We start from the raw sequence: 52,063 nt of genomic DNA on the forward strand, positions 1-52,063 counted from the left end.
TGGACTCACTAGTGTCGCCAACGAACTTGGTGAATTTTGGGACTTTCCAGCACCTAGACAATTTGGTTTGCCTTACATACTCAGATAATGTGAATATATAGTTTGGACTGTGGAGGCCTACTTTGAGGCCATTCTGGACCAAAACGCATTCAACGATGTTTGTGATATTATCTTGTACCCGCATGTTGTCCTGTCGGGCTTGTCTCAGGACTTGGTCAGCATATTGGATGCGTTGCACTAGGACCGTGTCGAGGCCTTCTGGCTTTTCGTTGTTTTCGATAACCCTATTGTCTAGGATGTTATTCCCCTGAGGAATGTTAGGCAATGGAGTCGGCAGCGCTGGTGGTGCCAGCAAAATATCAACAATCCTACCCATACCACAAGAAAATTGACAAATTGCGAGATTTCATTTTGGCAAGTCACGACGGTTAGAACCGTCGCAATTTGCATGTTACGACAATTGTAGATCCATCCCAGAAACATGCGCCGCGAGGCTATATTGCGACGATTATCAAAACTGTCATACCAACCGTCGTTCTCTCTCATGACGGTTAAGGAACTAACGTAACTTGAATATTACGACGGTTATAAACCTTCGTGGAATTTCGTTCAATTTCTGTTTTCCATGTTGGTTATGACGGTTCAGGAACTTCCTTAATAACATAATTCTGACGGTTTAAACAGACACTAGTTTTACTTGATGATTTGTTACTACTAGAAACTGCATGTATTTCCGCAGGTAAATCTGGAGGAATTTTTTACTCCACATGTAAATCCGCAAGTAATGTATTTTTAAAATTAAAGTATTTATTTATTAGCCAACACAAGAATATGAACAAAATGGTTAAGAAAATCAAATATATTCTTTATTCAATTAACCTTATATATTATATTACATTTATGTCATATATTGACAACTTTAACTTGTACTTTATATCAGAAACATATATCTTATCACCATAGAGAGTATATTTAATGCAATCAATACATAATAAAAGGATTTCCATATTCACATATTCTACAATATAAATACATAAAATAAGTTTTTGCATTTCACACACCTTCAGAAACCAATGAAACATATTTATTTCTACTAAACTATAGATAAACTAAAGAAAAGAAACTAATTATCAAGACTTATAAAATATAACTAATATATTGTACGCAACTAACATATTTAAAATACAAGTAAGAAAAGATTGAAAGAGTATTCCAGAAATATAGGACAAGTGACAAATAATACATGAAATTCAACAAAATTTACCCCCAACTAATTGCTTTTTGCGATCATGTAAAGAAGACTTGGCCAGGATAAACTTCGTATTCCAACTTCTATAAATATTTGGATGAAATCTCACAAATTACACTATCAACATCTTGTCAAAATTAAGTTTTTAAAGATGTCATCCTAGCCAAACCCAAACAACTTGTAAAACACATGTTTAAACCTCAACAAATTATTGCCTTGGAGTATAGTACAAGCCTTTTATACATATAGATATATTGAATAAGGAAAAACAATTATTTATTGAGGATATAAAGCATGGTTTTATTCTTTATTTCTTCATAGCTAGTAACAATAAGAAAGATATTTCATATCTTGTTACATACACAATCCCTCTTCTTTTAGTAACTTAACCATAGTAACTTATTTCATATCTTGTTACATACCCAATTGGTGCATATTGTTTTTATCTTTGCATATTGGAAATACAATATTGAGTTTGTGCATGAAATCATGGTCCAAACCTTCGATATCACCTTGCATAATACACTTTCTAACAAATGGTTTATATTTATGTGGCTGATCAAATCTTCTAACCATAGATCAAACCTAAAAAAGATACAAATAATACATTTATTAGACCAATCAAAAATGTTTTGAGACAAAATTAGAATATGGCATCATATAAAAAAAATCTTCAGCTTAATAAAACTAAACCTCAATTAGCTAAAATTAACAAATCCAAATCCAACCTTAAAAATTTCATGATTTTGTTTTTATTCTACAGCACACACTCTATGAACAAAAGGATTAAAACATTAAAACTTGCATCTTATGAGCTGAAAACTTTAATTTTTCAACACTCTCACAAAACTCAAACTCTAACCATAACCAACTCTACTTTATGGGAGAAGCACTGGGATATTGAGATATAAATTTAACTTGAACAATACATATTTTAACTCGGCAACATGGGTTCAAGATTCATAATAGCATAAATGAGTGATTATACTCCACAAAAGCTTTGACAAACACGTCCAAACCTCACCAATTCGGTACCAAAAACCGATATCCAAAACTGTTGGTGCAAAGGTAGAATAAATGATGAACGGAAATATTCTATTAAGAGAATGACGGCTACAAAACATGATAAAAGTTACAATGATTGTCATCCTATTTATAAGCTAAAACTAGGGTTACTAGAATAGGATAAAATACTAAAATACCCTCTAACAAACTTAGGGGCTAAGAAAATAGTACAACTAATAAATATGAATTACTTCTAATATCATCCCTTAATTCATATTCCATCAAAATTTGTAACACCAATTCCATCCCTTAATCTGAGAAATTAATCAGTCTTGATAGCTTTCTTCAGAACATCTGCCAACTGTTTCTGAGTGCTGCAGTGTACAGCTTCTAACACTCCCCTCTGAACTTGATGTCTCAGAAAATGATACTTGGTCTCAATGTGCTTGCTTCTCCCATGCAACACTGGGTTTCTGGCAAGATTGATTGCAGACTTGTTGTCAATCATCAGCTTCAGAGGTTTGTTTACTTTAATCTTCAGATCCTGCAATAGATTCAGAATCCACACAGCTTGACATGCAGTAACAGCACCTACGATGTATTCAGCTTCACAAGTTGACAACGCCACAACAGGTTGCTTCTTGGAACACCAAGAAATGGGACCTCTCAGAAATTTGAATAAGTACCCAGACATACTTCTTCTGTCAACTCTGTCTCCACACCAATCAGAATCTGAATAACTCAGAAGTTCTGACTCATCCTTTCTTCCAGAAGGAAATAATACTCCATACTTCAGAGTTCCCTTGATATACCTCAGAATCCTGACAGCAGCTTGGTAATGGGACCACTTAGGTTTACTCATGAACCTACTAACCATCCCAACTGAATAGCAAATATCAGGTCTGGTATTGCACAAATACCTCAGAGAACCAACCAACTGTTTGAAGGTTGTAACGTCCACATCCTTTCCATCAGAGTCAGAATCCAGTTTCTGATTTGTATCAGAAGGTGTGACAGCAATCTTACAATTCTTCAGATTAAATCTCTTCAGAAGTTCTAATTCATACTTGAGCTGATGCAAAATAATACCTTTCTCAGAGTATCTGAACTCTATCCCTAGAAAGTATGTCATTTTGCCTAGATCAGTCATTTCGAATTCATTCATCAGAACTTTCTTGAACTTGGCTATCTCTTGTTTAGAACTTCCAGTCAGCAGTATATCATCAACATATAAACATACCAGAGTCATATTTCCTTCAGAAGTATGCTGAACATAGACACCGTACTCCATCTCACATTTCTGAAAACCTTGCTTCTTGAAAAATTAATCAATCTTCTGATTCCAAGCTCTGGGCGCTTGTTTCAATCCATATAGAGCTTTGTATAATCTGTACACCATCCCTTCCTGATTGTTTTTCACAAATCCAGGAGGTTGTGACACGTAAACTTCTTCTTCTAATGGACCGTTCAGAAATGCAGATTTTACATCTAAATGCATCAGAGGCCAATTCCTGTTAGCAGCTATTGCAATCACCATTCTGATTGTTTCATGTCTTGCTACAGGTGCAAACACTTCAGAGTAATCCATCCCAGGTTTCTGTAGAAATCCTCTGGCTACCAACCTTGCTTTATGTTTGCCAATTGAACCATCTGGCTTTAACTTCTGCTTGAAAACCCATCTGACGCTGATGGCTTTCTTGTCAGCTTCCAAGTCTTGTTTCTCTCTATAGCATCAAGTTCTTCTTTCATGGCCTTCAGCCAGAGCTTTTGCTTAAGAGCCTCTTTTGTACTTATGGGTTCAGAGTCTACTAACACGGCACACTGAATAACTTCTCCTTCAGAGTCTACTTTAGTGTCTTGCAGCATGTCAAATTCTACATATCTTCTGGGGATGTTTCTGATTCTTTGTGGTCTCTGAACTTGTTCAGAGTCTTGAGCTTCAGAGTTTCTAGCTTCAGATGGTTGACTTCCTCCAGAACTTTGACCATCTTCAGGGGCTGACATATTTCCAGAGTCTGAATTGCCACCAGAATCTGGATTACCATCAGAGTCTGGGTCATCATAGTCTGGATCATTAGAGTCACCTTCATCTTCTGAGTCTTCTCCAGAGTCAGAATCACTATCAGAATCAGAATCAACGTCAGAGTTTACTCCAACTTCAGAAATTCTTAACTCTGACCTTTCTTCAGAAGTTCTAATATCAGAATCAGATTGAGACTTATCCCAATTCCAAAATTCTGATTCCTTCACAATCACATCTCTGCTGAATTCAATTTTGTTGGTTTCTAGACGATAGAGCTTGTATGCACCTGTACTGTGGTGCCCTATCAGAATCATCACTTTGCTTCTATCATCCAGCTTCTGTCTTCTGTCTTCTAGAACATGTTTATAGCAAACAGAACCAAATACCTTCAGATGACTAACACTTTGCTTATCTCCAGTCCACTTATGTATTGGAACTATTTCCTTCAACTTCTTCGTAGGACATCGGTTGAGTACATACGTTACAGTGGCAACAGCTTCTCCCCAGAGCTTCTGAGGAAGTTTCTTCTCCTTTAGCATGCTTCTCACCATATCAAGCAAAGTGCGGTTTCTTCTTTCAGCAAGACCATTGTGTTGAGGGGTATAAGGAGCAGTAATCTCATGCTCAATTCCATTCTCCTCACAGAACTTCTGGAACTCTTTGGAGTTATACTCACCTCCACCGTCAGTTCTAAGAATCTTCAACTTCTGACCACTCTGATTCTCAGCCTTCATTCTGAACTTCTTGAATTCATCAAACACCTCGTGTTTAAACTTAATAAGGGATACCCATGTCATTCTTGTGAATTCATCAATAAATAACACAAAGTATTTATTCCCTCCAATCGATGCTACTGGAAATGGACCACACACATCAGAATGTACAACTCCCAAGGCATGTTTTGCTCTTGGAGCAGTTTCTGACGCAAATGGCAATCGTGGTTGTTTTCCTTCCATGCAAACTTTGCATGACTTTTCAGGCTTCTTAATTGCAGGAATTCCATGTACTAACTTCTTTGAATTAAGATGTTTTAAGCTTCTGAAATTCAAATGACCAAATCTTCTGTGCCACAGCTCACTCTCCTTCTCAGCACTTGTTGCACTAAGACATTCTGAGTCTGCAGTTCTGACATTCACCTTGAATGTTCTATTCCTTCCCTGTTCTTACTCCATAATCAACTTCTGATTGCAGTCATACAGCTTCAGAAGATTGTCCTTCATGGTAACTAAAAAACCTTTCTCAATTAATTGTCCCACACTCATTAGATTGCTTCTGATGCCAGGTACATACCACACGTTCTGAATCAATGCTGTTTTCCCATTATTCAGACTCACTCTGACATTTCCCATACCTTCTGCATTAATATATTTGTCATAAGCACATCTGATCTTTATCCTCTTTTCAGAGTCAAAGTCAACCAGTCATTTCTTGTTTCCAGTAAGATGATTTGAACAGCCAGTGTCCATATACCACAAGTCTATTAGATCCATATCATCAGATTTAGAGGCCATCAATAGCACATATTCGTCATCAGAACTTCTGGCTATATTTGCTTCTTCTGATTTTCTCTCCTTGTTTGACCAACAGTCTCTAGCAAAGTGACCAAACTTCTTACAACAGTAACATTGGATCTTCTTCTTGTCATACTTCTCTTTTCCCTTCCGAGCATTCTTTTGCCTATCAGAGGTTGAGCTTTCTGACTTCTGACCACCATCAGATCTTCTCCTGACTTCTGACTGCTTCTGATACCTCCTATCAGAAGTTGCTTTTAGAGCCTGCTGCTCTACTTCCCTTTCAGAAGTTCTCTCAGTCAAACGCAACTCTTGCGCTTCTAGACTGCTCTACAACTCTTCAATTCTCATGGTGCTCAGATCTTTGGAATGTTCTATTGCTACCATAATGTAATCAAATTGAGAGGTAAGGGATCTCAATACCTTCTCCATGATTGTTTCTTCAGAAAGAGTTTCTCCACACGCTTTCATCTCATTAGTGATCAGAATCACTCTGGAGATGTATTCAGAAACTTTCTCATTATTCTTCATGTTGAGATTCTCATATTGCTTTCTCAAGGACTGAAGCTTCACCTTCTTCACTGATGCATCACCACCATAACATCTAACCAGTGTGTCCCACGCAGCCTTTGCTGTCGTTGAATCTGCAATCTTCTCAAACACATTTACATCAACACATTGATGAATGAAAAACAATGATTTCTGATCCTTCTTCCTTACTTCCTTCTGCGCGTTTTTCTGTTCATCCGTCGCATCTGCTGCTACCGGAACATAACCATCAGTGACAAGATCTAGAACATCTTGAGCACCGAACAGTACACGCATTTGGATCATCCAACGATTCCAGTTTTTACCGTCAAATACTGGAAGTTTGGTGTTCATGTTGCCGTTTCCGTTCATTTTTCTACCTTGCACAGTACACTCAGATTTCTCACACAGTGTTTCCCAGCCCATAAAATTAAAATTCTGATCAGATTTTGTTCAAGATTCAACCCGAATCTAAGAATCAAATTCAAACACACAAGACCTCACGTTCACTCGTGTTTCCCGTGTTTCCCAATGAATCCGAACCGGAGCTCTAGATACCAATTGTTGGTGCAAAGATAGAATAAATGATGAACGGAAATATTCTATTAAGAGAATGACGGCTACAAAACATGATAAAAGTTACAATGATTGCCACCCTATTTATAAGCTAAAACTAGGGTTCCTAGAATAGGATAAAATACTAAAATACCCTCTAACAAACTTAGGGACTAAGAAAATAGTACAACTAATAAATATGAATTACTTCTAATAAAAACAATATAAAAAGTATAGATTCAAAAATAAATAAATAAATTAGATTCGAAAAATCAACGAGCATCTCACCTAGATTCGAACCTTAAGCTTCCTTCAAACCTTATCTAAGCTATAAAATCTCTTGCTTCCTTTCCTATACCTGAAAATCAAAATATAATCATAATGAATATTTGAAGAAGCAGGTCACTATTGGAAATGGGTATCTGATGGCGATTTATACGATGATGCAATTTTAGGGTTTACTATTATCCCTAAGAGTTTTGTGAGAGAAAAGGTAAAATTGTGAACTAAACCAAAGTTGTGTTTTTGAAAAGGCTAAGGGTAGCACCGGACATTGAGAGATAAGGAGAAGGTGCGGCCGAAGATGGAGAGATAAGAAGAATGTACAGAAACTCTTGGATTTAGAAGAAAGAAAACTGAGAAAAAATACATTCTACGTTTCTCTTAGAGAGTTGAAGTGAGAAAGGGATTCTAACATGAAAGAGAGATGAAAATAAAGTTTTATTATAAAATATTGTTATGAAAATCTATTTATTTGTGTTAAAAATTTGAGGCAGTTGGGCTTAACGGTAGTAAATAGAGATTTAAGGCAGTTTTTACACCAGGGTCACAACCCATTTGTCATAAAATGGATCATTTCTTGTAGTGCCATTTGGTGGGTTAATTGTTGATAACTCTTATTCATGTTTTTTATAAGTGGGTTAAACATGTTACATATCTAGTGTGTAATTTTATGAACCCTATCGTGGTTGTTTTTATCCATTAACTGTCTCATGACTTGGAGAGAGTTATTGATTAAGGACAAAGCACCCTGGGGAGAAAAATACCTCATACCTCTTGGTGGTTGTCCTAGTTGGCCAAAGTTGCTAGTGGTAAATGCTGAAGTCAAATCAGGGTTAAAGGGAGATGACGTTACCATCAAGTTTTCAGAATACATTGACATACTAGGGTGTAGGATTGTCATCATCGCGTTTGGCATGCCATACGTTTGTTTCTTCTAAGGTAATGAGAAACCAAGATAAGGAGGCCTCTTGTCTCCTAAACTTTGTAAATCCCTAGAAAATGTTGGAGTGTTTGGCGCTTGTGTTGATGGAACTCCCACATATGATGGTATAGAATACACCACTTCTTGGCTTATGACAATGAGCATCTCCTCGAATGACGCTGAAGCCACGAAACTGCCGATGATAGTAACCGTCGGTTGTCCTCCTGGGTTTGGATTACTACTATGGGAAGGGGTTTAGTTTTTTCGAGACATATCGGAAAGTCACTTATCACTCCTTAAGTGCATACAACACGGAAGATACTATAAATAAAAATAACGTAAGACACTTCTTTTTTTCAAAAATATTCACACAAAAGGGTCTCACTAGACATGTCAATTTGTTTACCGGTATCTTTGGTAAACAATCACGAGTTTGAAAGTCTGTGAGATTAACTCAAAAAATCTCCAAATCAATTTGTGCAAATAATTCGTGTCAACACACATGCGTGTGAATTAAATGCAGCGTAGAAAAAGACTTTAAGTGGAGTTAGATTGTGATAAATAATAAGGTAAAATGCAATAAATGACATTAAACAAAACGAAGATAAAATGACATGTTCCGCTTAAGGAAGGAAAAAGGCTAAAACATAATGGACACGGGCGCATACATGTTTCTCGTTCAATTGTTTCGCTCTTTGACTCGGGTAGTCCCGTGGTATGGAGAGTACGTATAAAATTTTGAAATCTTTGATCTTATGTTTGAGTCTGCTATTTATTATATTTAAAAAGTAACTGTCGATGACGTTTATGATTACCACGGGACTAATAAATTTACTAAGTTCTTTTACATCACATGGCTTATTCGACTGGTCCTTTTGAATGAATAAAGGCCTCTGTCGACTGCCATTTTCGAGATTTTAGACATATTTCCTAGAAATCTGAGTCTTAGGGATTTTTCCCTGAGAGTCCTTCAAACCATGTCTCGTTGTGTCGACAACTCTGTTTATTCCTCATCGTTGGTTTGCCAACAACTTATCATCAATGTCCTTTTAAAGACACCTCATTAATGTTTTTTCGCATTAAATGTCTTTTATTCAAATTCTTTTTTGACTTTCTAGTAGCTGAAAATCCAAGTGTAACACAATGTCATGTAAAAATAGTGGTTTATAAAATACTCATATACCATTATAGAATAAAAAAGTATTTGATCTATGAGTTCAATTAAACATAATGAAATATTGCCCATACTTTAAAATAAAAGTAAGTACTTTACCCAATTAACCAATATCAAATAGACACATATAATTAGACATATGAAATAACACTAAAATCATCTCTTTCTTCAATAGAGACATTTTGTATTTTAAACCACCTCAAAAAAAGAAGGGTAAACCATTGTCATAAATGAAATGTTCTTATAACATGGCAAACGTATTAGAGCATTGTAATCAAAGTTATTGGCGGCATCTTCTTTGTCGCTAATGAGTTGCTCTAGGTTGAAAAGTTGACAATATGTTCCCGTCCTCACCTGCCTCGGTGAAGAAGGGGTTGAAAGCATCACCACCTCCACCAACGGTCTTATCACTTGGCATTTTGCCATTAGATTATGCATAGAATTTCAAATGTCAGCATATCATCATGACAATAACAAACATAGATAATTTCTACGATAAAACTATAAAACAACACGCGAATTAAATTAAGACAAAACAAAGACAATTTAGTATCTATAAACTTATACAAATTTTCACTTACAAATTTAAGCACATGTGATTATAATTCTTTATATTTAAACCTTAAAATCAGAACGAATACTTCTATTGAACCTTTTAGATCTCATTTCTGTAAGGAAAAAAATCAGAACGAATACTTCTCATTAACATTAATGTGATTTTATCTATCTGGTCTTTGCATCAAAAAAGGAAAAAAAATCAAAACAAAACAGAACATACTTTGATAATGAACATGAGTCAAAGCTTCATCAACCATTCATGCTCGATTTGTCGTCCCTGTTGATGCTCATCTGCATAAACAGAAAGAGACATAAAACTAACTGATGTTAATCGAAAATAAACATCCAAAATCAGAAGAGAAAAAAGAGGCATTGATGAATAAAATAAAATGGTCGATAAATAGAAAAGAAATTTCAAAATCAAAATACACGTGTGGAGGCATAGAAGAAGACTGAGAGAAGAGGAAAAGGAATAAAAGAAGAAAATGAGTTTTCTCTCTTTTTCAGAAACCCTAAATTCAAAATGTGAGAGAATAAAAGTGAGATAGAGAAAATGTGGAAAAATCGTGTGGCTAAGTAAAGAAGGATACTTTTGTTTGCGGTAGCTAATGGTTGTTTGACATTTGACATGCAAAGAAATTTTTGATTGAATTTTAATTGTGACATTTGTTGATCATTAATTTTTCCAAATTGTAATGTAAAAAATAAAATAAAAAATAGCAAAATTGTAAGAGCATGCATTAAAATTTTGAAGAGTTGATAGTAAATTATGTCACTGTCTTATGGATATTAAGTAGAGATGTCATTTGAGATTTATAAACATACCACTTTATAGGATTAGATTTAGTGTTCCTCGGACGGGTAACATTTAACGAGTACAAGCATAGCAGAATTTTGAATACTACAGTTTACATGCACTTGAAGTTTGAAGTTATTTGTTCAAAAGATGTCATCCGAATCTAACCCATTTAAAAACATATTAAATTTAAAAATAAAAAAGTAACTTAAAAAGTTAAAAAGTCTTTTTCTAGACGGGCATCATCAGTTTCATTTCGAAACAAAAAGTCCACGTTTAACGGCATGAATTTATATACCGGATTCATCATTTAATTTACAGCATTTGATTTGATGTAAACAAACAGTAGACAATTGTTGAATTTGATCCGTAGAAGTTGATTGTATTTGAATGCAACGTGTATGAAGTTAGCGGTATTAACCTTTTATTATTTCATATCTGATAGTATATGAAAATGATGGTCTAGTCAAGTGACTTAGTTTATGACCAAATTAATTATTTCATATCTGCAAGAGCTCAAAATGGAAGTGCATAATAGATCCTCATGAAAAATGAACACTGACCAATTGAAATATTACAGAATAATAATATTATCATCTCATTCATCTAAGTTCAAAAAAATTCAGATACGTTTTTTTATTAAAGAAAAAACATAGAGGAACTACAAGCCATTCCTTCAACAAATTCCCATACCATATTTAAGTTAAGAGAAAAGTAGAATGCAAGATAGTTTCCCCACAAAAATGAGAACTGAGGAAGTGTATGAACAGAATCACAAAGTATATATGTCTATATCAACAAGATTTATAAGTGTAATTAAGATGATGGTCAAGACAGGCTCCACCTTGTACCCCCAGAACTTCCAAAACCAACCAGAAACATCTCTAAACTCCCCTCATGGGACCCTACACAACCCCATCTTCACACACACTAAAGCTCTTGGTTGATGGAAAGAGATAGAAACTCCAAATACTTCTATCAAAAATAGTATCATACAGCTCAATCTATTTAGTAAAATAGTATTTTACCTCGATGTACTTCTTGGCATTATCCCAAGCACCGCCAGTGTTGGATGCAGAGATGGCAATCTGTAATCAACACAACAACCACATTGCATCATGAATTAATATTGATTGTATTACAAGCAGCAGACAGTGGGTACCAAACATTAATTACCTGTACACCAGAAACCAATGATCCGGCAAGGACACCAGAAAGTGTTTCAACACCAAAAAAGATCCCAACAATAAGGGGTGTTAGCATAACAAGGGCACCAGGTGGGATCATTTCTTTGATGGAAGCGTCGGTGGAGATTGTCACACATGTGGCATAGTCAGGTTTCGCAGTTCCCTCCATCAATCCAGGAATCGTGTTGAATTGCCTGCGAACTTCCTCAACCATCTTCAATGCTGCACTTCCGACACTCTTCATGGTCATGGCAGAAAACCAGTAAGGGAGCATGGCGCCCACAATCAGACCGATGAAAACCTTGGGAGTCAGGACATCGACGGTTGTAACACCAGCACGACTCACAAAGGCACCAAAAAGGGCCAAAGACACAAGGGCGGCAGAACCAATAGCAAACCCCTACAACATAGTTACAACATACATCAAGAACTTAACTAGAATAATAGAATATATTGAACTAGGTGAAAAAAAAAGAAAAAAAAAAGAGGAAAACTGAACCTTTCCAATGGCAGCAGTTGTGTTTCCTGCAGCATCAAGAGCATCGGTTCTCTCACGAATTCTGTGACTCATTCCAGCCATCTCAGCAATACCTCCAGCATTGTCACTGATTGGACCATATGCATCGATGGCTAATCCGGTTGCTATAGTACTCAACATTCCAAGTGCAGCAACAGCAACACCATACATAGCAGCAAAACTGAAACTTACAAAAATACTAATTGCAATGGCAAAAATTGGAATGATAACAGACTTGTATCCCAAGGCAAGACCAAAGATAACATTGGTAGCAGCACCAGTCCTGCAGGAATCAGCAACATCTTGCACAGGGCTGCAAAATTCAGAAAGAAAATGTAACTCCTGTTAATATTTAATCAATTAGATGAATGAAGATGAAAATGCAAAATATGATTCAGAATTGCTTTTACCTGTATGCATTGCTGGTATAGTATTCAGTAACAAATCCAATGATAAGCCCTGCCCAAAGACCAACAGAAACACACAAGAATAGCTGCCTGCAAAGCCAAAATCAATCCAGTAAGTACTAAGACTGTTCAAAATTTATGATTCAAATCATTATTTCGTAAATAGACTGAAACCCTAACAATAAGTGTTATGAAACTAACCAGTTCTTGACAACTTTCTGCTCTCCAAAATTGAATATGGTGAAGGTAGATGGGAGTGCTATCCAACTAACAATTGCAATTCCAACAGTCATCAGTACTGTTGAAATAACAAGCTGTTTTTTCAATGCTGGCTCAATTTCCTTTACAAGTTTGATCTCAAAAAAGTCGGTTGCAAATAAGGTGGTGAGAAAACAAACAAGGAGGCCCACAGAACTGATGATGAGAGGGAACAACATGGCAGTGAACTCATGATTTATCCCAAAAGAAGAGATGGAAGCAACAACAAGGGCAGCACAAGATGCCTCTGCATATGAACCAAATAGATCGGATCCCATACCGGCAATATCACCAACATTATCACCAACATTATCAGCAATAACCTGAATACACAAGAGTTCAAGGAGACATAAGCAAAAAACTAAATAAACAAAAAACCAAAAGCAATATAAAAAACAGCAAAACTAGAAAGAGAAACTAGAAAGAAAAGAAAATTTAGTTTTGCTTCACCCTTTTGTTTCTATTTGAACCCTCATTCACGTCACATCACGCTTATCTTCATCAATGCCCTCTATCTGCTTCACTAGTAGAGCAATCAAAAATCTCTTCAAGTACGATCCATTTTCTATAAGGCAAATAATTAACTCGTCAACCACTGAAAATTAAAACATATATTAGACAAAAATGAATGGCTGATAAGTTCCTAATGGGTATTAGGAGAAAATCAGATAACTTCCTAATGGGTATTAGGAGAGAATAGAATACATGCATTCCAAGGGATTTTTATTTTATTTTCAGTGGTTCAAAAATTAAACATGACGATATACACCATTCACAATTAACAGCCGATTTCTTGATACATACCTCTACGTATCCATCTCCAAAGTTGATGCCATTTCCAAAATAGGTGCGAGAGATATGACGGTTAAGGGATGCTGAGTTGAACTGTGTCAATACAAATACTTTGTTGATCCCGCTGTTGATGCAGTTGCTCATTGGAATGTCTATAAGCCTGTAGCATCCACCAACAGGAACCTGAAAAATGTAAACAATACTATGTATCATTACCGAATGAAACAATTCTCGAATTTTGAGTCAACAAAAACAATGGTTTGGTTAACTCACAGCTGGTGTAGCAGCTCGTTTGGTAAGAGGAAAAAGTTGAACACCAGAACCTCCTCCCAGTATGATGGAAACAACATTTTTAGGGTTGGCTTTTCTTCTCAAAAAAGACGGAACTTGAAATGTCTAAAGTTGTCACACATAAATACGAATCCAAGAATCATTTACCAAATAATGACATAAAATTTAGCTGCAGAATCTAAGGACCTAAGCCTTGAGTGTCATATTGATCAATACCATAACATTTGGATCACCCAAAATTGATTTTAACATGTTCGGTTGCTCTCATGTAGAACTGATTTTTCTTTCTATAACATACTGTAAAACATACTGTAAATCACTGTAAAACATATTGTAAATCATGTAGAACTGATTTTTCTTTCTTAACACAACTCAACTCACTTTTGCAACAATTTATCTAAAACATACTGTAAATCACTTTTAGCCAGAATTACTTTTACAGAATCAATTCAATCAAAATCAATTTTCTTCACGGCAGAACCAAATACACAGACGAACTTTAAACTAAATTTGATTAATTCAAATTAGTGGAAACATACAAACATACCCGTAACCAAAACACAGAGACAAAAGGTTGAATAAACTATTTCTTCAACTGTATTCCATAGCATTTGAGAACGTCTGTACATAAAAATTCATGGATAGTAAATTGAATATGGAATCAAATCATGTATATACCGAGAAATAAAAATTAAAAAGGGAATAAGCATGTAGTCCGTTATGTGAGGAATTGAATTGGAACCTGGAGTAACCAGAGAGGGGGATGAAGAATATGAATCAGAATGGAAGACTAGCGATGATGCTTGCGACGTCGTTTGGTGTGGGAGTGAGACTTGGTTTTTTTCGGTTCTTAACGGAGTCCTTGTCGCGGTCTCGGCGATTACGGTGGTGACGCCTGCGACGGTGAGAGGAAGAATCGGAAGAGAGAGAGGAAGAATCAGATTAGGGTTTTCGTTTTGTGAAATGAAATGGAGGGAGAGTGAAAAATGACGAGGGAAAAGGAAAGAGGGAAATAAGCTGATTTTTGGTACGAAATAGAAAATTCCATAGAGTCCGCCAAGCGGACTCTAATTAATAAATAAAATACTTAAACCTTAAATATATATATATATATTATAGATAAATCAATGAAAATTGTATATGTTATAAGAATAGAGTCGGCTCAGCGGACTCTAAATAAATAAATACTAATTAAAAAATAATGCTACTAGATAGAGTCGGTCTCACCGACTCTAAATAAATTAATCAAACATTCTTCAAATATAAAATAACAAGTAGTGTCGGTTTTGCCGACACTGATAAAAAAAAATAACTTGTCTTACAAGTGTACTTAGATAGAGTCCGTTAGTGTAGGCTTAGCCGACACTAATAGTGTCCGTGTCGGTGGCCGACTCTAAACTAGGAGGCTAAAATGACTTATTCTAGTAGTGTTACCACATGTAAGACATTTTATTATAGTTAGATCTTATGGACAAGACAACCTAGTCTTTCTATACATACTCTAACAAGAACACCAAGAACAATCCTCTTGGATTTTTCACTAAGTCCACTAAGAGAACAATCCTCTCTTAATGACTCTCTTGTTTCCAACAATCCTGAACAACAAGGATAATAAGGACAATATGAGTTTTTACAAGTTTTTAACAAATGGAATAATATATCAATCTATTGATTGATCTTCTCCTTTTAAGAAATCAATTCTCTTTATGACATACAAGTGCTCTAAGAATGGTATGGATGAAACTATATGAATGTATATTGAAAATTATGCGTAGAAAGTTTCACCAAAAAATTTAATCAAGAACACTTGAGAGAATTTGAAAAGACGAAGAAAAAGGCTATTTGAAATATTTGTGTAAAGGAGGTGTGTTCAAATTCTGCAGAAATGTGTTATATATAACCCTAAGACACCTTTCTAAATGGTCATAATACATGAATGGATTCCATGCTTCAAGAACAAATTTCAGAAAAGGTTTTCATGAAATAATGCATTTCTTTCTGCCACTGGTTCAGTGGTAATCGATTACCCAATATGGTGTAATCGGTTACACCTGAGCCAACGTTAATAAATTTGAAAATTTTAACTGTGTAATCGATTACCCATATATGGTAACCGATTACCTGCTGTAAAACTGGTCACAGGAGACAACACACACAATTGGTAATCAATTACATCAAATATGGTAACCGATTACCATCAGGGCAGAAACAAAATGAAGTGAAAAAGAAATGTAAGGCCAAATGAAAAATGTTTAAGAGGCCTAAATGAAAACATGATATGCGTGTATGAAAACCTTGAGCACTTGAATGAATATAAATAGGTTGAGAACTTAATACCTTAACAATTTGATAAAATCAATAGAAATCTTCAAGACTTGAAATTCTTTTATAAGTGAAGCTTGACTTGTGCTTGAGTCTTGAACCATTCTTTTTGCGATGTGTATTTGCTTGTAGAGCATGTCTTCATCAAAACAGTTTGAGAAGCTTGTCTTCACACGTGTGAATTGAATGCAGCGTAGAAAAAGACTTTAAATGGAGTCAGATTGTGATAAATAATAAGGTAAAATGAAATAAATGACATTAAACAAAACGAAGGTAAAATGACATGTTCTGTTTAAGGAAGGAAAAAGACTAAAAAATAATGGACACAGACGCATACATGTTTCTCGCTCAACTGTTTCGCTCTTTGAATCGGGTACTCTAGTGGTATGGAGAGTATGTATAAAATTTTGAAACCTTTGATCATATGTGTGAGTCTCCTATTTATTCTATTTACAAAGTAACTGTCGATGACATTTATGATTACCGCGGGACTACTGTGTTTACTCTGTGTTTAATCTTCAAGTTCTCACTAGTGTGCTTACGTGTCTTCCAAGACATTCTCTGTTTAAAACCCACATCGAGTGGTAATTGCTTCCCACTTCTTCACGAACCCTCTATGCTAACCGCTCTAATGTGTTGTCGATGGTGCTTATCAAGGACTCAAGACTTATAAATTTACTAAGTTCTTTTACATCACGTGGCTTATTCGACTGGTCCTTTTGAATGAATAAAGACCTCTGTCAACTGCCCTTTTCGAGATTTTGGACATATTTCCCAGCAATCTGAGTCTTAGGGATTTATCCTTAAGAGTCCTCCAAACCATGTCTCGTTGTGTCGACAACTCTGTTGATTCCTCATCGTTGGTCTGCCGACAACTTATCATTGATGCTCTTTTAAAGACACCTCATTAATATTTTTTCACAGTAAATATCTTTTCATTGTAATTATTTGTTGATTTTCTAGTAGCAGAAAATCCAAGTGTAACACAATGTAATATAAAAATAGTGGTTTATAAAATACTCATATACCATTATAGAATAAAAAATGTATTTAATCTATCAGTTCAATTAAACATAAAAAATAAAAAAATAGTAAAATTGTAAGAGCATGCATTAAAATTTTGAAGAGTTGATAGTAAATTATGTCACGTCTTAAGGATATTGAGTAGAGATGACATTTGAGATTTATACACATACCACTTTATAGGGTTAGATTTAGTGTTCCTCGGACGGGTAACATTTAACGAGTACAAGCATAGCAGAATTTTGAATACTACAGTTTACATGCACTTGAAGTTTGAAGTTATTTGTTCAAAAGATGTCATCCGAATCTAACCCATTTAAAAACATATTAAATTTAAAAATAAAAAAGTAACTTAAAAAGTTAAAAAGTCTTTTTCTAGACGGGCATCATCAGTTTCATTTCGAAACAAAAAGTCCACGTTTAACGGCATGAATTTATATACCGGATTCATCATTTAATTTACAGCATTTGATTTGATGTAAACAAACAGTAGACAATTGTTGAATTTGATCCGTAGAAGTTGATTGTATTTGAATGCAACGTGTATGAAGTTAGCGGTATTAACCTTTTATTATTATATACATCACTTTATTAATATCAATTTATAAAATGTTTATCTGACATGTTAAAATGTGATTTGGTGCATTTTTAAAAATAATTAAAGTGATTATGTAGAGGCACGAATGTTGATAGAAAAAAATGAAAAGAATGGGCAGAAAAAGGTGTCATGTCTGTGAGAGTTAGTCAACAAAGTCACACCAGCTAGCGGCCGGAGAATAAATTGGGGTCGGCCAAGAAGGCAGAGTGCCTATAAATACAAAGTTTTCCTATGCTCATTATAAGTCACACACACCTCTTCTTCTCAAACTCCTCTTTACAACTTCATCATCACCATATTATCAATAATCATGGGTGTTTTCACATACGAGAATGATACCACCTCTACCGTCCCTCCTGCCAAGCTCTTCAAAGCTGTCGTGCATGATGCTGATGTCATCGTTCCAAAGGTTGTTGATTCAATCAAAACTGTTGAGATCGTTGAAGGAAATGGTGGTCCAGGCACTGTCAAGAAACTCACTTTTGTTGAAGGAGGACAGACCTTGTACGTGTTGCACAAGATTGAAGCCATTGATGATTCAAAGTTGGAATATAATTACAGTATAGTTGGAGGAGTCGGTATATCGGACATAGTTGAGAAGATATCATTTGAGGCCAAATTGTTTGAAGGTCCAAATGGTGGATCTGTTGGGAAGATGATTGTTAAATATCACACCAAAGGAGATGCTAAGCCTATTGAAAAGGAAGTTGAGGAAGGCAAAGCTAAGGGTGATGCTCTTTTCAAAGCCATTGAGGCTTACGTTTTGGCCAATCCTAATTACAACTGATGATCATGATACTATATCATCTCATCACTGTCCTTGCTAGCTTTCTTGCTGTCTTCTTAATACCAATTATCTTTCAATGTAATAAAGTGTCTGTTCCTTTCTTTTGTTCTCAACTTTTAGATTTCGTATCTTTGTATTTCACTTTACAATAATCAACGACTTAATATGAAGCCTACCCATATTTTTGTTGTTATTAAGTTTAGTAACTGTTATAAATTTATGATCGTTAGTACAGTTCAAAATTAAAAAGAAGAGTTATTCATATTTGTGGGTGGTTATAAGGCGAAAATACACACTTTTATTTTGGTTTGATGGATATAAATCGACTTGAAAATAATCTAAACGGATCAAGAGAGATCTATAATTTGAAAAAAAAAATTAAAATAATATTTTTTTTTAAAAAAAAATTCGAAAATAACCAGTTTTACAAGAGGATGCGCCAGATGAAGTGGCGCATCCCCTAACTATGAAGAGGAGGCGCCAATGCTATTTGCGCATGCATTGGCCTTCATGAGGAGACGTCAATGCTCCTGGCGTCTTAATGTAATTTGTAGTGTGCGCGTCAATCCCTATGGCGCCCGCATGTGATGCTCCATACTACAAATTGCAATAAGGCGCCAAGAGCATTGACGCTTCCTCATAAGGGTCAATGCATGTGCCAATAGCATTGACGTCTCCTCATGAGGAGCCTAATACATGTGTCAATGCTATTGGCGCATCCTCTTCATGCTTAGGGAATGCGCCAATTCATCTGACGCATCCTCTTCTAAAACTGATTATTTTGATTTTTTTTTAATTATTGATTTTTTTTTAAATAGTTATTTTATAAAATAATTCCCTATAATTTAAGATACTTTAAAATTAACGTCAGAAATTAGATTTCTATTTTATATATATATATATATATATATATATATATATATATATATATATATATATATATATATATATATATATATATATATATATATATATATATATATATATATATATATATATATATATATATATATATATATATATATATATATATATATATAAACTAATAACGATTGATATAAAAAGGTATTTATTTTACAAAAAAAAAAATTGTATTAATCACTTTGAAATTTCATACATAAACTTATAAAATAAATATGACCAATTATAAAATAAATTTATTCTTAGCGACACTTTTATTCTTAGCAAGCCAATTGACTATTTTATTGGTGTTTATAGTTATGGATGAGAATGATCTAAACCGATTAAAATTCTGGTATCAGATATGAGATGTCAAAGGTAATGTCACGACACTAATATCTGAGTAATGCAAACAGAATAAAGATAGAGAATGGTAATGCAAGAGACACAAGCAATTGTTAACCCAGTTCGGTCCAACTCGCCTACATCTGGGGGCTACCAAGCTAGGAAGAAAATTCACTAAAATAGAATCAGTTCAAAGACTCTCCGTACACTTCAACAAGTTACAGTCTTTCTCACCTAATATCTACCCGTGCAATTTCTACCTAAGCACTCTTAGATATGAGAACCCACTCACTTCCCTACAATCAACCTGTGATCTTAAACAACAATCCCTTGAGAAAAGAAAACAATATTCAATAACACACTCTTGATTTTACTTCACAGTTTCAATCAACAAGACACACTCTTGATCTTGCTTAACAGCTTTGATCAAGAAGACACACACTTGATCTTGCTTCACAGCTTTGATCAAGTAGACACGCACTCTTGCTTAACAGCTTTAGAGTGACAAATTACAACCACAAATCAGTCCAATTCAATCATCAAAAAATGACTTGAATGGCTTACAAGTCTTACGACTAGACAAACACAAACCCTAGCTCTATCACTATATTTCGCTCAGTATTGGTTGTGTTGTAAAACAGGTTTTCTAAGTCCCTTTTGTTAGAAGCGTTCAGCTGGGCTTGGACATCTTGAAAACCCTAAATCTATTTTCCAATCAATTTTTTTATAATAGTTGGTTAGATTTCCTTGGAAAATAAGTAAATCAGGTTGTAATCCATGATTGAATGCGCCTGCAAATCAGATCTTCAATCATACATAGATTGCCATTAATTGTGCAATCACAAAACACCAGACATTCACACTGAATGTTCTGTGTACAGGATGTCATGACATCGGGTCTGACATCCTGGAAAAATCCTGCATAATTCCATAATTCCTTTTATAACTTTCAGCAGGTACAACCATATCAGATGCCATGACCTTGTGTATGACATCTTGAAACAATCCTGCATGAACATGTCTTTCATTTAAACTCCAGCAGGTACACATATATCAGATGTCATGACCTTGTGTATGACATTCTGAAACAATCCTGCATGATCATGTTCTTGAACTCCAGCAGGTACATAGGATATCTCATGTTAAGACATCACACATAACATCTTGTGAACACTCTTTGTTTTACCAAAATTGCTGTCAACGCTTAGAATCAACAAACTCCCCCTTTGACAAATTTTGGCTAAAACATATATCTATCCTTTTTGTTCACAAGAAAACTATCAGCAGTTAAACAACAGTTTAAACAGCAGCAGAAGAAACACAATTACTAGCTAGTTACTAGTAATACACACATGCACAAGGGTACTTCTCCTCCCCCTAAATCTGTGCAACAAAATTAGAATTACTAGTTATGGATGCAACTAGTAAGACACACAAATGCACAAGGGTACTCTTTCTCCCCTTAAATCTGTGCATACGTCAACCATCTTCCATGAACATAACAGCTACTGTAATCACAGCACCTGTACTAGCCAGAATGTCATTCTGACATCTGCTTCAACATCAACTCCTGTGCACCATATCAGACAACCTCTTTGACATCTGTAAACAGAACAACATTCTGTTTTAACACCTGTGCACTTCCTTCAATAATAGTTGTCCTTCAGTTCAGCTACATACATCTCACAACTCCACAACTGCTTCCACATCAACACTTCCCCCCCTTTTTAGTCAAAATTGACCAAAGGTGACCAATTAGACAAAATAAATGTCAATTAGCCTAGCAGAGAATGTCAGCACAGATGTTATAACATTAAAAATGTTAAAACATAATTGTTCAGGAGATACAAACCATCATCATTCATAGCTGTGATAGCTGAGATAACGAACAAATCCATGGAACTCATTAAGAGCCCAAAAAATTACAAACAGGCATCAATGAGGACTGCCACATATTACATATTTTCAAAAAAACAATAAAACTTCAGCCACACTAGACCAGTCTTCGCCACAGCACACTTCACCCAGACAGAAATATCCTCTGGGATGAACAAACCCAAACTCCTTTGCTTGCTATAGGTTCTCATGAACACAGATCCCCAACTTCTCCCTTAAACATTCAAATTGATTGGCATTCAAAGCTTTAGTGAAAATGTCTGCTAATTGCTTTTCAGTAGTGACATGCTCCAGAGTTATGATCTTTTCTTCTACAAGTTCTCTAATGAAGTGATGACGAATGTCAATGTGCTTTGTCCTACTATGTTGAATAGGATTTTTGGAAATATTTATGGCACCCAGGTTATCACAGTATAATGTCATGACTTCTTGTGTGACATTGTATTCAGACAACATTTGCTTCATCCAGACCAGTTGAGAACAGCTACTCCCAGGTGCTATGTATTCAGCTTCAGCAGTGGATAAAGATACACAGTTTTGTTTCTTGCTGAACCATGAAATCAGATTGTTCCCCAAAAAGAAGCATCCTTCAGATGTGCTTTTCCTATCATCAGCACTTCCGGCCCAGTCAGCATCACAGTAACCAGTTAGCATGGATCCAGATCCAAAAGTATACAACATCCCATAGTCACTGGTGCCATTGACATATTTCAGTATTCTCTTCACTTGGTTTATGTGACTGACTTTTGGTTCAGCTTGATACCTAGCACAAACACCTATAGCAAATGCAATGTCAGGTCTGCTTGATGTGAAATATAGCAAACTACCTATCATGCTTTTGTATAGACTCTGATCTACACTGACACCATTTTCATCTTTGGAGATTTTCACATGAGTAGGAGCAGGTGTCCTTTTATGGCTTGCATTTTTCATCCCAAACTTCTTCACAATGTTCTTGGCATACTTGCTTTGAGATAGAAAGATAGAGTCTTCCATCTGTTTGACTTGTAGCCCGAGAAAGTAGGTTAGTTCTCCAACAAGGCTCATCTCAAACTCAGATTGCATTTGTCTAACAAAATGTTCAACCATCTGTTCTGACATCCCACCAAATACAATGTCATCTACATATATTTGTGCCACCATGAGCTTTCCTCCTTCATTCTTCACAAACAGAGTTTTGTCAATACCTCCTTTCTTGTATCCATTGTCAGTGAGGAACATTGTGAGTCTCTCATACCAAGCCATGGGAGCTTGCTTCAACCCATAGAGGGCTTTCTTCAATTTGTACACATGTTGTGCAAGATTTGGATCTGTGAATCCTTTAGGATGTTCAACATATACTTCTTCATTTAAGTAGCCATTCAGGAAGGCACTTTTTACATCCATTTGAAACAGTTTGAATTTCAGAATACATGCCACTCCAAGCAATAATCTAATTGACTCAAGGCGAGCTACAGGAGCAAATGTTTCATCAAAGTCTACTCCTTCAACTTGAGAATATCCTTGAGCTACTAATCTAGCTTTGTTTTTAGTAACAACCCCTTGTTCATCAGATTTATTCTTATATACCCACTTTGTACCTATGACATTTACTCCTTCAGGTCTAGGAACCAATTCCCATACTTCATTCCTCTTGAATCGGCCTAACTCCTCTTGCATGGCATTGATCCAGAACTCATCAGTCAAGGCTTCCTTGATATTTCTGGGTTCAATCTTTGACACAAAGTAGCCATGTGAGATTACTTCCCTTGATCTAGTAGTGACTCCTTTATCTGGATCTCCTATGATAAGATCTTTAGGATGATCCTTCTGAATTCTGATAGAGGGACCCTTGTTGATTCTGTCATCTTCAGGTTCAGCTTGAGGAGGTTCTTCTTCCTTATTTTTGTCTGAGAGGTCAGCTGGAGAATCATTCAGAGATGTCTCAACATCGTTTGTGACATCAGTCTGTTGGTCATCAACCACAACATTAATGGATTCCATCAAGACATTAGTTCTGGAATTAAAGACCCTGTAAGCTCTGTTGTTTGTTGAATAGCCCAGAAATATTCCTTCATCACTTTTGGGATCCATCTTCCTTCTTTGCTCACGATCAGCCAAGATATAACATTTGCTACTAAATACATGGAAGTATTTGACTGTAGGTTTTCTTCCTTTCCAAACTTCATAAAGGGTTGTGGGAGTCCCTTTCTTTAATGTCACTCTGTTGTGAACATAGCAGGTTGTGTTCATGGCTTCAGCTCAAAAATGGTAGGGCAATTTCTTAGCATGAATCATAACTCTGCCTGATTCTTGGAGAGTCCTATTTTTTCTTTCCACCACACCATTTTGCTGGGGAGTGATGGGAGATGAGAACTCATGATGAGTTCCTTCTGAAGAGCAGAATTCAGCAAATTTGATGTTCTCAAACTCCTTCCCATGATCACTTCTAATTTTGACAACAGGACTTTCTTTTTCCCTTTGAAGTTTCAGACAAAGCTCCTTAAAGACTTCAAATACATCAGATTTTTCTCTTATAAAATTGATCCAGGTGTATCTGGAGAAATCATCCATAACCACATATGCATACTTCTTCCCACCAAGGCTTTCTACTTGTATGGGTCTCATCAAGTCCATATGAAGGAGTTCCAAGACTTTGGTAGTGGTTTCATGTCTGAGCCTCTGGTGTGACATCCTTGTTTGTTTTCCAATCTGACATTCTCCACAGATTTTTCCCTCATCAATCTTTAAGTTGGGAATTCCTCTAACAACTTCAACTGAAATGATCCTATTCATACCTTTAAGGTGCAGGTGGCCCAATCTTTGATGCCATATCTTCACTTCTTCCTCTTTGGCTAAGGTACACATTGAAGAGTATCCAGTTTCTTGAGAGCTCCACATGTAGCAGTTGTCTTTGGACCTAACTCCCTTCATGATTACTTCATTTTCCTTGTTAGTAATCAGATATTCAGTTCTGGTGAAGTTTACATTCAGACCTTGATCACACAGTTGACTGATGCTTATAAGATTAGCAGTTAATCCCTTAACAAGTAGGACATCGTCAAGGTCAGGAACTCCAGGGCAATCCAGCCTACCCATTCCCTTAATTTCACCCTTTGCACCATCACCAAAGGTAAGATAACTCATGGCATGAGGGTGAAGTTCAGTTAGCAGATTTTTGTTCCCAATCATATGTCTGGAGCAACCACTGTCAAAATACTAATCTTCTTTGGCTGAAACCTTGAGGGAAGTGTGAGCTATTAGACTTGTAACCTTTGTCTTAGGAACCCATTGCTTTTTGTTGACAGTCCTGTGATGCTTGGATCTTGATTGGTATTGAGACTGAACAGGGCCAGGATAACCATATAGCTTATAACAAAAGGGCTTCAGGTGGCCAAATTTTCCACAGTATTGGCATCTCCATCTTTGATGTTTCCCTTTATGGTGTTGTGACATCTTATGTGACATCTCAGGTCTGCTTTTAACATGGCTGCACTTAGGTTTGGATTTTGGTTTGCAACCAGTGTAACTGCACTTAGCCTTGAATCCAATGCCAGATTTATTTCCGGTTATTTGGCCAGTCTGGAGAATCTTGTCTAAGATGGCAGATCCATTGTTAAGCATTCTTACATACTTAGGCATCTCATCTAGTTTGGAATTTAAGAATACAACTTCAGTCTTCAATTTTGAGATGGTTTCCACATACTCTTCCTTTTCATTTTCCAGCTGAGCTATCACTTTCTTCTGGCTTTCAACTTGTCTGCACACTCTTGCACTTCTGTGGCACAACTCTTTGTAGGTAGTGGCCAGCTCTTCAAAGGTTCTTTCATCATCAATTGACTCTTCCTCAGACCCCCATCTTCCTGTCAATGCAGTCACATGGTTTGTAGCTTCTTCTGTTTCACTTCCATCAGATCAAGAGGCAACAAGACTCCTCTTTTGTTTCTTGAGGTAGGTCCCACATTCAGTTTTAATATGACCATACCCATTACACTCATAGCACTGAACTTCTTTGGGCTTTTCTTCAGACTTTGTTTTCTTACCAAAGTTGTTGGATTTACTGATGTCAGATGCGATGTTCTTGACATTGCCCTTTGCTCTCACATCTACCTTTTTCATCAGTTTGTTGAACTATCTTCCCAGCATTGCTATCTCATTTGCCAGATCTTCATCAATATCTTGACCACCTTCCTCATCTTCCTCTTCAGTGTTTGACATGAATGCTATGCTCTTGGCTTTCTTTTCAGCTCAATCATATATTCCCATCTCAAATGTTTGGAGGGATCCAATTAGCTCATCAACTCTCATATTTGAGATGTCTTGAGATTCTTCTATGGCTGTTACTTTCATAGCAAATCTCTTGGGGAGTGATCTGAGTATTTTTCTTACTAATTTTTCATCTGACATCTTCTCTCCCAAAGCTCCAGAGGCATTGGCAATTTCAAGGATACTCATGTAAAATTCATGAATATTTTCATCTTCTTTCATCCTTAAGTTTTCAAACTTGGTGGTGAGCAGTTGTAGTCTGGACATTTTCACTCTAGAGGTGCCTTCATGAGTGGTTTTGAGAATGTCCCAAGCATCTTTAGCTACTTCACAGTTGTTTACTAATCTGAAGATGTTCTTGTCCACTCCATTGAATATGGCATTCAATGCTTTAGAATTTCCAAGGGCTAGGTCATCCTCCTCCTTGGACCATTGTTCTTTAGGCTTTTTCTTAGCAGTGGCTTCTCCTTCTTTAGTAACTACAGGGTGCACCCAGCATGTTAACACAGCCTTCCAAGCCTTGTTATCAAGAGATTTTAGAAAGGCTACCATTCGAGGTTTCCAATAGTCATAGTTAGAACCATCCAAAATTGGTGGCGTGTGAACAAATCCTCTATCTCTTTCCATTGTACCAGAAAGTATTTCCCCTAGATCTCACCCAGAACCATAGCAGGATGCATGCTCTGATACCAATTGAAATTTTGGTATCAGATATGAGATGTCAAAGGTAATGTCACGACACTAATATCTGAGTAATGCAAAAAGAATAAAGATAGAGAATGGTAATGCAAGAGACACAAGCAATTGTTAACCCAGTTCGGTCCAACTCACCTACTGTCGCATCTCGAAAAATACAATTCCTCGCGATGGTCGTGGAAAAAATTTATGTTCGAACAGAGTCGTCACCGAACTTTATTTATCCCAATAAAGGGATAGGAAAATATCGATAAAACCTTTAGGAAATAGAATAATGGTCGTCGCAACCATATTCGGGTTCGGGAGTGGATTACGCAAGAGGAAGGTATTAGCACCCATCGCGTCCGTTGTACTCAACGGGAACCTTTTAGTTCTAATGTGCGTTTCGAGTGTTAATTTATGTTTGTTTGTTATCTTTGGGTTATAAAATTATTAAAAATAGAAATGGATGAGAATCTCAAAAAGGGAAAGGGGTTTTTTTTTATTAGTGTGCTCGCGAAGATACAGCAATCTCCTGCCTACGTATCCTTATGGTATAATAAGGAAATCAGAGCATTCGTAGTTCGGGGACTACGGTTTGTTGGTGTCTTTTAATGAACGAATGTCTAGATCGCGTTCTAAAGGATAAACGTTGGCTTGTCTACTCTCGGCGGAGGCTTAAGCACTAGTTTGTTATGTGCATTATAAAGGATTGAATGGTGTTCTTTTGAAAAGAGTTTAGGTCACATGGGGGTGATAAGTTGGATTAATATGTTGGATGTTTTGATTGGTTGAGATGTTTTTGGTTGGATGACGATTACTCGGATAGTCGAGTAAGACAACTCGTATCCTAACAGTCGGGAAAGGGAATAGAAGACTTTAGACCACTTTCTTTTTCATCCTTAATTATAGAAAGGATTTGATAATAGTTAAGGTGTTTTGAATGGATGATGAATACTCGGATAATCGAGTAAGACAACTCGTATCCTAATAGTCGGGAAAAGGAATAGAAGACTCTAGACCGTTTTCTGTTTCATCTGAATATTTATGAAAACAAGATTGTATAAGGTTGACGTATTTTAGCGTAGACGACAAGTACTTGAATGACTGAGTAAGACAACTCATATCCAAGCATTTGAGAAGAGGAGTTGAAAACTCAAGACCATCTCCCTTTTCGTATATTCTTGATATGAAAATGATTTCATTAGGTTATATGTTTGTGGGAAAATGATAGTTGTTCGACTGACCGAGTAAGAGAACTCGTATTCAACCAACTGAGGAGTGAAGTTGAAAACTCAAAGTCAACTCCCTTTTCATTTAGCTTACTGTGAAAATATTTCGATTTAATCGGGGTTAGGAAGTTTGTAGAGGAACGACAATAATTTGACTAACCAAGTAAGAGAACTTGTATTCAAATAGTCGTGGAGAAAAAATTGAAGACTCAAAGTTATCTCCCTTTTGGTTTCTTGTTACAAAAATGATTCGGTTTGATTGTGTTTATGTTTAAGCGGATAAAAATGACAATTATTTGACTAACCAAGTAAGAGAACTCGTATTCAAATAATTAAGGAGAGAAGTTGAAAACTCAAAACCATCCCCCTTTTCACATTTTTATTTATTGTAAGAGTGTTTTGATTTAATCATGCTTAAGTGGGTTTAGAAATGACGATTATTCGACTAACCGAGTAAGAGAACTCGTATTCGAATAATTGAGGAGAGGAGTTGAAAACTTAAAACCATCCCTTTTTTATTTCCAAATTATGAAATGGTATTTAATCATGATTAGGTACTTTTTAATTAATTTTAAATAACGTAACCGGCATTGGATCGAGAGTTGAATTGGTATTCGTCACATTAGTGAAAAATAATTTGATTTCGTTTAAAGTTGTTTTTAAAAAAAAAGTTGATGGTGAAAATAAAAACGATTACTTGCATGCATGGACATGGGTAGACATTGATCTACTAAGTACTATAAAATCAGAGTAATCAAAAAATATATTTAACAATAATTTATTAAACTAATTAACTAATAATTTAATTAATCAATTAACTAATGCAAATAAATAATAAATAAATAAATGAAATGCAATGGGCTTACACCAAAACTACTCAATGTAATATTTACATGATATTTATTACTAAAAGATTAATTATTTGCAATGTGCATATTATGCTACTATTTTAAAGGAAAATCTAAACTGTCACGATTTACACCATACAATGAACCTTTACCGCAAACGACGATAACCGCCCAAAAGTCATAGCTAATGAAACTTTATAGCAGCCCTACCATTAAAATGTGCAGCAAAACAAAAGTGTTGGCTTTTAATGAAAAGAACTTAAATTTTTAAAGCACCAAATTTTAATATCCTGTAAGTTATATACTTAGTTCAGCATCTCAGTTAAATAAGTGGGAACAACAATCACTTAATATTATTTGTAATGTTATACTTTCCAAAAAGCGATAAATTAAACCAAACTAATTGAAATAAACCTCAAGTAGCTTATAATAACTTATTTACTTAGCATGAACATGAACCAGCTATCATAATTTAGAAACTTTAAAATAGACCTCAACCATTGATTAAATTATCAAAACAAAAATACAAATTGTAATCTCAAGATCTCAACATAGCATAATATGTTCAAATTAAATATAGTATAAACAATCAAACTCAATACGAAATCGAATCAAAAATTTAAATTGCAACACCAATTAATTTTGTAGACAAACACAATCTTAAGAAAAAGTCTGGAATCGACCCAAAACATATACATTGTTGCTGCATATGATTGTTGCTTAATCAAAAACAGAATCCGGAGACACCGAGACAATAACAAAATCACCTTGACTCATACTCAAATCTTGCATAATCAACAAATATTGAAACAAATTGAATGGAGAAACAAGCTTTACGAGCTCGAAACCGACAAAACAGAGTCGAGTTGCAACAACCCGAAATTAGATTATAGTGGTCACTAAGTTATGAAAATGAAATCCAACTAAAAGATATAACATGGCAACAAAATCCAAGGCAGCAATAGCATTAACATTCACAAAATGAAATCAGTACCAATCTTATTGCAGAACTGGAACTGCAGCAGAACCGCAATATATAAGAAAAAACACACACATACAGAAGATTGAAACAAAACTCAGAGCTGCAACGTTACTTGGAGTCAAACGCAACCGTAACGTAAAGTGAAAACGAAATTGACATAAATAAATAAAAACATAACCGCAACATGCGAGTGATATTTGCATAATTTATAATCCCAACCATAATGAAAAAAATGGCATATGCATAGCACGGCTGAACCAAAATTGAACAAATATCAGTAGAAAATGAAATAGTACAACAGAAAAATTTATTTTGAAAGTTACCATTGTTGAAGCGTTGTTGGAAATGCCGAATATGTCAGGTTTTAGCCGAGCACGCAGTGGGGTCACGAGATGTATCTTTGTCGCTACATCTTGACGTTAGCGATATGTTGTTATAATGTAAATGATTTCCCTGCTCCTTGAGTTTATGCGCAAACTGATGTTGTGCGAGGTTTACCATATAAGTGTGTTCCATGATGGATCTTTGGAACCAACGCAGTGTTCATCCGAAGATGAGATGAAGGGCGCTCATTTTGTTTTTTATTGAATCTGGTTTGTAAGGGTGGCGCGATAGTGAATGGAGATGAGGAAGGGAGTGTGGAGTTTGTAAGGGTGGTGGTTGTACAGAATGTCGTCGACTGAGAAGGTGTGGTTATGAAGTGGTGGTGTGTGTAGAAATGTTTTTTGGTTGATGGAACACGGTGGAGTGAAGCACGGTAAAGGGTGGCTGAAGGTTGTAGGGCGGATTTGAATAGTGTTAATGGTGGCGTCGGATAGGGAGGGATTTATGATGGAGAAGGGCAGCACAAGCGTATCGCGGCCGGTGGGTGAGATTGGAAGGAGATTTAGGGGTGGATTTGAAGATTACCGGCGAAACGTTATCGCGGCGATGGAAGGAGGGGTTTGGATCGGTGTGTGGTGGTATCTTAGGTTGTATGGTAAACAATGACGGTGGGGTTTTGATGGGTCAGCGGCGAGGCTTTGATTGGAGGAGAAGAGGAGGTGAAGAAGGTGATTCGTCGGGCGTGATGGTGTTTTGGAAGGTGATGAAGAGGAAAAGCGGCACAGCTTTTCTCTTTTCCTTCCTTGAAAATGAGCCAAGTGGTCAGAGAGAGGAGAGAGGCACGGTAGAGTAGGTGTTGACTTCCTTTTTCTTACTGACGAAAGAGAGTCTTTAAAGGAGAGTATTGTGTTTTTTTAAGAGTTTTTCTTTCTTTTTTTCTTTGTTACAGTTGGAGAGCCCTGTACCACTCACAAGAAGATAAGATTGCCACGTGGCACCTGGCAATTGGATTTAAAGAGATATTTTTAATATTTTAATATTTTCTATTTAACTATTTATTTAAATTTCTATTTTATGATTGAATATTAGAAATAAGTATAGATTGCTAACATGGGCCTTTGATTAATTTGAATCAAAGAAGCACACAAAGAAACACATCTTTTTAAATAAATTAAAATGTCTATAATGTTGTTTTTGTATGATTTAATCGTTTTAAAATAATTTAAATCAATTGAATCAAATAAAATTCACAGCTTTTTAAATAATCATGATAAAATTAAAATAATAACATGAAAAATTTTATTTATTCAATCTGACTATTTTGACGAAAGAACAAAATTAAAATGACTAAAAATGAATAAAAGTCGGTCAAAAATTTGCTCGAAAAATTAAATCGGATGCATGAAAATGATCAGTACAAAATATACTTATTGAAAAAATACAGCGTTTCTTCAAATTCTGAAATAAGTTTGCATCGGTTAAAAGGCCTAGGCGGGTCAAAATGCAACTGAAACAGCTGCTGGAAAATACAACGAGCACACCAGGCTAAACTACATGAACCGTAGATTACTAATACTGGCGTCTCCAATTTTAATTTCGAAACTTTTTATCCGCTGATTTTGTTCGTACTTGAGGAAATGATTCAACCGATTTGTCTGTATTTTCAATAAATTTATTCTTACTGATATTTTAGTTATTATTCATGATGGAATGCATGTCATGCTGTGCATATGATGCAAATTAAAAATGAAATCGATTTTACAAAAATTTAAATATGCCCAGAAAAAATTGGGGTATGACAGCTACATCTGGGGGCTACCAAGCCAGGAAGGAAATTCACTAAAATAGAATCAGTTCAAAGACTCTCCGTACACTTCAACAAGTTACAGTCCTTCTCACCTAATCTTTACCCGTGCAATTTCTACCTAAGCACTCTTAGATATGACAACCCATTCACTTCCCTACAATCACAACTGTGATCTTAAACAACAATCCCTTGAGGAAAAAAAAACACTTTTCAATAACACACTCTTGATTTTACTTCACAGTTTCAATCAAGAAGACACACTCTTGATCTTGCTTAACAACTTTGATCAAGAAGACACACACTTGATCTTGCTTTACAACTTTGATCAAGTAGACACAACTCTTGCTTAACAGCTTTAGAGTGACAAATTACAACCACAAATCAGTCCAATTCAATCATCAAAAGATGACTTGAATGGCTTACAAGTCTTACGACTAAACAGACACAAACCCTAGCTCTATCACTATATTTCGCTCAGTATTGGTTGTGTTGTAAAACAGGTTTTCTAAGTCCCTTTTTATAGAAGCTTTTAGCTGGGCTTGGACATCTTGAAAACCCTAAATCTATTTTCCAATCAAATCTTTTTATAACAGCTGGTTAGATCTCCTTGGAAAATAAGTAAATCAGGTTGTAATCCATGATTGAATGCGCCTGCAAATCAGATCTTCAATCATACATAGATTGCCATTAATTGTGCAGTCACAAAACACCAGACATTCACACTGAATGTTCTGTGTACAGGATGTCATGACATCGGGTCTGACATCCTGGAAAAATCCTGCATAATTCCATAATTCCTTTTATAACTTTCAGCAGATACAACCATATCAGATGCCATGACCTTGTGTATGACATCTTGAAACAATCTGGCATGAACATGTCTTTCATTTAAACTCCAGCAGGTACACATATATCAGATGCCATGACCTTGTGTATGACATTCTGAAACTATCCTGCATGATCATGTTCTTGAACTCCAGCAGGTACATAGGATATCTCATGTTAAGACATCACACATAACATCTTGTGAACACTCTTTGTTTTACCAAAATTGTTGCCAACACTTAGAATCAACACCGATCATTAGGGGTCTCTTATCTAGCATACATCAACAACAATAATATTATTTCTATTTTATATGTGTGAAAACTACTAATAAATAATAAAAAAATATCAATTTCATAAAGAATTGTATTAAACACTTTGAAATTTCATACAAGAATTTATAAATGAAACATGAGCAATGATAGTAAAATAATAGTGTCTCACATGGTTAAAAATAAATAACTCAATAAGTAGATCACAAAGATAACAAAGCCATATAACATATGGTTTCCATGGAGTACCATGGATGTGAAGGGTGTTAATACCTTCCCCTTACATAACCGACTTCTGAACCTGTTCGTGGTTGCGATGACAATTCTTTGGGGTTTTCTCGATATTTTCCCTTTCCTTTGGAATAAATATAAACCGATGGCGACTCTGTATTTTTCGCGTAGCGACAACTGGCGACCCCTTCCTAAGCAAGTCAAGCCTAATCTAGGTTGCTTCCTCGCGTGTGTGGATGTTTATCCTTTTGATTGTTTGCTTTATTTATTGCCTTTCGCTTTAAATTTTGTAATCTGTTATATCGCTCCATGGTTCTATGATACCGAATGGATACAACTTTGATTGCAAGTAGCCTTGTGGGAAAGACTTTCTACCCGAGTCTAGAGTGGAAACTTGAGATATGACAGGTCGAGTAGTATAGGCCACCGAGAAGCTTTTCTCGTAAGGATAGATACGAGAACCTCGCTTAGAGTAGATTCTTTTGGAGATGTTGACGATCGTCAAGCTTTTGACGTAAGCGATCAATGTTTTCATTAGGATCAATGACTTTCAGGACCTTTTTAGAAAATTAAACCTTTGGCCAATTAAGATTGATGGTCATGTAGTACGGGTCCCCGAGAAGCTTTTCTCGCGTGGGTCGGTACGAAGATCTCACTCAAAGTAGATTTTCTTGATAGAGTTGTCGACCGACAAGCTTTTGCCGTAAGCGGAAAACAGTCAAGGAGGTCCATGACTTTGAGACCCTTGTCTAGAACCCGATGTCGATGGTCGCGTAGTGTGAGCCCCCAAGAAGCTTTTCTCGCGAGGGTCAGTACGAAGATCTCATCCAGATTAGATTTATTTGAGGGAGTTGACGACCGGCATGCTTTTGATCGTAAGCGGCAAACAGTCAAATGAATCGATGACTCTGGGGTCCCTATCTATAACCCTAGACTACAACCAGTGAGATTCCCATTATGAAAAGCAATCAATGTTATCCTCTATCTGTATCTCGAACCTGTGATACTATGCCAGCTTGTGTGTTCGACTTGTGAAAGCCATGCTTGTATATCGTTCATTCACTACATTCATACATCATAAAAAAATATTCAAATATAATATTCATGCATCATTCTGCATATCATCAGACAAAATCCAGAAAACTTACTATTTGGCCCTTCTGTCCAGAATCATCCACAGTCAAGCTGACTTCCCGACATTCCCATAATCAAAGATTGCTCATGGATCAATTGGAACAGAATCAAGTTGTTATGAGGGAAGATATGACCACTGTGAAGTCTCAGATGGGTCAGCTTGTTGAAGCCCTACAAGCTTTGGCTAGGGGACAAGAGAAAATGCGTCAGGCTAATCTGAGAGTCACCGCCTCCAACCCTGCTATTGTGACAATATTGGTGAATCCGCTAGGAGGAGCTGGTACACGTGTTGTAGCTCAGCCGCCTCCTGAGAGAGGTCTAGTATATCAAAATGTTGCTCAAGCATTCAATATCCATGTCAATGGGAGAGTTCAACCTGAGATTGACGATCATCAGGATGCTTTCTTCACCACAAGGGCTAATTCAGTTTATGACGCTTTTGGTCCTTCTCTTGCTGACCTCGAAAGGAGATTTTGTATGGTGGAGGAGAGATTCAAAGCGATGGAAGGTCCTGATACCTTTGGGTTAGATGCTGCCGACATGTGCTTAGTGTCAGGTGTGAAAATTCCTCCTAAGTTCAAAGTTCCGAGCTTTGAAAAGTATCAAGGGGTCACCTGTTGTCGCATCCGTGAAAAACAACCGGCGGGAAAAACAAAACAAACAGAGCCGCCACCGTGCGTTATTTATCCCAAAGGAGGGAAAGGAAACGCTCGAAGTAAACCTGGAAAAGACATGGTCTCGCGACCAGAGAGAGATGGGATCGGGAATCGGTTATGCGAAGGGAAGGTATTAGCACCCCTACGCATCTGTCGTACTCGACGGGATCCACGCTCAAAAGAATAGAAGAAAGGTTGCTAAACACTGCTCACAAACTGCACACACACACTGGAAGGAAACACAGATGGAAGAAGAGGGGAACGGGCTCGCTAGAATATCGCATCCTATGCCTACGTATCTCATCTGGAATGAGAATCAGAGCTACCATAGTTCGGCTCACGCACGCCGAAACAAAACACACGCACAGACACTGAGACGTCAAAACAAACACACAAACACAACCTGGAAACCGAATGCCAATCGCTGGACTTACATCAGACTCCAAACAAACAAACACACACAGGAAACTGACTGCCAATCGCTGGACTTACGTCAGACTCCACACAAACAAACACAGGAAACCGACTGCCAATCGTTGGACTTACGTCAGACTCCAAGCAAACAAGAGGTTAACCGGACGCTGAGTCGTCAAAAGCAACGAAAAAGTTGAACAAACAAAACAACAGGGAGTCTGGTACTCGAGCCTGCTAGCTGTCAAGCAAACACACACAAAAAGAAAAAGGGTGCCCGGAGAGATCTCACACGGTCTCCTGCCTACGTACCTCATCTGGTATGAGGATCAAGGCAACGTAGTTCCCCTGAACAGGGAAAGAAATTCTAGCCTAACCAGAGACTGGGAAATGACAAACTAGAAGGGAGCCTGACTCGAGCCTAATAGTTATCATGTAATCCACAATGGCCCTAGGTTGAGGTTTCTATCTAACTTACACAGGGAGCAAGCTATCCTAAACAGCACAGTCACACATACAAGCACAATAAAGCAAGCACACACACTATATGCACACAATTTGGGCTCATACAAGGTTAGGCAGCAAAAGCAAACCAACTAGAATGGGGTGTGGTTAGCTCTTAACCCTAACATTGAGAGTTAGGGTGAAGCAGATGAAATAGGAAGTGAGGGTGAGACCTCACAGCTCTTATCCCTGGCCTGGGAGAGCTTGACTCAAATAGAATGTGTGGGAGTTCAGAATGTAGGAACTCTTCTCCACCAGTGACTGACACAACATGATCTTGGGTTATTATCCACAATGCATCAACACAAGGTGTGTGAGCAAAGTGAATGACACACTGAGTAGCAGGAGATGGATTACACATCTCTTTTATCTACCAATTGCCTCTTAAGAGGTCTTTACCTGCTTGGCACAAAAGTAAACATTCACAAGCATTGCCTCTTAAGGAGGGCTTCAGACAGGTGCCTGCCCACATAACAGGACAGGTCTTCCAGACTACATGAAGTCAGAGAGTTATACCTATGTGGTAAGCACACCACAAGCCAAGCAAAAGCAAGTTCAAAAGAACTCAAAGCAACTTAGGTACCTGTGAAAAATCTAAACCAATCAGTTCAACTGTACGGACAAACAATCAACAAGCAATAACAAATGGACAGACAAAGCATTAGGCCACAATGAGCAAGGCACAAGCCATTAGGCAACTTGTTCTCAAAGCCTACAAAACAACTCAATATTAGCCAACATCAATCAAGTAATCAACTCAAATGAATGAGCCACTCCAATCATGGCAATGTGCCTTTGAACCTGAAATCCACAATCTAAACAGTGAGTCCAAACCACTAGGTCAAAGCCTAGGGTCAAAAGTAGGTCAAACATTCAAAACAGAACATGAAATTTAACATGAATCAACTTCAATCACATCTTGAAACATTCCAAAAGGTCTCATATCAAAATCATTAACCAAAAGCATTTCATGATCAATTGAAGTTCAAGGCAATTTTAAGGCTCATATGTGATCCACCAGAATAAAAAATCTCAATTAAATCAGAAATGATTCAAATAAATCTGGAAAAATTCATGATCAACCAGGACATTCATAACATGCATCACACAAAAAATCAGAAGCATTGGACATCATTTGGCATGGCAAACACATCATATAAGTTGAACATCAAAAGGTGTGACACAAATTGTCACACCAACTTAGAACAATCATAAAACAGAGATGACAATTGATAAAAATACCAAATCAACACCAAAATGTCAAGCAATTTGTCTAGTTTCATCATACAAAATTTCAGAATCATTGGATAAGAAACAAGCATTTCACAAAGGTATAAGCATGGCAAGGTCAAATAAGCATACATGTTCAAACATTCTAGCACAAAAAAATTATCCAGCCAAGCACAACTTGTAAAATCATGATGATAAAAAACTAGAGAAACCAAGGATCACAATGCAAAAAACCTGGTGATTTTTGGATTAATTTTCAATTTGATATGATTTTTTAAAGATTGAGAACAAAATGAAATAACATGTGACATTTAAAATGGATTAATATGAAATATTAATTTGAATATTTGAATTAATTGGCGCCAGGCTTGAAACGCCGCGTTTCATTAAACGCGTGGCAGTCAAAGCGTAGGTCAACACGCACGGACCAATCAGAGCGCTGGCATGGGATTCTCATGAGCCAATCAGCATCAAGCCCTAAACAAACCATTCAGGAACGGATTTTCGTTGCGAAATGAGATCAGACTGTGGCCTTATGTCTGAACTTCATCTTCTTCCTCGTGAAGAAGATGAACAGTGAACGTTCATCATACCTCAAGAACAAAATCTCCAGAAATCAAAATCAAATACACTAACATGTAGGATATTCCATGGAGATTCACAATCAATGAATAACTAAGCATAAATCCACATGTTAAGAGAGAATCGAGCAAATCAATTTTCATGCATGGATCTTTAATCTACCATAACTAACTCAATAGGTCACTAAAATTCACGATTCGAAGCTCAGCATGATCAGCATAAAGAGATCTACAATAACATCACAATAATTTTGAGAATTAAGAGGATCGATTTTGTAACCTCTTGAAGAGCAGAACTGTTGAATCGTGTTATCCAGGCCTTGTGATGCTCCAAAGCTTTTCTATGATGCTTGTACAGGTGATTGGAAGAAAGATTGAAGCTCAATTGCTCTTGATTTCACCAGAATTTGAATTCACCATTAATGCTTCCAAGCTTCCATTATGAACAAACAGGCACGATTTCATTCCATTCCACGTCCAATCTTGCTCAATGATACTTCAGGATGATGATTCAAGCAAGAGAAATGGATATTGTTTGAAGAAATTTGAAGAAATTTTGAGAGAGAACTTTTGAGAGATTTGGATCTAGATCTGAAATTATGAATCCTTCTCTGAAAACAGTTAGGGTTTTCTATATATATGCCTTGCTAATCATGTTTAATTAAGCTTAAACCAAATGCTAATGAAATTGATGAGTTATGGAGTGTAAGTGCAAATTTGCTTTTCACCCTCATGCATGGAATGCATGTGTGAACAATGCACGATTTTGGTTCATTTTCACTTAAAACCAATTTTTAAGACCAATGGTGATGGCAAAAACATTAAACCATGCACCAAATTTGAATTTTGAGATTTCCCTCCAAAAATCCAAGAACTTAGCAAGTGATTATATAATGACAATTCATGTAATGTGATGCATGATTTGAAAATTAGAGGTCATGATGAGCAAAATTCAAAAAGAGCCATCCATTTTGGAGCTTTGGTTAAGAAGTTATGCCCATTTGAATCTTCAAGTACACCTTGCCATGATTTGATCATATCTCTTCAACCACACATGAGAAACTCATGATCTTGGACATTTTGGAAATGGGAGAGAAAGATATTCAACTTTCATGTTGGGAAAAAATTCATTTGAAGCTTTCTTGATGATGCAATTTGAAGTTGAAGTTAGGCTAAAACCTTTCCATTTTTGGCAAATTCAAATTATAGGTCACTTTCTATTTTTGGAAAGTTTTGACCTGACTTTAAATTCTTCAATGTTGATGTTTGAAATGTCAAATGAGACTCGTTTGCACATGAATGAGGCATCACTGACCACTTCCCACCTCCAAATCCATAGTTGACTTTTATGGTTGACAGATGACTTGAACATACACTGATGATTCTGAGCCTCAACCACTTGATGAAATGGCACCAAAATGAAACCCTAGCTTATACAAGCTCAATAAAATCACATGATGATCTCCATCTCATTAAAGACCTCATCTCCTTGTAGAACCCTGACTAGAAGAATGCAACTGATTAGGGTTGACCAGAGGTCAAAACCCTAATCCCAAGGAATCTGATCAGGAATAATGAACCATGATGATGATGGTGTACCATTTCAACCAAGATAATACTCATCCTCCTTGAGGAACCAAGAAACCCTAAGTGAAGCACAAACCTCAGATGATTAGTGATCAATTTATGAGACCCTCAGGCTTGCATCTCTTAGCCTCTCCATCTTCTGAGAAAGACCTAGGAGTATGACTTGCTTATTTCACATGATATGCAAAGAGGTAATGCCTAATGTCCTAAAAATGAGATGCAATATGCTAAGCTAGTCCCAAGAGAGGAGGGCAAATTTTGAGGTGTGACACCTGTCTAAAGACCCACATTCGAGCTTTTTGCAGAAAGATGGTTGCTCATTCTGATGATGAAAAACTCTTAATACACTTTTTCCAGGATATCCTTAGTGGAGGTTCTCTCGAATGGTATATACAGCTCAAGCGCACACATATACGAACCTGGGGGGAACTTGTTGAAGCCTTCTTGGAGCATTATCAGTATAATTCAGACATGGCTCCCAATCGGACTCAGCTCCAAAGCCTTGTTCAGAAGTCGGATGAATCATTTATAGAATACGCCCAACGTTGGAGAGATCTAGCTGCCAGGGTCCAACCCCCTCTGCTTGAAAGAGAACTGTTAGACATGTTCATGAATACCCTTCAAGGGCCGTATCTTGATAGAATGATTGGAAGTACTACCTCAGGATTCTCAGACTTGGTCATTAATGGCGAGCGAATCGAGAACGGCTTGAAGATTGGCAAGATACAAGATACAACAGTTGTGGCTAGTGGAACGAAGAAGTCTCATTCCGGATTCTCAAAGAAGAATGAAGGGGAGACCAATGCTACCACAATCACTAAAGGGGGAGATGGAGTTTACCAAATGCCATACTATCCGGTGGCAGTAGTAACACCTAACCTGTATCAGCAACCAATGTATGCTATTCCTACTGGTCCTCCAGTAATGCAATATCAGCAACTCTATGCTCCTCAGCAACCTTTTACTCCGCAACAACAAAACTACTATCAGCAGGGTAGACAAGGACCAAGGAGGCCTCCCAGAAGGTTTGATTCAGTTCCCATGCCGTATGGTATTTTGCTAGCTCATTTTCTCAAGGATTTGTTGGTTCAGCTAAGAGAAGCTAAGGCTCCTCCAGTACCTCTTCCTTCCGGGTATGACATGAATGTCAGTTGCGAGTACCACTCTGGGACGTCAGGGCCCTCGATCGAGAATTGCAATATCTTCAAGCACAAAGTATAAGAATTGATTGACTCAAAAGCTATATCGTTCGTGCCAGTTGTTCTAAACAACCCTGTGCAAGAAAGCACATCTGCAGTGTCGTAGTCAGAGTAGTGGTAGATCTGAAGGATTGGTATCCGTGGGATTTTCTCGACAGCTTCTGCCAGAACCAAGACCCCTAGATATAGGAGAACAAAGCGGATCACTCCAGCAATCATTGGTTCAATCATGTTCATATGTGATTTTCTTGATTGTCATTTGTAACATTCATTTGTAATAAACTCGTTTGTTTTTGAATAATAGTGATATTGAAATGAATATGCATGTTTTGAATAAATTCATTCGTGTCCACTCATATTTTATTTTGTCAATATCTAACTGTTGGTTTTAAGAGGAGGAGGAGGAAATGAAAAACACGAAATCACTGCTCGTGCGCTTTTGAATAAAATCTTGCTGATGATGTAAGGAATTGTTTCAAATCCCAAACACCGGAGATATAAGGAAGATAATCCCTAGTTAACCCCTTAGAGCCGAGGAGTAGGAGTTTCTTTCTAAATATAAAACCCTCAATATTAAAACAGGGTAGGGTAGTCGTCAGTCAGTTTGACCACGCGTTCAAACTTCAAAAGAGGAGTGTCCTATCTGAGGATCGACCATATCTTATCCCTCACAAGAGGTCGGAAACCACCAAATTCCAAACGGTTTCCCCTCACCCACAAAGGCACGAGGCGGTCATAACCTCTTCCAATGAAACTGTCAGATGTCACAAGATTTGTTTCAACAAAAGAGAACAAAGAAATAAAGAAAACAAAAACAAAAAAAGGGAAAGCACGTGTCATACCCCAAAATTCACCCTACTCTGATACAACTTTCATCTGATCCATGGCCATACTGCACATTCATGCATTCATTATTTCATCATCATAATTTCATTGAAATTGCATAACCAAATACATATTACATGGACTCAAGGCATGGTGTTTACACCCGGGAAAAACTGGGGTTATTCGGTTAAAGTTCTGGAAAAAAAAATTGGGTAATCGATTACCCTTTTCATGATAATCGATTACCCAGACCAAAAATTGTTTTTTTTTTTGCCATTTTGGACTGGGTAATCGATTACCCTAATCATGGTAATCGGTTACACATACCAAAAATTGATTTTTTGGCCATTTTGGACTGTGTAATCGATTACCCTAATCATGGTAACCGATTACACCTGCGCAGACAGCAGTAATGGCTCTGTTTTTTACCTAGAGGACCTTTTCTTTCACCCACTTCAACCCATTTGCTTCCTCTATAAATAGAGCATTATCCCCACTCATTTTTCAAGTTTGAAAGCCACAAAACCTCTATCCAAATCACATTCAAGCTCCCTCTTTTCAACCAAAACCCTAACTCACCCAAACCCTCTTTTCTCCTTTGAACCACCATGTAAAAATCCACAATCTCCACACAACAAAAATAGTAGCAAACTTGTGAACTTCACTTACATAATCATTCACCACCACCACATAAACATACAACTTTCTTCCCTTCCATTTTTCTACCACAACAACCATAACCACTCTCTTCCAAGCTTTTTGCTTCATCTCAAACTCAAACACAACAACAACCTAGTTTTGACACCACGATCTTGGTAATATTTTGGACTCAAAATCCTTGACATTTTTGGTTTTGTTTTGTGTTTGAAAATGGATTTTTACTCTTGGGTTGTGTTTTGAGAGATATTTGAGTCAACTTTGAGACAAGTGGTTTTTGTTGGGTTTACACCCTTTTGGGGATTTTTTTGCTCTTACTACTTTTTATCCACCATTTTCAATCAAACCTTGTTTCTTGTTATCATTTAATATTTATTGTTGACTTGTTGTTCACATTTATTTGGTTGATGAGATCTATTAAATCATGGCCATGGTTGTTTAGAGTTGATAAAATCTTCAATGTTTCAAACCTATTAATGATTGATCAATAGATCCTTCATGATACTTTGAGGCATTGATAGGTTGTCTCTATTTCAACCATGTTTGGGTCATTTGATACACAGATGAAACCATTCTCTTTACATTAACTTGTTATTCTATTTGCTTATTGTTATCCTACTAACCACTAACCATTAACTACTAACTACTAACATTTACATTATTGCACCTTACTTCCTTACAATTTATTTTATTATTCATTTACATTCAAGTACTCATTATCATCATCATTGTACAAACTCATCATGCATGTTTATTTACTTGTTATTTATTTTATTGTCATCATACATTAAAAATAACAAAAACATGATAAAATGATAAAGACCAAAAATATTCACTCCACTCTTAATCAACTTGGACTTAGAGGATTTCATCTTAGGACCTTTACTTGGAGGCCTTTTCATTACTCTTTGTGATACTTTGTAAGCACTTGGATTTTCATTCGTAACTTACATGCATGTTGTAAGAATGGTATCATGGCACCACCTTAGGGGGACATTTTTGTAAGACCATTATCCTTTGTTTAGCTTAGGTCACTTTTGCACACAAAAGGCTTTCTCTTGGGCTACCTTACAATGAGACTCTTTAATTTCTTGTTGGTTACTTTGCATTCATGTTGCATAAGTCAAATTTCATAATTAAATAAAACAAACCCTTGATTCAACGTCAAGTGGCATTTTATAATCAAATTCAAAACACTTAATAATTACGATTGTTATTGTGCGCCACGAGCCTTAAGTACTGGTGGAGAATGAGTGAGAATGGAGCATTCCTACCCTTACTCTGATTATTTTGGATGCAAGACGTTTGGCTTGTTGTCTAGAATAGTCACCTCCGCCCATAGACTTTAGTACAGTGTAATCACAAACATTCTTTCATAAAACCCTTATTCAAGGTAAAAACAATACAACTCATCAAACTCATTTTTGTGCCTTAGGGCATCATCCTGAAAACCCTTTTCTCAAAGGTAAAATCAACCAACACACAAATATTTTCTACTCCGAACTACGGAGCTCTGATTCCTCATCCCCGAATGAGTGATACGTAGGCACAAGGGCCCCAATCCTTGGCGAGCACTATAATAACAAAAACACCCCCTTCTTTTCACACGTTCTTTTAAAAATAAAATAATAATAGATAAATCTCATGTATGTAAAACAACCCAAATGGTTCCCATGGAGTACCATGGATGTAAGGGGTGCTAATACCTTCCCCTTACGTAACCGACTTCCGAACCCAAATCTCGGTTGCGAGACCGATTCCTTATTCTCTTTTAGCACTTCCCATGCGCGTCTCTTTTTCGAGGGTTTTATCGACTATTTCCCCTCTCCTCTCCGATAGAGGTAAATTAAATATAATTCGGTGGCGACTCTTCTGACTTTGTCTCTCTTTGGCATCTCTTTAGTCCCGGTTTCGTTATCGTGAAATCCCGGTAGCGACAACACGCTAAGTCGAAAACGAGTGACTGAGGCAAAAATTAGGGCAGCCTTGTGGAGTGTAAATCTGAACCAATCCAGCAAAAATAGGGAAATGAAAGAACAAATATGCAAAGGAGGAATCAAAAGAAAATCCTCAGCAAAAACAAATCTGTGTGGCTACAAACCAAACAAAAGAAGCATGAATGCCACTCTAAAAACCTCGTGGGTTCATTTTCACTCCCAAATCCCCTTGGAGGATGAGGGCTTGTGTTGAACTAGCTGAACGTAGGACTGGAGAACATCACGAAGAGCGGGTGGGTTAGGATAGGTTCGAGCCATAAATCCTTTCTTTGTTAAATCGTGAACCAAGCCACGTTACAACCCTTAAAAGACCTAATTGAAGCAGGGTTTATTTCGAAAGCGTACTATGGTCAGAACAACCGTGTTAAAACTGACTCCTCAACAATTTGCTTATCATATGTGTTGGTATTGATATGACATTCTCATTAGTGATTTACTCACAATATGTCATAATTCCAGTGAACATGCTTGGATGTCAAAACTGCATAAACATGACATTGCTATTACCATTTCCAAAAAATGAACTTGTCTTACTCGTGAGTAAGCATCTGACATCAAGGGATCTGCCATAGTGAACATGAGTTGAGGAACTTGATGACTCAAACGTGTAAAACGCCTGAGACCTCCGTTGAGCAGGGGCAAGCCACTTCTTTTGATCACATCAGTCAGAATGTTTGAAGATCCTGTTGAGCAAAAAGATAAACCGCTACAAGATTAAGTCAATCTGAGGCAGTTGCGTCGAGAAATATCTATAAGATTAAGTCAATCTGAGGTAGTCAAGTCGAGATTCGATCAATCTTTCTGAAGACCATTAAGTCAGGGGAATTCCCTCAAAGATCATCTAATTAGAGGAAAAGTTACTTCAAGGCTCATATTGGGGTAGGCCACCCCAAGAGCACGAGAAGTCAATCTCTCAGAAATGGTTAATTAGAGGAATGCAGTTCCAAGACACTGGGGCAGGTCCGATTAATATAATCCACGACGAAGTTACTTCATAAATTGTGATTGGGGCAATCCGTGCAGATATCCGACATACTGGGGTAAGACGGTCCAAAGAAAGGAAGGTTCACTCCCTTCCTGGGAAAGCTTTCAGATTTAGCTTGGGGCATCAGAAGGTCTATGTCAGATTCTTCATCCAGCAGATGTCAAATGTTGGGAAGTCATGCGAGACGCAACCCACCCTCCATAAACCAGAAGCCTTGCAACCTAAGCAAATTTCCTCCGCATTCATTTCACCGTACCCAAGATTGGGACATCCGTAGATCCTCATATCATTGCATCAGCCTGTCATGCATAATTCATATCATCACATTCATGCATATCATCACATTCATGCATATCATCACATTCATGCATATCATCCAGCATATCATAAATCTCTCTAACAAGAAAGAAGCAAGCCCAAAATTCTCTTGGCACTATTCAATAGCCCATTTCCATTGGCAAACCTCTCGCAAAGTCCAATTCTCGTTGGTAAAACCCATATCTCTCAAATTTGAAAGACCAATCAAGAGACCGTCAGTGTCTATCACTTTTTCAATACCCGTCAGTGTTGATCTCCTTTCGCTCGTCAGTGACTACCACCTTTTTTAGATACCCCTCAGTATTGATATCTATTTCCTCCAGTCGTCGAGTTGTAGATAATCACCCTTTACTCAGTTTTAGACTTGATGATGCCATTACCTCTAACCCCAGAGTTGAGAGACCATTTTATACTTCCAACCTTGGAGTTAATGTCCAATTCCTACTCCAACCTCAAAGTTGTTGCTACTCCCTCATTTCCAGCCTCAGAGTTATTGTCTATTTCTCGTATTCCCAGCCTCAGAGTTGTTGTCTTTTTCTTACACTCGGCCTTAGAGTTAATGTCAGTTCCTACTCCAGCCTCAGAGTTATTGTCACTTTTCTTATTACCCGACCTCAAAGTTGATGTCAGTCCCTTTTCCAGCCTCAGAGTTGTATCTCAGTTTCTTACCCCAACCTCAGAGTTGTTTCCCCTTTTCCAGCCTCATAGTTGTTGTCACTTTTCTTATTAACCAACCTCAGAGTTGTATGTCCACCTTTCCTTATCCCGACCTCAGAGTTGTCGCCCCTTTTTCAGCCTCAAAGTTGTTGTCGATTTCTCTTATATCCAGCCTCAGAGTTGTGTGTTGCCCATTCCTTATCCCAACTGTAAGACCCCAATTTTGACCCTAAGATCCCTCATGTTATCTCATCATATGCATTAGCATTGGGATCACACCTTGGCATCCTCCTTACCCCTCATTCAATGGGTTTGTATTGGAAGAGATCACCAAGCATCATGTGATTGTATCATACTTTGTATTTTATCATTTTTACTAACCAAAATACCAAAAATATATCTTTGTATAATCTAACTCTTTTGTAGGAAGAGCACATGCTCACCTTTATTCTATCAAGCTCATATATAGGGTTTAAGACTCTCATTGCAAAGAGCTCAATCAAGATTTGGTTTACTATGGCTCTAAGCATCATATATGAATCCCCATGATCATCACATGTTATTTTGATCAAGAAATCATCAAGAGTTTGGAATTGGTTTGCCTTGGAAACCCTAATTCATCTGGGTATCTTGTGTAACTTCTTCAGCAAGCTTCTTTACCAATTGATAAAATATTTCAAGGGATAATTCAAATTCCATCATCTTATGCATATATGATCCTCCATTAGTCCCAAAAGTCAAGAGAATGGCAAGCTAGATAGTTGGTTCATGGTGGTTGACCAGAGGAATTCATCTGACCAAAACTGGGGTTCCCTATACCCTATCTCCTACAATTTTTGTCATATGAAAGTGATTCCAAGAGAAAGGTTACTTGAAATGACATTTCAAACAATTTTCATGTTGAGGTCTAGAGCTAGTTTTGCTTGGAAACTCATTTTTTATGATGAAAGATTATAGGTCATTTTGTGTTAGAGAATCGGGTATGATAATCCTGGATAACTTCGAAGAATCGTGTTCGTACACTTTCCGAACAAAGTATTTCGACCCTATTCTTGCCTGGGTTCACGAAATCTTTGTGGGGATAATTCTTGAAGAACAATTTGTTTCTGGCAAAGAGAAATGTTCAGGAATGTAGAGAGAAAGTTTGGTTTCGTTATATTTAAACTGAGGCCAAATGACTCCTTATATAGGAGATCAATAACAGAAATCGAAAAGACGCAACTGTTCAGAAACGGTTACGTCGGTTGGGAAAAGATTCAACTGTTCAAAAGAAAATTTCGAACGGGGTGGAACCCCGTTTCAATTATACGTTGGCTCGACGAGCGTGCACTCCGCACTACCCCTAACTTGTTTCCAAGCTTTAACGCATAATTGCATCGGCCTGTAGTAAATCACATTACTACTAAAATACATTGATGATACTAAAATCACCAACAAATCCCCCCCATTTTAGTGTAATCCTTGATTTACTCAGTATATACAATAATATATACAAGGGACACACAGGTATAACGATCAAACAAATGCATAAATGAAAATGTCTTGCGATTGAATTTTCATCTTAGTACAAATACACATTCCAAATACTCGAAAATCGGGGTGTCATAGCGATTGAACCCGTCAATCCATTTGAGTGTCTGAAGATATAGTACACATATGTTTCTTACAATACTCTACTATTCATACTTGACACTTTACAAGCCATGTGTCCTTATCCATTAATAAGCATATAGGAAGCCAAGTCCAAGCTTCTTGAAGCAGCAAAACTTCATGCTCACATAGGTGATTCTTTTAATCTTGCACCTGCATTTGCAATTTTCCAAAAGAACCATTAAGAAGATATAATTCAACCTAGCCATCACTTGCAGGTCTGAGCACATACCTTGGGAAGATAAACACAATTGCTCCAATCTCTAACTATGATCTTTCCATATTGAATTCTGCTTCTAATGTTGTTTTAGAAGGGAATTGGGTATACCATAGCTAATAGATTTAAATGGACTTTAATCCCATCCCAATTACCGACTTCTTCACTAAGTCTCTAGCTAACCCCTTCGTCAAGTGGTCAGCTAAGTTTTGTTGCGACCGAACAAACTCAATAGATATCACCCCATTCGTGATTAATTCCCTAATCATACTATGTCTAACACCCAAATGTCTAGACTTTCCATTGTATATTTGACTATAAGCTTTAGCCAATGTGGCAGTACTATCACAACGGATAGAAATTGGTGATATCGGTTTAGGCCATATCGGAATCTCATATACCAAATTCCTTAGCCATTCCGCTTCTTTACCAGCAGCAGCTAATGCTACAAACTCATATTCCATTGTGGAACCAGTTATACATGTTTGCTTCTTGGAAGCCCATGAGATGGCACCTCCCCCAAGCAAGAACACCCATCCACTTGTAGAGGATGAATCTTCAGCATTATTTATCCAACTAGCATCCGAATAACCCTCTAACACCGAAGGAAATCCCATATATGACAATCCATAATTCATTGTACCCTTCAAGTACTTGAATACCCTAGTTATCGCATGCCAATGATGTCTACTAGGATTACTAGTAAATCTGCTCAACTTTCCAACCGCATAAGCAATATCCGGTCTAGTGCTAATCATAGCATACATCAAGGAGCCTATAGCTTTTGAATATTCGAGTTGATCCACAGGTTTACCTGTATTTGGCATAAGCTTTTCTCCCGGATCCATGGGAGTACTTACTGGAGAACAACTTTCATAATTGAACTTCTTGAGTATTTTCTCAATGTAATGAGATTGCGTAATTACAATCCCCTTATTCTCCCGTTTAATCTTAATACCAAGAATAACGTCCGCTTCTCCCATATCCTTCAGGGAGAACTTTGATGATAAGAAATTCTTCGTTTTATCAACTTGATTTTGGTCGATGCCAAAGATCAACATGTCATAAACATATAAACAAATGAAAACTCCTTTACCGGAAGTATCAAATTTGCTATATACACATTTGTCAGCTTGGTTTAGAATGAAACCATTAGACAAAACAACCTCATCAAACTTTTGATGCCACTGCTTCGGAGCTTGTTTCAGCCCATACAACGACTTAACTAGCTTACACATTTTATGCTCATTACCAGGCATTACAAATCCTTCAGGTTGCTTCATATACACTTCTTCTTCCAAATCACCATTCAGAAATGCTGTTTTGACATCCATTTGATGAATCACTAGATTATGAATAGCCGCCAAGGCAATCAACAATCTAATAGTAGTGATACAGGCAACAGGAGCATAGGTATCGAAATAATCAATCCCTTCCTTTTGTCTGAAGCCTTGGATAACTAATCTAGCTTTAAACTTGTCAATTGTACCATCGACTTTGATCTTCTTTTTGAAGATCCATTTGCAACTCAATGGTTTGCAACCTGGTGGTAAATCAGATAATACCCAAGTATTATTTTCCATGATAGAACCAATCTCTTCGTCAATTGCTTCTTTCCAAAAAGCAGAATCTCGAGATTTCACAGCTTCATCATACGTTCTTGGATCCTCCTCTATACTATAGCAACAATAGTATTGAGTGTCAATCTGATCCTTTGATCCCTCAACTAAATATAGTTGAAAATCAGATCCATAAGATCTAGATTTTCTAGCTCTTTTGCTCCTACGGGGTTCAAGTGTCTCACTTGGCACATCATTTGAATGATCATCCCTTAGAGATTCATCTGAATTAGGTATAGAGTCCTTTGGTCTAGGTATAGAAGAGAAACAATTCTCATCAAATATGGCATCTCTCGATTCTATAATCGTGTTAATAGAAATCGAGTCATTAGGTTCTATAACATAAAACCTATAGGCCTTGGAGTGCTCAGCATATCCAACAAAGATGCAAGCTACACCCTTTTCACCCAAAGTTTTCTTTTTTGGGTCCGGGAGTCTAACCACGGCCCTACAACCCCAAACACGTAGAAATGTTAAGTTGGGTCGTTTCTTATACCAAAGTTCATATGGGGTAGTCTTGTTCCTTTTATTAGGAACCCTATTTAACAAATAGCAAGCTGTTAACATATCTTCTCCCCAAAACCCTTCACTCAAACCAGAGTAAGATAACATGGCATTCACCATTTCCTTAAGCACTCTATTTTTCCTTTCAGCCACACCATTTTGTTGAGGTGTATAAGGTGTCGTAGTCTCATGAATGATTCCTACGGATTGGAAAAATACAGGATCATAATATTCACCACCTCTATCTGTACGTAATGTTTTAATCAACACATTCTGTTGCACTTCAACTTCAGTTTTATAAATTTTGAATTTAGCTAAGGATTCGTCCTTAGCGTGCAGCAAATAAACATAGCAGAATCTAGATGCATCATCTATGAAAGTGACAAAATATTTTTTATGTCCTAATGATGGAGTAGCATGCAAATCACATAAATCACTATGTATCAACTCAAGAATGACAGATTTCCTTGTTATACTTTTAAAAGGTTGCCTAGTGATCTTTGTTAACATGCAAGTTTTACAATTTTCTACATTTTTATCAAAAACAGGAATTAAATCATCTTTAGACATTTCATGCATTCTTTTATAATGTACGTGTCCTAGACGAGCATGCCATAACGATGAATTGATAACATTCGAAGAGGACATAAATACAGAACCAGAATCATTAGGAACTCCATTCAAATTCATCATAAACATACCATTATTATAATATCCAAATCCTACAAACACACCAGACTTCGATAAAACATATTTATCGGATTCACACACTTGTTTGTATCCAAGCTTATTTAATACAGGACCAGAAATTAAATTCTTACGTAGTTTAGGAACATACAAAACATTAAACAAAGTAATAGTCTTTCCAGAACTGAATTCTAGCACCACGTTTCCTTTGCCTTCAACGGGAGCAAAGTGGTCATCTCCCATGTAGAGGACAGAACCATCTTCCACTGGAACAAGAGTCTTGAACCAGAAACGATCCTTGCAAACATGTGTTGTAGCGCCAGAATCAATCCACCACGCGATAGCATCATCCTGCACATAGAATGCTTCAGAATTTAGTGAAACCGAATGTTTAATCAAACTATTCAAATCACGAATTGATTTCTGACCTTGGTTTTCGGATTGGTCCTTAGACCCCTTTCCTGAACCACATGCATTCGCGTTATCATGCTTTTTGCCGGAACGACAATCCTTCTTGAAGTGGCCTGTTTTGCCACACTTCCAGCATTCTAGTTTCGGTTTCTTGTTAGCACTGAAACTGCCCTTATTGTTCTTGAAAGCACGCTTCTTTCCTTTGTTTTTGTTGTTACCGTTCTTACCACCCTCTTCGACCATATTAACCGAGGGTCCATCAATTTCTTTGCCTTTTCCTTTGTCATCCTCCTGCGCTCTTAGAGATTCTTCTATGCGCAAGTGACTTCCAAGTTGGATCAAAGACAGTTTGTCTTTTCCATGCTTCAGATTGTGTTTGAAATCCTTCCACGAAGGAGGCAACTTGTCTATGATGCTTGAGACAAATATTGTTTCGTCCATCTTCAATCCGTGTTGTGTGAACTGTCCAAGGATTCGGAGGAGTTCATTGAATTGTTCCATGACAGACCTCGATTCAACCATTTTGTAATTGTTGAAATCGGTTACCAGGAACTTTTTACTGGATGAGTCCTCTGCCATGTACTTGGATTCGAGACAATCCCACAATTCCTTTGCAGATTCTATGTTTTGATAAATATCAAATAAGGGATCAGACATACCGTTAAGAATGTGCCCTCTGCATATGTAGTCGTCGTTCTCCCATTTTGATCTGCGTCTCAGATTTTCAACCGTGTCTTCCTCCAGAAGTTCTGGAATCGGTGTAGACAGGACGTGCACCACCTTCAACGTTGTCAACATGAAATGCATCTTCTTCTGCCAACGCCTGAAGTCTTGTCCTTGAAACTTGTCCAATTTTCCGAAGTTTGT

The 52,063-nt window shown here is 36.9% G+C and overlaps 3 protein-coding genes and 1 long non-coding RNA gene across 4 annotated transcripts; 2 read left to right on the forward strand and 2 right to left on the reverse strand.

Moving 5' to 3' along the window:
• Nucleotides 1-9,394: 9,394 nt before the first annotated feature.
• LOC127073244 (uncharacterized) lies at nucleotides 9,395-10,388 on the reverse strand. The gene is made up of 2 exons (XR_007785703.1): nucleotides 10,028-10,388; nucleotides 9,395-9,659 (listed from the first exon to the last, which is right to left on the reverse strand). It is a non-coding gene; the product is annotated as an uncharacterized LOC127073244 (long non-coding RNA).
• An 826-nt stretch (nucleotides 10,389-11,214) lies between these two features.
• LOC127073245 (pyrophosphate-energized vacuolar membrane proton pump 1) lies at nucleotides 11,215-14,162 on the reverse strand. Its single transcript, XM_051014387.1, has 8 exons — nucleotides 14,038-14,162; nucleotides 13,777-13,947; nucleotides 13,423-13,537; nucleotides 12,916-13,295; nucleotides 12,718-12,804; nucleotides 12,290-12,620; nucleotides 11,780-12,190; nucleotides 11,215-11,691 (listed from the first exon to the last, which is right to left on the reverse strand). The coding sequence occupies exons 4-8, from the start codon at nucleotides 13,248-13,250 to the stop codon at nucleotides 11,608-11,610; spliced, it is 1,248 nt and encodes a 415-aa protein (XP_050870344.1). The 5' UTR covers nucleotides 13,251-13,295; nucleotides 13,423-13,537; nucleotides 13,777-13,947; nucleotides 14,038-14,162; the 3' UTR covers nucleotides 11,215-11,607.
• Nucleotides 14,163-18,233: 4,071 nt separating this feature from the next.
• Nucleotides 18,234-18,966, forward strand: LOC127073246 (ABA-responsive protein ABR18-like). The gene has a single exon (XM_051014388.1). It carries the CDS (start codon nucleotides 18,309-18,311, stop codon nucleotides 18,783-18,785), a length of 477 nt encoding a protein of 158 aa, XP_050870345.1. The 5' UTR covers nucleotides 18,234-18,308; the 3' UTR covers nucleotides 18,786-18,966.
• Nucleotides 18,967-34,588: 15,622 nt separating this feature from the next.
• Nucleotides 34,589-40,691, forward strand: LOC127135978 (uncharacterized). Its single transcript, XM_051062593.1, has 2 exons — nucleotides 34,589-35,100; nucleotides 39,776-40,691. The coding sequence occupies exons 1-2, from the start codon at nucleotides 34,589-34,591 to the stop codon at nucleotides 40,689-40,691; spliced, it is 1,428 nt and encodes a 475-aa protein (XP_050918550.1).
• The last annotated feature ends 11,372 nt before the right edge of the window (nucleotides 40,692-52,063 follow it).

This window comes from Lathyrus oleraceus, chromosome 4 (assembly GCF_024323335.1).
Source record: "Lathyrus oleraceus cultivar Zhongwan6 chromosome 4, CAAS_Psat_ZW6_1.0, whole genome shotgun sequence".
NCBI classification, from domain to species: Eukaryota; Viridiplantae; Streptophyta; class Magnoliopsida; order Fabales; family Fabaceae; genus Lathyrus; species Lathyrus oleraceus.

Excerpts from the sequence above, each read along its gene's own strand:
- LOC127073246 (XM_051014388.1), top strand. The coding sequence starts at position 18,309 with ATGGGTGTTTTCACATACGAGAATGATACCACCTCTACCGTCCCTCCT.
- LOC127073245 (XM_051014387.1), bottom strand. The coding sequence starts at position 13,250 with ATGGGATCCGATCTATTTGGTTCATATGCAGAGGCATCTTGTGCTGCC. Across the intron at positions 12,805-12,915 it reads CAGAAAGTTGTCAAGAACTG|GCAGCTATTCTTGTGTGTTT; the intron begins GTTAGTTTCATA and ends TTGGCTTTGCAG. Across the intron at positions 12,191-12,289 it reads CAACTGCTGCCATTGGAAAG|GGGTTTGCTATTGGTTCTGC; the intron begins GTTCAGTTTTCC and ends ACTATGTTGTAG.
- LOC127135978 (XM_051062593.1), top strand. The coding sequence starts at position 34,589 with ATGGATCAATTGGAACAGAATCAAGTTGTTATGAGGGAAGATATGACC. Across the intron at positions 35,101-39,775 it reads AAAGTTCCGAGCTTTGAAAA|AAAGATGGTTGCTCATTCTG; the intron begins GTATCAAGGGGT and ends AGCTTTTTGCAG.